This window comes from Triticum urartu, chromosome 5A (genome assembly GCF_056163025.1).
Source record: "Triticum urartu cultivar PI428250 chromosome 5A, HENAU_Tu73, whole genome shotgun sequence".
NCBI lineage: Eukaryota > Viridiplantae > Streptophyta > Magnoliopsida > Poales > Poaceae > Triticum > Triticum urartu.
The window spans coordinates 277,390,284-277,462,372 of NC_141877.1; the positions used below are offsets into that span (position 1 = coordinate 277,390,284).

At 47.0% G+C, this 72,089-nt stretch overlaps 1 protein-coding gene across 1 annotated transcript; it reads left to right on the forward strand.

Moving 5' to 3' along the window:
* Positions 1-41,406: 41,406 nt before the first annotated feature.
* Positions 41,407-45,631, forward strand: LOC125508305 (TLD-domain containing nucleolar protein). The gene is made up of 8 exons (XM_048672963.2): positions 41,407-41,620; positions 41,731-41,833; positions 41,926-42,033; positions 42,554-42,639; positions 42,957-43,195; positions 44,489-44,678; positions 44,944-45,127; positions 45,233-45,631. The coding sequence occupies exons 1-8, from the start codon at positions 41,559-41,561 to the stop codon at positions 45,536-45,538; spliced, it is 1,278 nt and encodes a 425-aa protein (XP_048528920.1). The 5' UTR covers positions 41,407-41,558; the 3' UTR covers positions 45,539-45,631.
* The last annotated feature ends 26,458 nt before the right edge of the window (positions 45,632-72,089 follow it).

The following is a 72,089-nucleotide window of genomic DNA, read 5'->3' on the forward strand; positions in this document are numbered from 1 at the left end:
TATGCATCCCTGCCATGTATTTTGTTGTCATGTTTGGGTGCTGTAGCATGTTCATCTCATTGCATTTAGATGCCTACTTGCTGTAAATCGCAGACCGGTGTCATTTTTGGATCGCTTGCCATTTCCAAACCGTAACTCCGATTCCGGCGTTCTTTATATCGTTTTCAAGCGATTTCGTCTCATCTTTCCAGTGGAACACTTGGATTTCCAAGTTGAGGCCAGGTTCATGCATTTCCTGTCATATCTTGCATTTTGCATCCCGCATCGCATCCCGCATAGCATCTCATCTTTGCATTGCGTTGTTTGAGTTTTGCACGTGGTTGACTGTATCCTTGTTGCTTGTTTGTCTTGTTTGGGTAGAGCCAGGAGACGAGTTCGCTAACGAGGAGCCCGTTGAGTTTGCTTTCGAGGATCCAGTCAACTCTGACAACTGTGCAGGCAAGATGATCATACCCTCGAAATCACTACTATCTTTGCTATGCTAGTTTGCTCGCTCTTTTGCTATGCCAATGCTATGATGCCTACACTTGCTTGCAAGCCTCCCAAATTGCCTTGTCAAACCTCTAACCCACCATTGTCCTAGCAAACCGTTGATTGGCTATGTTACCGCTTTGCTCAGCCCCTCTTATAGCGTTGCTAGTTGCAGGTGAAGATTGGAGGCCGTTCCTTGTTGGAACATTTATTTACTTGTTGGGATATCATTATATTATCTTGTTATCTTAATGCATCTATATACTTGGTAAAGGGTGGAAGGTTCGGCCTCTCGCCTAGTGTTTTGTTCCACTCTTGCCGCCCTAGTTTCCGTCATATCGGTGTTATGTTCCCGGATTTTGCGTTCCTTACGCGGTTGGGTTATAATGGGAACCCCTTGATATTTTGCCTTGATTAAAGCTTTTCCAGCAATGCCCAACCTTGGTCTTACCATTTGCCACCTAGCCTCTTTTTCCCTCGGGTTTCCGGAGCCCGCGGGTCATCGTATTTAACCCCCCCCCCCCCCGGGCCAGTGCTCCTCTAAGTGTTGGTCCAAACTAGAGTCCTGTGCAGCGCCCCCTCTGGGAAACTCGAGGTTTGGTTTTAGTTGTATGGAGAGCTCATATGAGTGTGCCCTGAGAACGAGATATGTGCAGCTCCTATCGGGATTTGTCGGCACATTCGGGCGGTGTTGCTGGTCTTGTTTTAACCTGTCGAAGTGTCTTGAGTTACCGAGATACCGAGTCTGATCGGAACGTCTTGGGAGGAGTTATATTCCTTCGTTGACCGTGAGAGCTTGTCATGGGCTAAGTTGGGACTCCCCTGCAGGGATTTGAACTTTCGAAAGTCATGCCTGCGGTTATGGGCAGATGGGAATTTGTTAATGTCCGGTTGTAGATAACTTGAACCTTAATTTAATTAAAATGAATCAACTGAGTGTGTTACCATGATGGCCTCTTCTCAGCGGAGTCCGGGAAGTGGACACGGTGTTGGAGTAATGTTTGCGCAGGTTGTTCTCTAGTTTCTCGCTCGTGCTTTGCCTTCTCTTCTCGCTCTCTTTTGCGAATAAGTTAGCCACCATACTTTCTAGTCGCTTGCTGCAGCTCCACATATAATTACCTTGCCTTACCTATAAGCTTAAATAGTCTTGATCGCGAGGGTGCGAGATTGTTGAGTCCCTGTGGCTCACAGATTGCTATTACACCAGATGCAGGGCCTGATGATTCCGCTCCAGGAGACGCGTATGAGCTCAAGTGGGAGTTCGACGAGGACTCTCAACGTTACTATGTTTCCTTCCTCGATGATCAGTAGTGGTGCCCAGTTGGGGGTGATTGGGACCGTGTCGCATGTTGGGTTATCTTTTATTTTGGCGCCGTAGTCGGGCCATGAGTGTTTGGATGATGTAATGTTATTTATGTACTTGATTGACGTGGCGAGTGTAAGCCAACTATTGTTATCTCCCCTTTATTATTTATATTACATGGGATGTTGTGAAGATTGCTTAACTTGCGACATATGCCTTCAATGCGATTATGTCTCTAAGTCGTGCCTCGACACGTGGGAGCTATAGTCGCATCGAGGGTGTTTCAGAAGACCACGACGAAAATGTTGAGTGGCTCTCATATGAATAATTGTTGAACTAATAAAGAGAACATTTTACCTTGTCTTCTCCTATTGAATAAAATGTTTGCAGATTTCAGCTTAGTCCATGGCACTCTTGCACTATTATTATTTTCATAGCATTTGGTCATGCAAGTGAAAGGCAATAATGACGACATTCGATGAACTGGCCATGGCAGAGAGAAACTGGTATGAACTCGACTTGTTCTGTGTGTGTAAATATGTTTGTCGTAGTATCCATGCTTCAGCCCATTATGATTAAACATGTTTGCAATGACAATTATATATTATAGTTTCTTATGCCATGCATAAGTAGCTGGGAGTTGATAATGATTTATCTTGGATATCAACATAGCGTTAAAATGATTGTGATGTAGTATGATGATATGGTATCCTCCTCTGAATGTTCGAGTGGCTTGACTTGTCACATGTTCATGCATGTAGTTGAATCAAAACCAACATAGCCTCTATGATATTTATGTTCATGGTGTTCATATCCTACTCATGCTAGTGTCCAATGTTACTTATGCATAATGCATGGTTATAATCGTTTTTGCTCTCTAGCTGGCCGCTTCTCAATCTAATTGCTAACCTTCTCTTGTACTAAGTGGGAATTATGCTTGTACATCAAAAACCTTGAACCCAAAGTTATTCCAGATGAGTCCACCATACCTACCTATATACGGTATTACCCTGCTGTCCTAAGTAAATTTGCATGTGCCACCTCTAAAAACTTCTAAAAAAATATATGTTTTGTGTGCTTGGATCGTTCATGGAACGACAGGAGGTGGTCGGTATCTTCCATGCTAAGCGGGTTATTCTCAGGTCGAGTGTTTATTCACTCGCCATCGTACGAGAAAAGGGTGTAACAGGGATGCCCAGTCCCAAACTGCAAACATGAAAAAGAGTTCATCTCTGAAATAATCAAACAAAAACTCACAATGGAGTCAAAACCTTTACTTTTATCGCTTGGGAGCCGCCACTAGCGTGTTTAGCATGGAAGATGTTGATAACTGATGGTCGTGGAGTAAATGAGAAGGGTGCATGTCTCAAAATTTCGTTTAACTCTGTTTTTAAAAATTGAGCTCTGGCACCTCTGCAAATCACTGCTTCCCTCTGCGAAGGGACTATCTATTTACTTTTATGTTGTGTAATCACCTTCTAAAACAAGTGCTAGAAACTGAGAAGAGCACAGTTGTGATGATTTATGCATTGTGTGTAGCTAATGCTGGGTGCATCATGACTGGATCTTTTCTACCATGAATTACAATGTTTAGTCGCTGCTTGAACTTTGGAGGTGCTCTGCATTTATGTTTTGCGGTCTCAGAAAGGGCTAGCGAGATACCACTATTGTCATATTATATCATGGTTGTTTTGACAATGTGTTGCCGTTCGAGATACCTTATTATTGCTCGCTAGCTGATTATGTCATTGATATGAGTCATTATAATCTTTAAGAGTTATTGTCAGCATGATTAGTTATAATGTTGGCTGAAAACCTGGGTGCTGTTTAAGCTTATTTATGCAAACAAGAGCAAAGAGTTCGTAAAAGTTTTCTTTTCACTTTCAGTTTATCAACTGAATTTCTTGAGGACAAGCAAAGGTTTAAGCTTGGGGGAGTTGATACGTCTCCAACGTATCTACTTTTCCTAACGCTTTTCCTCTTGTTTTGGACTCTAATTTGCATGATTTGAATGAAACTAACCCCGGACTGATGTTGTTTTCAGCAGAACTACCATGGTGTTGTTTTTGTGCAGAAATAAAAGTTCTCGGAATGGAACGAAACTTTGCGAGGATTTTTTATATCAATAATAATAATTTCTGGAGCCAAGACCTGCCGGAGAGGGGCACCTGGGTGGGCACAACCCACCAGGGTGCGCCCCCCTCTCCTGGCGCGCCCAAGTGGGTTGTCCCCACCTGGTGGCCCCGCAGACCCTGAACCGACGCTATAAAATCCTATTTTTCCAGAAAAATTAGGGAGAAAGAATTATCGCGATCCACAAGACGGAGCCGCCGCCAAGCCCTGTTCTTCCTCGGGAGGGCAGATCTGGAGTCCGTTTGGGGCTCTAGAGAGGGGGATCTTCGTTCTTCGTCATCACCAACCCTTCTCCATCGCCAATTCCATGATGCTCCCCATCAGGAGTGAGTAATTCCTTTGTAGGCTCGCTGGTCGATGAGGACTTGGATGAGATTCATCATGTGATCGAGTTAGTTTTGTTAGGGCTTGATCCCTAGTATCCACTATGTTCGTAGATTGATGTTGCTATGACTTTGCCATGCTTAATGCTTGTCACTTTGGGCCCAGGTGCCATGATTTCAGATCTGAACCGTTTATGTTATCATCATCATATCCATGTTTTAGATCCAATCTTGCAAGTTATAGTCACCTACTACGTGTTACGATCTGGCAACCCCGAAGTGACAACAACTGGGCCCACTCCCGGTGATGACCGTAGTTTGAGGAGTTCATGTATTCACTATGTGTTAATGCTTTGTTCCAGTTCTCTATTAAAAGGAGGCCTTAATATTCCTTAGTTTCCAATATGGACCCCGCTGCCACAGGAGGGTAGGACAAAAGATGGCATGCAAGTTCTTTTAATAAAGCACGTATGACTTTTTACGGAATACATGCCTACATTATATCGATGAACTGGAGCTAATGTCGTATCGCCTTAGGTTATAACTGTCACATGATGATATCATCCAACAAGTCACCGATCCAATGCCTACAAATTTATCTTATATTGTTTCTGCTAAGTTACTACTGCTATCATCACTATTACACTTGCTACAAAATTACTGCTATCACTGTTACTATTACTATTGTTGTTGTCACTACTATCAAAACTATCAAACTACTTTGCTACTGATCACTTTGCTGCAGATAATTAATCTCCATGTGTGGTTGAATTGACAACTCCGCTGCTAATACCTTCAAATATTCTTTGGCTCCCCTTGTGTCGAATCTATAAAATTGGGTTGAATACTCTACCCTCGAAAACTGTTGCGATCCCCTATACTTGTGGGTTATCAGCATTGAGCCAATCCGGATCCTCGAGCGCCTCATAGACCTTTTGGGGTTCAACACAAGAGACAAACGCGTGATGTTCACAATAGTTTTCTAATTGTCTATGAGTGCTTACCCCCTTTCTTAAGCTTCCAAGCACATTCTTCATGAGATGATCTTTGGTAGTGAGCTTGGAGGCAATCTTGGTGGCACGACGCTCCAATTCCTCCTCAAGAGAGATTTGAGGAGCGGTAACTTGATCATCTTGAGCGTTGTCTTGAGCTTGTTCTTGATCTTGAGCTTGCTCTTGATCTTGAACTTGCTCGGTGGTGAGAACTTGACCTTGGGCATCACTTGGTGGTTCACCACCATCTTGAAGTTGATCTTGCCCTTGATCTTGTTCATTTGGCTGAGGGCCTTCACTTTGTTCTTCGAAAGCGTGTGGGTATTGGGTTGGTGATGGTTCCACATGAGTGGAACATTGTCCTTCTTCTTCTACCACAAGGGGTTCCTCAATGAGTAGGATATGACCAACACCCATTCTTCTTATGGCTTGGGGACGAATTTCATCACCTACATCACAACTACCACTTTGCTCCACTGGGGAGCCATTATTCTCATCAAACTCCACGTTACACGTCTCCTCAATGAGTCTGGTGGACTTGTTGAGGACACGGTAAGCATGAGAGTTTGTAGCATAACCAACAAATATGCCCTCATGAGCTCTAGCCTCAAATTTAGACAAACGAACACCTTTCTTGAGAATGAAACACTTACACCCGAACGCTCGGAAGTACTTGAGGTTGGGCTTGTTGCCGGTGAGTATCTCATATGGAGTCTTGTTCAAGCCTTTGCGGAGATAGAGCCGATTGGATGCATGAAAAGCGGTGTTGATGGCTTCAGCCCAAAAGTTGTATGGAGACTTGAACTCCGCCATCATGGTCCTTGTCGCATCCATCAACGTCCGGTTCTTCCTCTCTGCTACACCATTTTGTTGAGGGGTGTATGGTGCGGAATATTGATGCTTGATCCCCTCATCACTAAGAAACTCATCCAAGGTGTAGTTCTTGAACTCGGTGTCGTTGTCACTTCTTATCGTCAAGATCTTTGCATTGTGTTGGCGTTGAGCTTCATTTGCAAAGTCAATGGCGGTTTGTTGGGTCTCACTCTTCCTCTTGAAGAAATATACCCAAGTGTATCTGAATAATCATCCACAATCATCAAGCAATACTTTCTACCCCCAAGACTATCAAAGGATGGAGGTCCAAAGAGATCCAAGTGAAGGAGCTCCAAGGGCCTCTTCGAGTAGATGATAGTCGTGGGAGGGTGAGCCTTCTCATGTAGCTTTCCTTCTATACAAGCACCGCAAGCACGATCTTTGGCAAAGCTAACATTTGTTAGTCCACGGACATGGTCCCCCTTGAGAAGACTTTGCAAAGATCTCATATTGACATGGGATAAACGGAGATGCCAAAGCCATCCCATGTCAACTTTAGCCATTAGGCATGTCGCGGTCTTAGTGGGTTGCTCCGAAAAGTTAATCACATAAAGACCGTTCTCGACATGCCCAACAAAGGCTACTTTAAGAGTCTTGCTCCACAAGAGGGCCACAGTATCAATATCAAAGGAAGTGGCAAAGCCCATGAGTGTAAGTTGACGAACAAAAAGTAAATTGTATGCAAGGGACTCAACACGCATGACTTTCTCGATCGTGATATCATGAGAAATGACAACCTTGCCAAGACCCAATACCTTAGAAGACGAGTCATCACCCCACTCGACATTGGTGGGCATAGATGAAATCTTGTGCACGTACACCACCAATTCCTTGCTTCCAATCATATGATTTGTGGCTCCACTATCGAGCAACCATGATCACCCACCGGAAGCAAACACCTACAAGAGATCAACGATTGGTTTTAGGTACCCATTTTGTAATGGGTCCTTTGATGTTAGTAACAAGGGTCTTAGGAACCCAAATAGACCATTCAATGTGCTCATTAAGAGAACCAACAAATTTAGCATAAACATGCCCATCACTAGCACGGCATAACACATAAGAAGGGTTAAAGTCACCAGCTTTATTGGGAGGGGTGGCATTGCCCTTCTTGACACCACCACCCTTCTCATTGTTCTTCTTCTCCTTATAAGCACCCTCTCCCTCCTTAAAAAAAGTTTGCTTGAGAAGACGAGGTCATTTGGCCTTGTCATTCTTCTTCTTGTTCTTAGGTTTGGGTGCAAACCCAATTCCCTCCTTGCCCACAACTTCCTTTTGATTGCTCAAAAGGTCATTGAGGTTCTTCTCACCTTGTATGCAAGACACAAGGCCTTTCTCAATTTTCTCCTTCAACTTTGCATTCTCCTCCACAAGATGCACATGCTCACAACACGGGTTAGTAGCATTTGCATTATCAATTAAAACCATATGAGGAAAAGTGGCTTTTTCCTTGGTTAGTTTCACTTGGAGTTGATCATGAGACTTCTTGAGGCTAGCATGAGCACCCTTCAAGGCCTTGTGAGCCTTGTAAAGTATATCAAACTCCTCCTTGAGTCTAGCAAGATCAACTCCTAGTTTGGCCTTCTCGGAATTGAGTACACGAGATACAACAAGAGCACGATCAAGATCTTTCTTTAATTTAGCATGATCATCGTTGTGTGACTCCTCAAGAGCCAAACGATGACCACGCTCTTCCTCAAGCTCACTAGAGAGATCCGATATCTCATCGGCATAGTCACGGCTATGCCCCTCCATCTTAGAGATGGTGTCCTCGTGAGCCTCGAGCATGTCATTGGATTCACCAAGTTGTTCCAAGAGAGCAACAAAGTGCTTCTTGGATTTACCCTTGAGCTTACTCATAAAAGACTCAAATTCATTTTCTTCCTCATTAGACACCTCACTTTCATCAATGCAATCCATCAAAGAGTGATTAGTAGTGATGGTGGTTTTAATGTTGGGGGTTACCTTGTTGGTGGCTTTTGCCATGAGGCACTTGGCCGTGATGTTCTCGTTGGGTGAGTCAAAGAGGGACACTCGTGGAGTTGTTGCAATGGCAACGGAGGCCATGGCAACCGTCTCACCATCTTCATCATCATCATCATCATCCTCATTGTACTCTTCTTGTGCCACCAACCCCTTGGGAGGAGTCTTCTTGGTGAAGTTGTTATTGTTGGGGAAGGACTTGGCCTTGTCTTTTCAAATAAGCTTGCCACCATTGTCCTCCCTCTTCTCGTATTGGCAATCCACAACAAAGTGACTCACATTGCCACAATTATGGCATGTCCTCACACATTGCTTGCCCTTGGCGCCACTTGAGTTGTTCTTGCTAAAGTTGGGCCTTGAGTTCTTCTTACTCCAAAATTGCCTTGAAGCAAGAGCCATGTGCTCATGATAAGCATATTTGTATCTTCGGGGTTACTCTCCTCTTCTTCCTCTTCATCCTCTTCTTCCACACTAGCCTTGGCCTTCAAGGCAATGTTGGGCTTCTTTGCGCGTTGAGAACGCAACACCGCATTGTCAGCAGTCTTGTCCAAGATCCTCATTGCCACAAACTCATCCAACACTTCACTTGAGGACAAGGTGTGGAAGTCCAGCCTTTGACGGATGACGGAGTACATGGCCTTATGGTAAGGCATCATGGCCTTGAGAAACTTGTGCTTGATCTAATTGTCATCTGTATCCTTGCTCCCATGATCTCAGAGTGAGACCGCGAGAGTGGTTAATCTCCGGTAAAGCTCATGAGGTTCTTCATCTTCATTCATTGCAAACTCATCGGCTTCATCTTGCACCACTTCATAGTTGGAGCATTGAATGCTTGCGCTTCCCTTGTAAATGGAAACAACATGTTGCCATGCTTCCTTGTCCACGGTGAAAGGTCGGAGATGCGCAATACCTTCGGATGGAATTGCATCTTGGATGATGAAGAGAGCGGACTCGTTGAATTGATTATCCGCGGCTTCTCTAGGGGTGAAGTTGCTTGGGTCATGCATGTAGAAACCTTGCTCAATAATTCTCCAAAGATTAGTATTACTATGATTTAAATGACGTTTAAACCGATAGACCCAAGAGGCAAAATCCTCATTTTTCACAAACTTAGGAGGAGGACCAACATGATTCAAATGAGTGGAGGGAACCGGTCCTCCATAAGTAAGGGGTGGTTCAACATGGGCAAAGATGTCGTTTCCACTTCTACCACTAGACAAATGAACTTTATCACTAGTAGCTTCCCCCTTGTCGGAGTTAGCATCCGTCACCTTGTTAGTGGGATCGACCACTTCCAACGGTGCAGTGGATAATTTAAGACCATCAAGAAAGTTCTTAAGCATTCCTTTGACCTCGGCCGTCATGGATGTTTTCAATGTGTCCAACGCCACATTAAACTCCTCATGGGAGACCGAGGTTCCCCATTGGCCGTAGACAAGGACAGAATCACACCGGGGTGCTCCTCACCATCTTCTATGGTGTCAACCATACTCTTTGGACGGCAAAGTCCTTAATAAAGAGACAAGGCTCTAATACCAATTGAAAGGATCAATATAGTTGACTAGAGGGGTATGAATAGGCAACTAACAATTTTTAGCTTTTCTTTACCAATTTAAACTTTGCATCAAAGTAGGTTGTCTAGATATGCAACTAGGTGAGCAACCTATATGATGCAACAACAACAATAAGCACACAAGCAAGCAAGGGATACAACACAATATAAGCTTGCACAAGTGAAGGTAAGAGATAACCAAGAGTGGAGCCGGTGGAGACGAGGATGTGTTCCCAAAGTTCCTTCCCTTTGAGAGGAAGTACGTCTCTGTTGGAGCGATGTGGAGGCACAATGCTCCCAAGAAGCCACTAGGGCCACCATATTCTCCTCACACCCTCACACAAGGTGAGATGATGTGATTCCACTATTGGTGCCCTTGGAGGCGGCGACCGAACCTTTACAAACAAGGTTGGGGAAATCTCCACAACTTAATTGGCGGCTCCCAACGAGACCATGAAGCTTCACCACAATGGAATATGGCTCCACGGTGACCTCAACCGTCTAGGGTGCTCAAACACCCAAGAGTAACAAGATCCGCAAGGGATTAGTGGGGGGAATCAAATTTCTCTTGGTGGAAGTGTAGATCGGGGCATGTCATGGATCTAAGACTGACAGTAGAATGGGGGGTAGGTATGAGGAGGCAAGATCCTAGCTATGGAGTAGTTGTACACACAAGTTTTACGAGTTCAGGCCCTTCTCGGAGGAAGTAACAGCCCTACGTCTCGGTGCCCTGAGGCGGTTGACTAAATTATATGTGTGTGTGTTTACAAAAGTGCGAACCCTTGTCCCAGAGGAGGGGGTGGCTTATATAGAGTGCGCCAGGACCCTAGCTCCCCTTCGTTACACAGGGTTCAATGTTCATAAAGGTGGGGCATTACTGGTAACGTCTACAATAAAGTGTTATAAATGCCCGTAATGCTATGGTTTAAGTCACGACCGTTGCAGAGTGGAGGGCTTCTAGTCTTCTGGTGGTCGAGTGTCTTCAAGGTGGTCGAGTGTCTTCAAGGAAGTCAAGTGAGCACATCTTCATGGTCGAGTGGATGATGTTTTATCTTCGACTGCTTCTGATTCTTTGTAAAGATGTCCTCGGGGAGGGTATGCTGGACAGGTCCATGACCCTACCCTAGGTACATAGCTTCATCATTAGCCCCCGAATGGATCAGGGTTCGAGTGAGGAAGGGGTTGAGAACACTTCCGACCCACTCTTTGTGCTATGAATATGCCTTGTCCTGAAACAATGAGTTGAGGAGACGACGTCGACTCCTTTCTCAGTCGCCTTGGTCCATTCTTGGTTGTTGTCGAGTGAACTTTCATGGTTGAATTCCGAATGATGATGTAGAGGGTGTTTGTCTTCAGTCTGACAGGTTGTTCCGCTCTCCGCGGATCTCGCGGGATTTGAATTTTGGGAAGCGCGCCAGACGGGAGGAAACGAGGTTATCGGGACGGATTAGGTAAGTCTCCTCGATCCCTGCGCCACCTTTTTCGCCACGTACTGCGCGCGCGACTATTGCGGGATTTGTTTAGATCGCTTGGTCCACTAGTCAGCCACTCGGCGGAAGGTCTTATAAAAGGTCTCGGGCCAGGCCTCTGCTCTGCACGCCTCTATTCTCTCTTCTCTTTCTCCCGATCTCTCCGCCACTCTCGCTTCCGCCTCATCGCCGGACCTCCGCTCGAGCTCGATCTGCCACCATGGGGAAGGATAAGACGGCGGCGATAGAACGCGCGAAGAAGGCGAAGGGCAAGCGGACCAGCCGGGGCGGATCCTCGTCGAGGTCCGGCCTGCCGGCGGGCTGGATCCAGGGCGACTGGATCCGCTCGGCAATCACGCAGGACGACCTCGACGACCTGGTGGAGGGGGGATTGATCCCCCACAAGTCGGCTCGGCTCCCGGGGGACGAAACCGAGCCGTAGCCTAGAGAGGGTGAGTGTGTCCTCCTAGCGACCCACGTAGATCGCGGATTCTCACTGCCTCCCCACCCTTTCTTCCGGGTTTTTTTGAACTTCTTTGGGGCTCAGCTCCACCATTTCACTCCGAACACCATAGTCTATCTGGCCACTTTCGTGTCCATGTGCGAAAACTTCTTGGGCTGTCGACCGCACTGGGGGCTTTTCAAACACATCTTCACTTGCCGTTCCCAGTCGGTCAAAAAGGCCAAGTCGAGTGACAAGAGGACGCGGGTGATCCAGATGTGCGGTCGTCTGGGGATCCAGATGAGGAGCAAGAGTACTTTCCCAGTGATGGTCCTTCCTGACTTGGTCCGGGGCTGGCAGTCGACTTGGTTTTACTGCAAGGATCAGCCAACCCCTGGCCAGTCGACTGGACTTCCTCCTTTCTCCTTGGCTCGAGTGGAGAAGCCTGCTCCCCTGAAGGTAGTTCCAGAAGAGAAGGCGCAGGTCAAGGAGCTGGTTGAATGGGTCGTCCAGCTTGTTCGCGGTGGAGTGACTGGGATGGATCTACTGGAGGCCTTTCTCGGTCGACGCATCCAACCTCTTCAGGCGCGCGATCATCCGATGTGGATGTACTCTGGGCTCGAAGATACCACTCGGATCCACCCGGAGGAGGTCAGCGAGGATATCTTGGAGAACTGGTTGAGGGGAATCACTGGCAACAAAGACAACCCTCGGGGATCCAGGAGGGTGATTCCATTCGACAACTCGCGCCAGCCGGAGCAGGTATATTTCTATTTTATCAAGTATCTTTCCGATTCACCACATGATGTCCCGTTTGTGGTCGACTGAATGTCTTTTGATTGTTATCCTTTCAGGCCCTCATTGAAATGTACTCGATGCCCAATGGAGTGCAGGACCCCGGCGCTGAAGAAGAAGGGAGCGGGGGCGAGAGCGGCGAGGAGTATTCGGAAGCAGAGGAGGACGAGGAGAGCGATGAATCGACCGATGAGGAAGAAGTCGACTCACCTCCTCGCAGGGAGAGGAGGTCCAAGCACACTCATGACCCGGCACGTGCTCCGGACTTGATGGCTGCGCCGATCGGGCAAACCTCGAAGCGCCCCAGGACGTCTTCCCCGATGTCGACTGAGAAGCCTCCAAAGCAATCCAAGGTCGCACTGCTTCCAGCTCCGAAAGTGCCGAAAGCCATCTCTTCCAAACCGCCCAAAGCTTTGCCTCGGATCAAAGTGACCGTTCCTACTATCTCCGGGTAACCATCTGACTTTTCCTTTATGTGGATTCAATTAACTGGGTGTAACCGATTGAATGCGGGCCTTTGCAGTGCTGCTACGTCAGGGACCTCTTCATACCAGTACCGGGACGAGGAAATGGAGGATGCGGTAACCTCTAACCCAGGTATGAACTCTTGCGATTTCGATTCTTGATCCTTTTAGGGTCGAGTGGTTCACTTGGGGTCGAATGTTCTATCTTGAAGCTCCACCCAACATCATTGACCTTCCGGACAACGACGAAGATGTGGCTCCTAAGCCTAGGAAGAGCAAGAAGGTAACAGTTGGCAGGGTGGCTCGGCAGGAACCAACTGCAACGCCTCCCGTCTGTGAAGCTGGAGATGCGGGCAGGGCCGCTGTGATGTTCGCTGCACCCTTACCGAGTGGGCATCCCACGCGGTCGACCGCGCCTGTGGTTCCTTCAACTATCCAACTCCACACCACGGAGCCTCAAGCAGCTGCACCTGGGTCGTCTGCACATTTTTTCACCAGCTACCCCGTCCCAGACAACCAGTCGGAAGCGGCTACAGAAGCCATCCAACAGGCTGATATGATGATGGAGCGGGTGAAGATAGTGCACGAGAGCAGTCAGGCTGCCTACGACGCTAGTGCCGCTCTTCGGGCCAACATCCAGGTGAGTAGACTTTCCGACTGTTTTTGTTCTCGAAAAATCTTCTTCTGCACAATCTCCTGTTGTTCGCGTTTAATTAGAGCACCCACTGGGTGTTGCTGTCGTTTTTGGTAGTTTCGCTCTTCCACTCAGTCTGGGCGAGTGGGATCAGAACCGGTGGGGGCACGCCAAGTGCACCCACTCGGTGTAGTCCCCGAGACTGCGGTCGACTGCTGGCAGTCGACTGTGGTCTGAGTTCTTCTTTTCTTGACGGCACAATTGTTCTTTCTCTCTCTTTTTTTACTCCTTGCACTCGACTCCGGCGAGCCGGGCGAGTGGGATCAGAACCGGTGGGGGCACGCCAAGTGCACCCACTGGCTGTAGTCCCCGAGACCGCGGTCGACTGCTGGCAGTCGACTGGGGTCTAAACAGCTTGTTGTCCACTTCTTTAAGTTTTATTCACTCGAAAATGAACTGCTTTCGAACCTATCAATTGACCTGTCTCTTGCCTCCTGCAGAAGTCTTGTACTCTTATCTCCAAGTTTGCCGAACTTGAAGAGAAGCAGAGGCAACTCAACTTAGACTTGGAATTGGCTCAGCAAAATCTGAAAAAAGCTCACGAGGCCGCTGGTATGGAAGGTAACTGATTGCCAACTGAATTTCAATATATCTCTTTGATCTCTTTTTTGATTCGATTATTTCTTTTGCAGAGAAAATGAACTTGGCTCTGGACAAGAAGGACTCGGACCTCACCGCCGTGCAATAAGCAGCCCAAGAGAAAACCGCTCTCGCAGACAAGAAGCTTGCTTCAGTCGGAACGCTTGAAGGAGAGGTGACTAGAATGACATCTTGTCTTAATGAAGCTAACCGCGAAGTGACCAGCCTGAAGAAGTATAAGGTCGCCCTGAATGAAAAGTTGGAGTCTTTGATCCGCAAGAGGAACGACACAGAAGCTTATCTGAGGACCCTCGCCAAGAATCTTTATCTCGTGCTGGGAGGTATTTCTTTTAATCCGACTGTGTTGATGCTTGCCATCGGATTTTGCTCGATTGATTGAACTGACTTTTGGCTGCAGAACTTTGTCAAGACTTTAACGAAGAAACTGGAAGGGTCGAGACGGGTCTAGACCCTATCGCTTCCCCGGTCTGCGACGAAACTGCGATGAACGTGCTCCGACTGGAGTCCCGTATCGCCAGTGCCACAAGCTACCTCGCACGCCTGAAGGAGGTTGTCTCTCGAATCGATTCGACGCTTTTGCCGGAGGCGACGCTTCAGAATGATCTAGAATCTCTGATGACTCGACTGAACGAGATCCCTGACCGAGTGCAAGAATGGAAGAAATCCTCCGCCCGGTGTGGTGCTGACGTGGTGTTGTCCCTGGTGCGAGTCCATTGCAAGGAGGTTCGTGAAGACAAGCTGGCTGCGATCAAAGTCGCTAACACCAAAAAGCATGACTTCCAGTCCTTCATGGAGACTTTCATTGCTGCCGCCACTCGGATCGCTGATGGGATCGATCTGGACTCATTCGTGGAGCCTGCCAGTCCTCCTCCGGCTGAGTGAACAATCTTATGAAACTTGGATACGCTTTAAATTTGCCTCGGAATGCCGAGTGGTTTCTGTAACCGTTAAACTCCTTCAGGCTTGGTGCCTGAGTACTTTTGATTCGCTGCTTGGAACCTTTTAGTATTTATCTGAATTTGGTTTATCTCCGAATGTGCTTGTGTTTGCCTTCGGATGGACTTTGCTTGCTGCACCTCTTCGTCCTTGCGGATAGGGATGGAGCGGACGTTGTATTTGTGTCGCGGCTCCGAAGGAGAAGGTGGCAGTCGACCTGCACCTCGTCGTCCTTGCAGATAAGGATGGAGCGGACGTTGTCTTTGTGGCGCAGCTCCGAAGGATGGCGCAGCTCCGAAGGAGAAGGTTGCAGCCGACCTGCACCTCGTCGTCCTTGCGGATAGGGATGGAGCGGACATTGTATTCGTGCCGCAGCTCCGAAGGAGAAGGTTGCAGTTGACCTGCACCTCGTCGTCCTTGCGGATAGGGATGGAGCGGATGTTGTATTCGTGCCGCAGCTCCGAAGAAGAAGGTTGCAGCCGACCTGCACCTCGTCTTCCTTGCGGATAGGGATGGAGCGGATGTTGTATTTGTGCCGCAGCTCCGAAGAAGAAGGTTGCAGCCGACCTGCACCTCGTCTTCCTTGCGGATAGGGATGGAGCGGACGTTGTATTTGTGTCGCAGCTCCGAAGAAGAAGGTTGCAGTCGACCTGCACCTCATCGTCCTTGCGGATAGGGATGAGTCTCAAACTTAGGCGAGTACTGGACTGCAGCTAAGCCACCGAGTGGGAGGATTGCTCTCCACTCGGTAGGATTTTTCCAAACTTAGGTGAGTGCTGGATTGCCGTTAAGCCTCTTAGTGAGAGAACTTAGGCGAGTGCTCGACTGCAGCTAAGCCTCCGAGTGGGAGGGTTGCTCTCCACTTGGTAGGATTTTTTCAAACTTAGGCGAGTGCTGGATTGCCGTTAAGCCTCTTAGTGAGAGAACTTAGGCGAGTGCTCGACTGCAGCTAAGCCCCCGAGTGGGAGGACTGCTCTCCACTCGGTAGGATTTTTTCAAACTTAGGCGAGTGCTGGACTGCCGTTAAGTCTCTTAGCGAGAGAACTTAGGCAAGTGCTCGACTGCAGCTAAGCCCCCGAGTGGGAGGACTGCTCTCCGCTCGGTAGGATTTTTTCAAACTTAGGCGAGTGCTGGACTGCCGCTAAGCCTCTTAGTGAGAGAACTTAGGCGAGTGCTCGACTGTAGCTAAGCCCCCGAGTGGGAGGACTGCTCTCCACTCTATAGGATTTTTTCAAACTTAGGCGAGTGTTGGACTACCGTTAAGCCTCTTAGTGAGAGAACTTAGGCGAGTGCTCGACTGCAGCTAAGCCCCCCCCCCCCCCCGAGTGGGAGGACTGCTCTCCACTCGGTAGGATTTTTTCAAACTTAGGCGAGTGTTGGACTGCCGTTAAGCCTCTTAGTGAGAGAACTTAGGCAAGTGCTCGACTGCAGCTAAGCCCCCGAGTGGGGGGACTGCTCTCCACTCGGTAGGATTTTTTCAAACTTAGGCGAGTGTTGGACTGCCGTTAAGCCTCTTAGTGAGAGACCTTAGGCGAGTGCCCGACTGCAGCTAAGCCCCCGAGTGGGAGGACTGCTATCCACTCGGTAGGATTTTTTCAAACTTAGGCGAGTGCTGGACTGCCGTTAAGCCTCTTAGTGAGAGACCTTAGGCGAGTGCTCGACTGCAGCTAAGCCCCCGAGTGGGAGGACTGCTCTCCACTCGGTAGGATTTTTTCAAACTTAGGAGAGTGCTGGGCTGCCGTTAAGCCTCTTAGTGAGAGACCTTAGGCGAGTGCCCGACTGCAGCTAAGCCCCCGAGTGGAAGGATTGCTCTTCACTCGGTAGGATTTTTTCGAACTTAGGCAGAACGTATTGGCGACTAAGCCCACCCACTGGGGGATTTCAGGAGTAAATAAGAACAACACAATCGAATGAGAGAACCGTAAGCTCTTGTCTTTGATAAACGAATTACAAAAGGTGTTGCTTATTACATTTTATTCGAAGGAGTGTTTAAGTATAAAAGGGGCGGAGCAGCTCCGCGTTCCAAGCCCGTGGCTCGTCTTTCTGATGCTCGATACTGCAAAGATGGTATGCTCCATTGTGGAGAACTTTGGTGACGATGAAGGGGCCTTCCCAAGTTGGAGCGAGCTTGTGTGGTTTCTGGTGATCCACTCGAAGAACCAAGTCTCCTTCTTGAAAGGCCCGACCCCTCACATTCATGGCGTGGAATCGACGCAAATCTTGCTGATAAATGGTCGAGCAGATCAAGGCCATCTCTATTTCCTCCTCTAAGAGATCGACTGAATCTTGCCGAGCCTGCTCTACTTCTGCTTCGGAGAAGAGTTCAACTCGGGGTGCGTTGTGGAGCAAGTCACTTGGCAGAACAGCTTCAGCTCCATAGACTAAGAAGAAAGGAGTTCTTCCAGTCGACCGATTAGGAGTTGTCCTTAAACCCCACAGAACTGACAGAAGTTCATCAACCCAATCACCTTCTGTGTGTTTGAGATCACGCATCAGTCGGGGCTTCAGTCCTTTGAGAATTCGGCCATTGGCTCTTTCTGCTTGTCCGTTCGACTGCGGGTGAGCAACAGAAGCATAGTCGACTCGAGTGCCCTGAGAGTCGCAAAAAATTCTGAACTCATCGGAATCGAAGTTCGATCCGTTGTCCGTGATGATGCTGTGTGGGACTCCATATCTGAACGTCAATTCTCTGATAAAACTAACAGTGGTGCTAGCGTCAAGGTTCTTGATGGGTTTGGCTTCGATCCATTTGGTAAACTTGTCGACTGCAACGAGCACGTGAGTGAAGCCACTTATGCCGGTCCTCAGCGGTCCAACCATATCCAGTCCCCAAACAGCGAAGGGCCAGGCGAGGGGAATGGTCTTCAGGGCTGACGCTGGCTTGTGAGACATATCGGAGTAAAATTGACAGCCTTCACATCTGTCGACTATATCTTTTGCCATCTCATTTGCTCGTGGCCAATAGAATCCAGCTCGGTATGCTTTAGCCACGATGGACCGAGAGGACGCATGGTGGCCACAGGTCCCCGAGTGGATGTCATTGAGGATCACTCAACCTTCTTCTGGTGTTATGCACTTCTGACCGACTCCAGTCACACTTTCTCTGAACAGCTGCCCTCTTATCACAGTAAAAGCTTTAGATCGGCGGATGATCTGTCGAGCTTCTTCTTCATCCTCTGGGAGCTCTTTCATGAGGATGTACGCAATGTAGGGCACCGTCCAATCGGGAGTAATGGCCAGAACCTCCATGATTAGGTTGACCACAGCTGGGACCTCGACTTCAGTCAGATCCGTGGCGCTCTTGGGTTGTGGGGGCTCTTCAGTGAAAGGGTCTTCCTGAACTGTCGGTGTGTGAATATGCTCCAAGAACACATTGCTGGGAATGGCTTCTCTCTTGGAACCTATCTTTGCCAATTCATCGGCTGCTTGATTTTTCAATCGGGGGATGTGGTGGAGTTCTAACCCCTCGAACTTCTTCTTAAGCTTTCTCACCGCATTGCAGTAACCAGTCATGGCTGGGCTTCTGACGTCCCACTCCTTCATCACTTGATTAACTACCAAATCTGAGTCGCGTAGACCATGAGGCGACGGACGCCGAGTGAGATGGCCATGCGCAACCCATATAGGAGTGCTTCGTATTCTGCTTCATTGTTGGAGGAATCAAAGTGAATCTGGAGGACATATCTAAGCTTGTCTCCTCGGGGGGATACCAGAACTACACTAGCACCAGAACCATTCAACATCTTGGATCCGTCAAAGAACATGGTCCAGTGCTCAGAGTGAACTTGAGTCGGCAGTTGCTGTTCGATCCACTCGGCAAGGAAATCTGCTATTGCTTGGGACTTGATAGCTTTATTTGCCTCAAACTTGATATCCAAGGGAAGGAGTTTAATCGCCCATTTTGCCACTCGGCCATTTGCATCCCTGTTGTGCAGAATCTCTGACAGTGGAGCGTCGCTGACGACTGTAACAGAGTGATCTGAGAAGTAGTGTGCAACCTTCTTCGTGGTCATGTAAATTCCATAGACAAGCTTCTGATAGTGAGGATATCTCTGCTTTGACGGGGTCAGGACTTCAGAAATAATAAACTGGGCGTTGAACCTTGTACGCTTTTCCTTCTTCTTCCCGCTCGACCGTAAGTACTGTACTGACGACTTGTCCAGTGGCTTCTATATAAAGAAAAGGAGGCACTTTGCTGATTGGAGCAGCAAGCACCGGCTGGGTGGAAAGCAGGGCTTTTAGCTCTGCAAATGCTGTATCAGCTTCTGGAGTCCACTCGAACATATCTGATTTCTTCATCAGTCGGTAAAGGGGCAGTGCCTTTTCACCGAGGCGAGAAATGAATCGACTTAGGGCAGCCAAGCAACCAGTAAGCTTCTGGACATCATGCACACGCATAGGGCGTTTCATTCGGAGTATAGCGCCTACTTTCTCTGGGTTAGCATCGATTCCTCGTTCGAAAACAAGAAAACCGAGTAACTTTCCGCCTGGAACTCCAAACGTACACTTTGCTGGATTGAGCTTGATATCATACCTTCTGAGGTTGGCAAAGCTTTCAGCAAGGTCAGTCAGCAGGTCGGAACCTTTACGTGACTTGACCACAATGTCATCCATGTATGCTTCCACATTCCGACTGATCTGAGTGAGCAGGCACTTCTAAATCATTCGCATAAATGTGGCTCCGGTGTTCTTCAAGCCGAATGGCATTGTGACATAACAGAAGCACCCGAACAGGGTGATAAAAGCTGTCTTTATTTCGTCAGGTCCGTACAGACGGATCTGGTGGTACCCGGAGTAGCCATCCAAAAAGGACAAACGCTCGCACCCAGCAGTCGAGTCGACTATCTAATCGATGCAAGGGAGAGGGAACTAATCTTTTGGGCAGGCCCGATTGATATGCTTGAAATCGATGCACATGCGGAGTGAGTCATCTTTCTTTGGGACCATGACAACATTGGCTAACCACTCGGAGTGGTAAATCTCTCGGATAAACTCAGCTGCCAAAAGCCGAGCCACCTCTTTGCCGATTGCTTTTCTTTTCTGGACGGCGGACCGTCGAAGATGCTCTTTGACTGGTTTCACTTTCGGGTCGACTCACAAACGATGCTCAGCCAGTCCCCTGGGAACACCTGGCATGTTAGAAGGCTTCCATGCAAAGATGTCCCAGTTCTCACGGAGGAACTGGATGAGCGCTTCTTCCTATTTGGAGTCGAGTGTGGTTGAAATGTGGGTCGGAGCTGCATTGGGGTCCATCGGGTGAATGTGAACAGACTTCGTCTCACCAGACGACTGGAATGCTGAATCCGTGGCTGGCTTCTTGGCTCGCAACAAGTCACTTGGGTCTGCATTTTTCTGGTATTCTTGCAATTCTGCCACGGCCATCTGGGCATCGGCGATCTTTGAGCCCTTCTGGAAACACTCTTCCGCCTTTTTCCGATTACCAGAGATAGTGATCACTCCTCTGGGACCAGGCATCTTCAGTTTGAGGTACACATAACAAGGTCGAGCCATGAATCGTGCATAAGCTGGCCTGCCCAGAATTGCATGTACGCACTCTGAAAATCCACGACTTCAAACGTCAGCTTTTCTTTGCGGTAATTTTTGGCATCACCGAAAACCACGTCGAGTGCAATCTGACCGAGGGACGCAGCCTTCTTGCCTGGGATGACCCCATGGAAACTCATATGGCTTTCACTGAGTCTGGACATTGGAATGCCCATTCCTTTCAACGTTTCTACGTACAGAATGTTCAGGCCACTGCCACCGTCCATCAGGACCTTTGTCAGTCGAGTGCCTTTGACCACCAGGTCGACCACCAGCGCTTGCCTCCCAGGGGTGGTGATGTGCGCTGGGTGATCAGACTGGTCGAACGTAATGGCAGTCTGCGACCATTTCAAGTAATTGGGTGTCGCCGGAGCGACCATGTTGATGACTTTCAATCGACTCTTGTTTTCAACATCAGCAAAAATCATCAGAGTGGAATTCACGTGAGGATAACCATCATCATCTTCCCCTTCACTCTCAGCCTTGTCTGCCTCCTTCTCATTTCCTTGGGCTGTTTCTCTCGGAACTGCTGGATCAGGAGCCGACACTGTCGAGTGGTATGTTTCGGGTAAATGAAATTACCTTCTTCGTCTTTTTTGGTGTGGATATGGCACGGCAGATCCAACACGTCATTTCCATCTTGATCTTTTACTTTCTTGGGGTTCCCCTTGGGCTTCCCCTTGAACTTTCCTTGAACCACATCCAAGGCCTCACCCGGAGCAGCTGGTTCGGCCTTGCGTTTTTGTTTCCGACTGGAGTTTCCTCCTCCGGCTTCGTGGGTGACTGCTTTGTGCTTGCCGCTCCGCGGTCGCTCCTCCTCTTCACCATTGGCATACTTGGTGGCGATTTCCATCATCCGAGTCAAAGTCATGTTGCCTGTCCGACCGAATTTCAGATTCAACTCCCGGTACCTGACGCCTTCCTTGAAAGCACAAATTGCCTGATGATCAGATACATCTTCCACCGTGTGGTGCAGGGTGATCCACCTATGGATATAATCTCTCAAAGCTTCATTTGGTTTCTGGATGCAACACTGTAATTCTATCAAACCTGCTGGCCGCTTGCAAGTACCCTCAAACGTTCTGACAAACACTCGGGCGAGATCTTCCCAAGTATAGATGCTGCCCGGCGCCAACTGATTCAGCCACGCCCTAGCCGAGCCCTCCAACATCAGAGGAAGGTGTTTCATGGCCACCTCATCATTGCCGCCACTAATCTAGACAGCCACTCGGTAGTCTTCGAGCCAGGTGTCAGGCTTGGACTCTCTGGTGAACTTACTGACTCCAGTCGCCAACCTGAAGTTGGGGGGAATCACTGCAGCTCTGATAGCTCTGCTGAAGCACTCTGGGCCAGAGACATGCACCCTGTTGCTGGTTTGCGGGCCTCTGTCATGGCCATGTTGGTGAGGTCTGTTTCTGTCGACCAAGCCTTGTACGAGAATAGATCTCACATCAAAGCCTGGCTCCCTGGGGTCGACTGGAATACCTCTTCCGACGCTGTTAGGGCGCCTGTCCTCATGTGGCTGCGGCACGTACGACCCACTCCTTGGAGGAGGTGTGGGCACTCGACGGCGACCATCGCGATCGGCTCGATGATCATACTGCTCCTGGTTTCTGTACTGATCACGCCGCTCTCCACGTCCCTCACACCTCGGGGGCGATCTCGGGCTATGGGCCGACTGGACCGTATCTGCGACCACAGATCTACTATGGATCCTATCCCGCGACTGAGACATGGTCGTATTCTGCTCTCCTGCCGCCCGGAGCAGGGACCTGATCTGCGCCAGACCTTGGCCGGCTTCTGACTGGGAAGGTTGAATCGACTCTGCTATCCGGGCAGCAGCTGCTAGGTTTTGGATCGGTGTCCAGTATACCTGAGCCGGAGGTGGAAAAAGTTGGCGTCGGCTGGACTCAGGAGCACGTTGACGAGCGTGATCGTCGAGTGCGCGCTGTAGGTTCTCCAGCCGAGTGCGCTCAGCCAGATTGGCCAAGCGAGCCTGTTCCAAGGCCTGGGCCTCGAGCGTTTCTCCAACTATAGGAGTATGCAGGGCATCCATGTTTTGGCGACGAAGTTCTTCTCTCTGCTACGAGGAGAGAGGCTCGGGGTGGTACTCCTCGTGAATGCGTGACGGATCGTTGTTCCCGTCACCTCCGTCTTCACGATCGAAGCCAGGAGGACCGCGTGGTCCATTGACCATCACGACTTCCGCTGCCGAGTCATTGCTGCCGCACTCGGATGCAGTCTCTACGGAGCCAGTCGACAGATCGAACAGGCCGTAGAGAGACTCGTCGGGCTCGAGCGCCGTGACTTGAGGGGTGGCCGACTGGCGGGCCACCGCATGCTTCACCCACCGTTGAACCCTCGACCAGCCGGTGCGCTTGTTCCGGCAGGTCACAGTGAGGGGGAAATCCGTAGGAGTCGACTGGTACTGGGTCGACGGTTGCCGCAGGAGGACGCCGCGGACGCACGCGTGAAAGTGCGTCGCCCCACGGGCGGGGAGCGCATCGATGTCGAGTGGTGCCTCCTGAAGCCAAGCGGAGTCGTCGGCGACAAACACGAGCGCGCTAAGACAGATCTCGCGGCCCTCAGCCAAACCTCCGCTTGGAACCGTGATGATGTGGATTGGAAAAATTGCAACTTCTCCAATAAGTCGCTAAGACACCTGCCCCACGGTGGGCGCCAACTGTCGTGGATCTAAGACTGACAGTAGAATGGGGGTAGGTATGAGGAGGCAAGATCCTGGCTATGGAGTAGTTGTACACACGAGTTTTACGAGTTCAGGCCCTTCTCAGAGGAAGTAACAGCCCTACGTCTCAGTGCCCTAAGGCGGTCGACTGAATTATATGTGTGTGTGTTTACAAAAGTGCGTACCCTTGTCCCAGAGGAGGGGGTGGCTTATATAGAGTGCACCAGGACCCCAGCTCCCCTCCGTTACACAGGGTTCAATGTTCACAAAGGTGGGGCATTACTGGTAACGTCTACAATAAAGTGTTATAAATGCCCATAATGCTATGGTTTAAATCACGACCGTTGCAGAGTGGAGGGCTTCTCGTCTTCTGGTGGTCGAGTGTCTTCAAGGTGGTCGAGTGTCTTCAAGGAAGTCAAGTGAGCACATCTTCATGGTCGAGTGGATGATGTTTTCTCTTCGACTGCTTCTGATTCTTTGTAAATATGTCCTCGGGGAGGGTATGCTGGACAGGTCCATGACCCTACCCTAGGTACATAGCTTCATCAGGGCCTTCTCAACCAATCCCTAGAAAATCAAGAAGTTTGATTGTCTAGGGAGAGAGATCGGGCGAAAATGGAGCTTTGAGCAACAATGGAGCTTAGGGAGGAAAGAGGTGGTCAACTTGGGGAAGAAGACCCCTCTTTTATAGTGGGGGGAAGGATCCAACCGTTACCCACTTGTTCAGCCCGCGACATGTGGTACTACCGCACATACCCACGATACTACCGCAATGACATGCGGTACTACCGTTGGGCGGTGCGGTACTACCGCTTGTGCGGTAGGGGCCAGACGATGCCCTGTTGCGTTAAGCAACGAGCGGTAGAACCGCCGGAGTGGTACTACCGCGCGCCCTTGCGGTACTACCGCAAGGCAGGGTTCCATCTGGGCTGGGAAGGCACGGACTAATAAAATTACATCCGTGGCTACTTCCGTTGAGTTTCGGTCTGTGCAAAAATCCAGCACGGTACTACAGGTCACAGGGAGCGGTACTACCGTGTAGGGTGCGGAAGTAAAAAATTAGTTCCGCCTCTACTTCCGCGCATATCACCGTTCTGGGCTAGAGGCCACGGTACTACCGCGTGCTAGGAGCGGTACTACCGCACCGCGCGGTACTACCGCTGCAGCAGGCGGTACTACCGTGGGCCACTGCGGTACTACTGCTCCCTTGAGTAGTACTACCGCATGCCATAGAACAGTAGCACTTGGAAGCCTTCATCTTTGCAACGACAAGGTAAACGACTGGTGCTCCCAAGAAGCAAAGGAAAGGTGGTGCAAAGGAACAGATGTGTACTTGTTGATTCCACCCTAACCTTTTTGAAGCATACCCCCTCTTAATAGTACGGCTTTCCTACGACTCAAATCCACCAAAAAGAAACATAGAGAAACACCGTCTTCGATAGGCTCCGAGGGGCACCGAATCGTCTTGTGCCTAGACATGAGATCTCTGAAATGCTCAATGCAAACGATTAGTCCGCAAATGCATTGTCATCAATCACCAAAACCACTTAGGGAGAAATATGCCCTTACAATAGGACTTACCCATTTACTATCAGCTATAGGATAGATTATAACTACTTCCAAAAGTTTTAATATTTCCATTCTTACCACTTCTTTCATCTTCTGATTTAACTGACATTGGTGATCAACAACGGGTTTAGCATCAGGTTCCATATTAATCTTGTGCTGATATAGAGTGGGACCGATGCCCTTAAGATCATCAAGAGTATATCCAATAGCAGCTCGGTGCTTCCTTAGAACTTTCAATAATCTTTCTTCTTCATGTTCTGAAAGGTTAGCACTAATAATAACAGGATAAATCTTTTTCTCATCTAGATAAGCATATTTCAAAGTATCAGGTAACTGTTTTAATTCAAACATAGGATCACCTTTAGGTGGAGGAGGACCTCCTAGAGTTTCAATAGGCAAATTGTGCTTAAGCGGAGGTTATTGTTCAAACAAGATTATATCTATTCATTTCTTTCGTGCGTATGCAAATCATTTTCATGGTCTAGCAGATATTGTTCTAAAGGATCAGTAGGCGGTACAACAATGGAAGCAAGACCAATTAATTCATACTTACTAGGCAATCCTTTTTATGAGGTTTTCTACTAAACTTGGAAAAATTGAACTCATGAGACTCATCACCAAAGCTAACACCCACAATTTATTTCTCACAATCTATTTTAGCATTAACGGTGTTCAAGAAAGGTCTACCAAAGATAATGGGACAAAAGTCATCCTGTGGGGAACCAAGAACAAGAAAATCAGTAGGGTATTTTATTTTCCCACACAAGACTTCAACATCTCTAATAATCCCAAGTGGTGTGATGGTGTCTCTGTTAGCAGGTTTAATAGTAACACCAATGTCTTCTATTTCAGCGGGTGCTATGTCATTCATAATTTCTTGATATAAGATAAAAGGAATAGCACTCACGCTAGCACCTATGTCGCATAAACCATGATAACAGTGATCTCCTATTTTAACTAAGACAACGGGCATGCCAACAACAGGTCAATATTTATCTTTCCCATCAAGTTTGGCAATTCTAGCAGCTTCACCAATGAAGTAAATAATATGCCCATCAATATTATCGACCAAGAAATCCTTAAGCATAGCAACACTAGGTTCTACTTTGATTTGCTCAGGGGGTTTAGGTACTTTGATATTACTTCTACGGACCACAGTTGCAACCTTAGCATGTTCTTTTATCTTAACAGGAAAAGGTGGTTTCTTGATGTAAGCAGTAGGAACAACTGGATCAACATTGTAGATGATAGTTTCTTCTTTAGCAACTACCAGTTCTTTAATTTCTTCTTTAATAGGGGAATGATATTTAAAACACTTCTCTTTAGGGAGATCAACATGAGTAGCAAAAGATACAAAAAAAGAGGCTACTATCTCAGAATCAAGTCCATATTTAGTGCTAAACTTTTGAAAAGCATCGGTATTCATAAAAGATTTAACACAGTCAAACTTAAGCTTAATACCTGCCTCTTTACCTTCGTCAAGTTCCCAATATTTAGAGTTGCATTTAATTCTTTCTAAAAGATCCCACCAGAAATCAATAGTCTTCTTCATAAAGGAACCAGTACAAGAAGTATCAAGCATGGATCGATAATCATGAGAAACTCGAGCATAAAAATTATGAATGATAATTTGTCTTGAGAGCTCATGATTGGGGCATGAATATAACATTGACTTAAGCCTCTCACAATCTAGAGCGATACTTTCTCCTTCACGGGGCCAAAAATTATATATGTAATTCCGACCATGATGAACTAGATGCATAGGATATTTTTTTTGGTGAAACTCCTATTTCAATCGATTCCAATTCCAAGATCCAATATCATGCCATACCATGCCATGCCAATGCTTTTCCCTTGAAAGATAAAGGGAAAACCTTCTTCTTAGCTTAATCTCAGGGTAAACCTGCAAGCTTAAATAATCCACAAATTTGTTCCATATATATCAAGTGCATATCAGGATGTTTGGTTCCATCTCCTGCATAAGGATTAGCTAGTAGTTGTTCTATCATACCCGAAGGAATTTCATAACCAACATTTTCAGTAGGTGCAGTAGGTTGAGGGGTGAGTAATTGTGGTTCCGGTCGAGGTGAAGATACCCCGAACAAACCCCTCAAAGGATTGTTTTCCATAGTAACAAGTGACAGTAAATTTCAGCATGTAGTAATAATTTTCCTTACCAATTTTCACTTACCAAGAGCGCTTCACACCCCGGCAACGGTGCCAGAAAAGATCCTTGATGACCCACAAGTACTGGGGATCAATCGTAGTCCTTTAGATAAGTAAGAGTGTCGAACCCGACGAGGAGCAGAAGGAAATGACAAGTGGTTTTCGGCAAGGTAATGTCTGCAAGAGCTGAAATTGTAAGTAACCGATAATTTGGTAGCAGGATAATTTGTAACGAGCACGTAATGGTAACGGAAAATAATATGCAGCAAGATATCCCAATCCTTTTGTGGCAAGGACATGCTAAACGGTTTCTTATAATAAGCAAAGTGTTCTTGAGGGCACACGGGAATTTCATCTAGTCACTTTCACCATGTTGGCTTGATTTGTGTTCACTACTTTGAAATTTTGATATGTGGGTGGATCGGTGCTTAGGTGATGTTCTTACTTGAACAAACCTCCTACTTATGATTAACCCCCTCGCAAGCATCGTCAACTACGAGAAAAGTATTAAGATATAATCTAACCATGGCATTAAACTTTTGGATCCAAACCGGTCCCTTACAAAGTAGCGCATAAACTAGTGTTTAAGCTTCTGTCACTCTAGCAACCCATCATCTAATAATGACTCCACAATGCATTCCTTTAGGCCCAAATATGGTGAAGTGTCATGTAGTCGACATTCACATGACACCAACTAAGGGAATCACAACATGCATATTATCAAAATATCTAACACATATCAAGTTCACATGATTACTTGCAACATGACTTCTCCCGTGACCTCAAGATAAAAATTAACTACTCACAAGTGATAAACATGTTCATGATCAGAGGGGTATTAAATAGCATAATGGATCTGAACATATAATATTCCACCAAGTAAACCATATAGTGATCAACTACAAGATGTAATCAACACTACTAGTCACCCAGAGGTACCAATCTGAGGTTCTGGTACAAAGATTGAACACAAGAGATGAACTAGGGTTTGATAGGAGATGGTGCTGGTCAAGATGTTGATGAAGATTGGCCTCCCCAAGATGAGAGGGTTGTTGGTGATGATGATTACGATGATTTTCCCCTCCGGGAGGGAAGTTCCCCCGGCGGAATCGCTCAGCCGGAGGGCAAAAGTGCTCCTGCCCAAGTTTCGCCTCGAGATGGCGGCGCTCCGTCCTGAAAGTCCTCTCCTTATTTTTTTTCTAGGTCAAAATGACTTGCATACCAGAAGATGGGCACCGGAGGTGGGCCGAGGAGGGCACAACCCACCAGGGCACGCCTGGGCTCCCTGGCGCGCCCAGGTGGGTTGTGCCCTCCTCGGCCCACCTTCGGTAGTTATTCGCTCCAATAATTCTTATTTATTTCATAAAAAATCCTCGTGAAGTAATCAACCTACTTGGCCAAATAAAAATCTAGCCTTTTCCCAATTTTAAGTCTTGGTAGATTTTAGCAACTTAGCACAAGTCAAGCAATCAACCTACACATGCAAGTCTAAGAGTATAGCAGCGGAATGTCAAACATTTGCATATGAAGGTAAAGGGAGGAGTTTGGAGGGAGCAAACGCAATGTAGACACGGAGATTTTTGGCGTGGTTCCAATAGGTGGTGCTATTGTACATCCACGTTGATGGAGACTTCAACCCACAAAGGGTAACGGTTGTGCGAGTCCACGGAGGGCTCCACCCATGAAGGGTCCACGAAGAAGCAACCTTGTCTATCCCACCATGTCCATCGCCCACGAAGGACTTTCCTCACTAGGGTAGATCTTCACGAAGTAGGCGATCTCCTTGCCCGTACAAACTCCTTGGTTCAACTCCACAATCTTGTCGGAGCCTCCCAAGTGACACCTAACCAATCTAGGAGACACCACTCTCCAAAAGGTAATAGATGGTGTGTTGATGATGAACTCCTTGCTCTTGTGCTTCAAATGATAGTATCCCCAACACTCAACTCTCTCTCACTGATTTGGATTTGGTGAAAAGATGATTTGAGTGGAAAACAACTTGGGGAAGGCTAGAGATCAAGATTCATGTGGTTGGAATGGAATATCTTGGTCTCAACACATGAGTAGGTGGTTCTCTCTCAGAAAATGAATGCTGAAGTGTAGGCACCTTCCGATGGCTTTCCTTACTAATGAAGGAGGGGTGGAGGGGTATATATAGCCTCCACACAAAATCTAAACGTTATACACAATTTACCAAACTCGGTGGGACCGAATCAGAAAACTCGGTCAGACCGATTCAGTTCATAATGTGACCGTTAGGCATTTCGGTGGGACCGACATGTCAACTCGGTGGAATCGATTCTATTAGGGTTAGGGCATAACGTAATCTCGGTGATACCGATTACACAAACTCAGTGGAACCGATTTTGGTAATAGGCTAACTAGAGAGTTGGTCAGGCAAACTCGGTGGGACCGAATCGCTCATTTCGGTGAGACCAAAATGTTACGAAAGGGAAACAGACAGTTTGCATTACGAACTCGGTGGGACCGATAGCTCATCTCGGTTGAACCGAAACGTTACAAAGGGAAATAGAGAGTTTGCAATCCCATCTCGATGACACCAAGATCCCTATCGATGAGACCGAATTGATTAGGGTTTCTGGCAGTGGCTATGTCAAGTAAACTCGATGGCGCCGGATAGAACATTTTGGTGGGGCCAAGTTTGACTTTTGGTTTGGGACATATGTGGATATGATAAAGTGGTTGAGCGTTTTTGAAGCATATCACTAAGCATTTTGAGCAAGCAAGCCATTAAGCAACACCTCATCCCCTTTTAATAGTATTGGCTTTTCCTATGGACTCAATGTGATCTTGGATCACTAAAATGAAAAAGTAGAGTCTTGAGCTTGAGCCAATGTGTGTCCTTAGCATTTTGAGGGTTCCACATTCCTAATCCATGCCATGCCAATCATTGAACTTTCTGAAATGATCATCTTTAAATAGTATTAGTTCAATGAGCTATATGTTGTTAATAATTACCAAAACCACCTAGGGATAGTTTCACTTTCGACCCCCCCCTTTTGGTAATTGACAACATATAGATCAAAGCTTTGACAAATGATAATAAGATTTAAATACATCGTCGCTTTGAGAAGTATGTGATAAGCAGGAGGTCCCCCTAAATTTGTGCACTATTTAAGATTTTTTTTTGAATGCAAATGCACAATCAATTAGGATCATGGGTCACTCTTCCATGTCACATACATCTTGGTGGAGCGCTCAAAATGATATGAATTACATCATGCACTCATCACCAAGCAAAGTGAATGACCATATAAGGATATAAAAGATAATGTCATCCAAGCAAACGTTAAAGTATGGTATGATCAAACACATGATCATACAAGTATCTCACACAGACATAAAGTATCAAACGAGCACACACACAAGTTCAACTAGAAGGCAAGAAAGCAAGAGAGACAAAGCAGCAAAGCAACTCTCTCTCTCTCTCTCGAAGCCTATGATCTGTACATTTCTTCCCCTTTGGCAACAAGTTACCAAAAAGTTCGAAAATGCATAGTGCTATGCGTCTCTCGGGCTTGGTCTTCGGGAGGTGGTGTAGATAGAACTCCAAGGACGAAGGCATCAGTGGATGATGTTGGAGCTGGTGGAGCAGGTGCTGGAGGTGGTACTGAAGCCGTTGCTGGTGCAGATGAAGTAGTAGCTCTTGTATCTGATACTGGCACTGCAGCTGACCTCTGACTCCTTGGCACTCGCTGAAAAGCATCCGTAGTTGCCTTCCCTCTCTTCTCCTCAGCTTCCTCCTGGAGCTGCTCGACTGCAGTCTGTATCTCAGTCACCTTGAGGTCAAGATCATAGAATTTTGTCTCAACAATCCTTTCCAAGCTCTCTTGATTCTGAGTCAGGGTGTCCAAGCCCTTCTCAATCCTCAATGTTGCTTGTATAAGATAACCCAATTGATCTTGTTTGCTCTTTAAGAACACATGAGATGCTTCCTTGGCACTTGGCATCCTTGCAGCCTTTTCTGCCTTTGTCTTAGCTCTCTTCTCTTATGCTTGTGCTGATGAAGGTTCATTCTCATTCATCACAACTACGTTATCCTCAAATTCTAGGTGCAAAAGTAAGTGCTCCTTGTCCAATAGGTAAGTGCTTATGCCCATCTTGGAGTTGATGGGCACCTGAATGGGTGGAGCATACCAGCAAGATCTTTTCTGATCTGCTGCACTCCTCTTAATTGTCTCAACAATCAGACTCATGACCTTGAATTTTTGAGGAACATCAAATATTTGCAGCAGGTTAATTGAATGTCCTCTTATAATTTTGTGATCTCCAGATTTGGGTAACAGAGTATGCCCCGGGATAGTGTTGATTGTAGGCAGACCAGACAGTAGATAATGCACAGATCCAAGCTTGTGTGTCTCCAAAGCTTTATCAGGGATCTCCTTATACATATTTGCCATTGAGTTGTGGTGCTTCTTCTTCTTGGCATACACATCCAAATCATCCTCATGTTCCTATGGGGCATTGATCACCTTCGCCCACTCATCAACAGTTGATTGGTACCTCGTACCTTTAGACATCCACACTATTCTGCCATCTGAGTAGAAATGAGCAGTGGAGTAGAACTTCATAACGAGTTCATCATTCCATTTGGTCAACTTTTAACCCACAAACTCATCAACTCCACAAGCTTTGAAGCTTTCATGTACACCTGAGAAAAAGTCTTCATTCTCATCAATGAATTCCCAATCAACCCAATTCATATCACATACAATTAGCTTCTTGTCAAGCAGAATGGTCTCATAGAAATCCTCTGTTCCTTGGCGTGCAACCTATAGTCCACTGCAGTCCTCCTCCTCACAGCATAGGGGTCAGACTGTCTCCAAAGTCTCAATCATGCATCCTTCCTGATGTTCATGTTCCCAGCAACTGGATGAGTGTCATTGTGTTCTAGAATCTTTAGTTTTAGTTTTCTCAGCACTTGGGCTTCTGCATCTTCTTCAACTTCAGGCATTGGGGCCTTGTTCTTTTCTTCAGCAGGGATATTCCTGGTGCTTCTCTTGGGCTTAGAGGGCTTTTGAGCTTGAGCAACAGCCTTGGGAGCAGTTTTGGGCTTTGATGGAGCAGCCCCTGACCTGATTGCATCTCCCATGAGCTTCTGGGACTTGGGTGCTGGTGCAGCATCCTCTTCCTCTTCTTCTGGCTCTCTCATTATGGAGGATCTACCAAGGACTTTGGCAGTGGTCTTCTTGACCCTCTCCTTCCTCTTTAGGGGTGGAATTCGAGCCGAGTCGAGCCAGCTCGACTCGACTCGCTAAAGCTCATTTCATTAACGAGCTAGCTCGACTCGACTCGTTACTATAACGAGCTCAAATCCAAGATTGGCTCGACTCGTATAACTCGTGAGTTGGCTCGTTTAGCTTGTTAAGCTCGTTAAAGATATGAACATTAGACCATACAAATACGATAAAAATATTAACTAAGAATTTAGCATGTGCATATGTGGTATTGTACGTGTGAGTCTCCTAGGTGGCTCGACCTTGAGCGGCTGGGCCTTGTGCTGGGACACAAGGTGTTTAGTGGTTGTATATAGGGGTGGAATTCGAGCCGAGTTGAGCCAGCTCGACTCGACTCGCTAAAGCTCGTTCCATTAACGAGGTAGCTCGACTCGACTCGTTACTATAACAAGCTCAAATCCAAGATTGGCTCGACTCGTATAACTCGCGAGCTGGCTCGTTTAGCTTGTTAAGATCATTAAAGATATGAACATTAGACCTTAGAAATACGATAAAAAGATTAACCGAGAATTTAGCATGTGCATATGTGGTCTTGTACGTGTGAGTATCCTGGGTGGCTCGGCCTTGAGCGGCTAGGCCTTGTGCTGGGATGCAAGGTGTTTAGTGGTTGTATTTTACTACCCCTAAAAACATTTTTTTACCGAGCTTAACAAGTTACCCGAGTACTCGTGAGATCGGCTCGTTTAACTTGGTATGTAAACGATCTTAAACTAAAGCTCGGCTCGTTATTCTTCGAGTTCGAGTCAATTCGAGCCGAGTCACGAGCTACTCGTTTAGCTCACGAGCTTCGAGCTTTTTTCCAGCCATATTCCTCGTCTTTCCCTCTCCAGCAGCCTCTCTAGTTGGCTTAGAGGTTTCGGCAGTTGAGGCCCTGGCCTTAGACATTGGCATCCTTTTTGCAGGTGCCTTCTTATTCAACCTTGGCTTAGTTGTTGCAGCAGTTCCATACTCTTTCTTCAGCACCTTCTTTTTGGAGCTAACTTCCTCCTCAACAGCCACATAGTCCTCATCTTCAGAGTCTGAGGTTTTCTTTTTCCTTGTTCTGGTGGCTGCCTTAGGCAAGTTACTAGGAGTGTTCCTGCTGCCATCATCTGAGGTGCTTGAGGGACTAGTGCCCTCACTCAATTGCATTTGCTCTTTAGATCTGTTCTGAAAGAAGTCCACATCACCCCCTAGACTTTCAGAAACCGGCTAATCCACCCCCTCAGCTCTAAAACCAGTTAATTAACCCCCTGAAGTCTCTAATAACAGCCAAAGCACCCCCTAATCACAATTGAAGTGGTTTCTCCCGATGGTTTTGCTTGTGTGGCTCTCCGCGATTGCCAGCTCGGCTTGGTGGTGTGGGTCTCGGACTTAACTGCTCCTCCTATTGTTTAGGCCTCATCCCGCTTCTTTCCTTTTGACAACGTGGCGACAAGACGCTATGATCGGCGTTTGACGGGAGGCGGTGCCACAACGAGCAGGTCAGTCCCAAGCTTCCGATGACTCCAGTGCTTGTGTGTTAAAGTCATTTTTTTGAAAGATCAGAGAGGGGTTTGGAGCTGGGTTTGAGGTGCTCTGTTTCTGTGTAATAAAAGATTGCATTCCGATTACATATATGTGTCCATATGCAACACATTGCAGACTCAAAAGTACATTTAGTAAAAAAGTTGTTTTCTCTGAATTCTCTCTGCTCATCTAAACTGAGACAACCGTAGAAGCAACAAAAGCTGACTTTTTACGCATACTAATTCTCAACTAAACCGAATTTTGTCTTCTTAGAGCATCAGTACATGCTTACAAAAAGTATAATGTACACCATTTGGGCCCTGTGTTGTTTTCCTGCAAGTACTAATGCTCCGAGCATGCTTCAGTTTGGGGCGGTGCCAAATCTTGGTCTATTAGGATGAGGAACAATTTGATGAAACTGTTTAACACCTTGCCAATGTTGTCAGTATCATACATAATTCATGCAAGTTAAAGCACTTCTCGCCTTTTATCTTTGCAGATTGTAGCCAAGATCGATTGATGGGGAACACCTGACCTTGTCTCTGAGACAACTAATGTTTTCTACAGAGCACAAACTGAACCTACGACGCATCATACTCATAAAAAAATTCCAAAAGAAAGTGAAAGTGGATATATGTTGTTTCAAAATTGCAGCTAGTTGACTTGATTGAAAGCCGGGAGAGGGTCGATGCCAGCTCCGCTCATGAGTAGTTCTCGCAGAAGCTCTGCCCTCTCCATCCTCTGTGAACAGTTGTTGCAGCAAAACATTGCATGGAATTCAGAAATGGCATAAAGTTCAGTACATATGAATCTGGTCCTTGTCTAGGGCGTTTTCAGGTCCCGGGAGAATGGGGGATCGGGGGAAGAGAGGAACTAGGGAGGTGGGGCGGCCATGGCGACTAGCAGGGAAGGAGAGGAACATAGAACAAGGAAGGGCAAGCTTCAGCTGGCGTCCATGGCGACGAACAGGGGAGGAGGAATATAGGAACTAGGAATTTGGATTGGGGATTGGGTGAAACTTCACGCCCCTCCTCCAAGCCGAGTTGGCAACCATGGAGAGCCACGCAAGCAAAACCATCAGCAGAAACCACTTTCATTGGAATTAGGGGGTGCTTTGGCTGGTATTAGAGAATTCAGGGGGTTAATTAACTGGTTTTAGAGTTGAGGGGTGGATTAGCCGGTTTCTGAAAGTCCAGGGGGTGATGTGGACTTCTTTCGATCTGTTTTGGCTATCACTCTGGTCAGACATCTTGGCATGAAAACTGATAGCAAACCCTGTGAATAGATGTAGATGAGGTAGAATGGATGGGCATCACAAAGTGCATAGTTTTTGCACAACAAATGAGTCAAAAACTTAGTTTTAGTTCTCCATGGAAAGCATTTCGGAGCTACCGATTTGTTAAACTCGATGATACTGAAGCAACTGTTGGAGTCTAAACTAGAGAACTCGGTCAGACCGAGTCACAATTCGATGGCTCCGAGATTGCTAGGGTTTCACAAAGAATCGAACTCGGTCGCACCGATTTGCGATTTTCGGTCAGACCGAAAAGCGCATGTGCAATGGCCTAAGCCAAATCGGTGAGACCGATTTCTACAACTCGGTCGGTCCGAGATGAGTTCGACGGAGACCTAACCCTAAATTTTTGAATCAAACCAAACCTAAAGGGAGTTTTCTCTGGATAGATTGATTTCATACTTGGTGCGAATCATGGCAAAGCAATGTGCTAAGAATCAGAATGAGGAATTAGCACATAAAGTCAAACTCATGCCCTATTTCGGCGGGAGTTCTCTATGGTGACAACGGCGGGGCAGAATCCCGTTGACGGCGATGGAGATCAGCGGCAGGAGGTCGCTGGCGACAAGGAGACGATCTAGAGACCCGAGACGGCAGAGCAGGACACGCGCGGGATGAAGAGTTTTGGAGAAGTTTCCTAAATCCAACCCATCGGTATATATATCCCGACCCTGTCGGTGTGACCGAGTGGAACAACTCGGTGGCACCGAGATGCGGAATCGCAAGCGGTTACTGCAACTCGGTGTGACCGAAAATTTCAAATCGGTTGCACCGAGATTGAAAACCTAGATCAACTCAGTGAACTCGGTGTGACCGAAAAGGATGGATCGGTTAGACCGAAATGCACAGAGAGGTTTTGGAATTTTAAGTCTATGATGAATCGGGGACTGCGAGTGCTCCTCACACAGAGTGGTTCGAATCTGACTTGGTCAAAATTTGTGATGTAGCATGAATAGAGTTTGAGACGAGAAAAGTATAGATAGCTAGAGGAGGTTCTTAGGCATTCTTGTCCATCCACTTGGCAAAAGAGAAAACGCCAAACAATCAAAACAACAAGTGGATGTCCTCAAATGAATAAAATATGCATCAATATTCTCACACAATAAAATGGCAAATGAAATATGTGGCAAAGCATACACAAACACTCTAGCATCTATCAAGCAATTGGCGATGACTAGGTCATCTATATACGAGTATATTGACTTAGGAGTCAAATGAGAACATTTGGTCGTAGGTCATACTCATCGTTTAAGCACAAGTGGGGTTACCACTTTTACATAAAGCATTTTTGTGCTCACACCTTTAGAGTTGCTTTAGCTCAATTGTTAGAGTAAAGCTCCCCCTAGATGTGATATCCCCCTAAAGGGATGAACTAACCTTGGGTTTTGTTGATGATGACTTCATGTAGGTGTTGAAGATGTGGATGCGCAATGTTGATGTAGATCATTTGGAGCAATCCATTGGAGTGAGTTGCACTTTCAATACCTACATGGGTTAGTCCCACAAGGAACAAACAAAAATATCCATAGACATAGAGTGATGTACACACAAGATGATGTCCATGAAAGCATTAGGTTACCTTGTCCCTTGTCTTACCAACAAGAGGGTTTGTGACTCCTTGAACTAGTGCAAGATGTGGAAGTTGTTTACACTCGTTCTCGCCAAAGTGATATGAGTGAAGTATGTTGGCGGAGTCACCCTCAAGAAATCTCTAGTTCTTCTTCTTTGGGATCCACATCATCTTGATGGGAATCCTTGGAGTTGTAGTCGCACTTGATGAAGTAGAACTTGATGTAGTCTTGGGAACCCACTTGACCAAGGTCTTGGGAGCTTCTTCAAATGCATCAATCTCCTCTTGAAGCTTGTCCTTGCCTTTTTGCTTGTGGTCTTGTGGTGGAAGATAATTTTGAGTTTGTGTGCCTTGGAAGGAAGTAGGATCATACTTCTCTTATTGAGGAACAAACTTCGTCTTGGGGTATTGATCTTCTTCCCACTAAACTCCGTTGACATTGAACTTCCGTTCAAAACCAATACCTTGATTCTTCCGGTGCCTTCCTTGCTTGCGTACAATTTCCTCAAATTGCTTACTTCCGGCAAGACTCTTGTAGACACCTTTCTCTATAATTCCCTTCAATAAGCTATTTTCTTGCTCAAGTGTAACTTGGCTAAGAGAATCATTAGTGGAATCAAGAGAACTACTAGAAGCAACAATATTGGATTTAACATGATTGTTGTTACTACTAGAAGAAGAATATTTCTTACTCTTGCTGCTAGATTTAACTTGTGGCATGTAAGTAGACAAGAGTAAACACTTGGCAATGTAAGAAAAAAAAATTCTTGCGAAGATCATCATTGCTGGCCTTTAAGAACCCATGCTCTTGCTCAAGGTTGAGCTTTTCAAAGCGTAACTTCTCATGAGTCTTTAAAATCTCTCGATGACTTTCCAAGGTAGTTTCATGAGCTAACTTAAGAGTGTTTAGTTCTTTAGTTAGACGCTCAATCTCCTTCTTATCATCATCATTCGTTTTATCTTGATTAGCATGATTAATAGCAAGTTCATCATAGTTTTCATCACTAGAGTTGTCAACAAGTAGATCATCATCACCTAACAAATCATCTTCATCACTATTGAAATCAACATACTCGGGGTGTGATACCTTTGGACCTTTAGCCATGAAGCATCTTCCAATTCCTTCATTTGGTGAGTCAAATATGTCGTAGGAGTTGGTTAACACAAGTGTTAGACCGGCAACACCTTCATCTTGAGTATATTCGGAGTCGGAGTGATAACTTCTCTCAGAGTGATTGTCGGAGTCGGAGTCGGATACCCATTCACCAACATGAGCTTGATGTCTTCGTTTTGTGTTGCTCCTTGATGATTTGTCCTTCCTTTCTGAATCCTTGCTTCTCCATGATGTTCTTCGTTCATAACGGTCATCTCTACTCCTTCTCTCTCTTGGTGGTGATTCTTTTCTTCTACTTCTCCTTTCGGGTGAATCTTCTCTTCTTTTGTATGGAGCCGTACACTCATTGGAGTAGTGTCCGGGTCTTCCACAATTGTAGCAATTACGTTCACGACTCGAAGATCTTTTGTCATTGTAGGACCTTGACTAGGAACTTCTTTCCTTACTTCTACTCTTGTAGAACTTGTTGAAGTTCTTCACCATTAGGCTCAATTCTTCATTGAAGGCTTGTTTCTCACTTGATGATGTAGGAGCATCACATGAGGCTTTGTGAGCACCACTTGACTTGTTGTGAAGCTCTTCCTTATCCTTGAGTGACATCTCATAAGCAACAATTCTTCCAATGACTTCCGTTGGTTTCAGATCTTTGTAGTTGGGCATCATTTGGATCAATGTGCACACGGTATCATATTTTCCATCCAAGGCTCTTAGGATCTTCTTGCTGATGAATCTATCGGTCATCTCTTCACTTCCTAAGCCGGAAATCTCATTTGTGATGAGAGCAAGCCTAAAGTATATTTCAGCGACACCTTCACCATCCTTCATTTTGAACTTGTCAAGTTAACTTTGAAGCACATCCAATTTGGATTCCTTGACGGAGTCGGTACCTTCGTGCATATCAATCAAAGTATCCCAAATTTCCTTTGCATTCTCAAGACGGCTGATTTTATTGAATTCTTCAGGGCACAATACGTTGAAGTGGATATCGCAAGCTTGAGCATTGTATTGCAGCATCTTCAACTCTTCCGCGGTGGCTTCACAGTTTGGTTCTCTCCCATCAAAGAATTCACCTTGCAAGCCAATATACACAATAGCCCAAACGGCGGGGTTATGTCCAAGAATATGTATTTTTCATCTTATGCTTCCAACTAGCAAAATTAGTACCATCAAAGTAAGGACCTCTACGGTGGTAATTTCCCTCGCTAGACGCCATACTCACCTAGGTTGTGAAACCAAGGCTATGATCACCAAAAGCTATGGAAATAAAGGAAAATGGAGACCAAAGCTCTGATACCACTTGTAGGGTCGAAAGTATGTCTAGAGGGGGGTGATTACACTACTTGACCAAAAAAATCTAGCCTTTTCTCAATTTTAAGTCTTGGCAGATTTTAGCAACTTAGCACAAGTCAAGCAATCAACCTACACGTGCAAGTCTAAGAGTATAACAGCGTAATGTAAAACATTTGCATATGAAGGTAAAGGGAGGAGTTTGGAGGGAGCAAACGCAATGTAGACACAGAGATTTTTGGCGTGGTTCCGATAGGTGGTGCTATCGTACATCCACGTTGATGGAGACTTCAACCCACGAAGGGTAACGCTTGCGCAAGTCCACGGAGGGCTCCACTCACGAAGGGTCCACGAAGAAGCAACCTTGTCTATCCCATCATGGCCATCACCCACGAAGGACTTGCCTCGCTAGGGTAGATCTTCATGAAGTAGGCAATCTCCTTGCTCGTACAAACTCCTTGGTTCAACTCCACAATCTTGTCAGAGGCTCCCAAGTGACACCTAACCAATCTAGGAGACACCACTCTCCAAAAGGTAATAGATGGTGTGTTGATGATGAACTCCTTGCTCTTGTGCTTCAAATGATAGTCTCCCCAACACTCAACTCCCTCTCACTGATTTAGATTTGGTGAAAAGATGATTTGAGTGGAAAGCAACTTGAGTAAGGCTAGAGATCAAGATTCATGTGGTTGGAATGGAATATCTTGGTCTCAACACATGAGTATGTGGTTCTCTCCCAAAAAATGAATGCTGAAGTGTAGGATCGTCCTGATGGCTCTCCTTACTAATGAAGAAAGGGTGGAGGGGTATATATAGCTTCCCCACAAATCTAACCGTTACACACAATTTACCAAACTCGGTGGGACCGAATCAGAAAACTCGGTCAGACCGATTCAGTTCATAATGTGACCGTTAGGCATTTCGGTGGGACCGACATGTCAACTCGGTGGAACCGATTCTATTAGGGTTAGGGCATAACGTAATCTCGGTGAGACCGATTACACAAACTCGATGGGACTGAATTTGGTAATAGGCTAACCAAAGAGTTGGTCAGGCAAACTCGGTGGGACCGAATCGCTCATTTCGGTGAGACCAAAACGTTACGAAAGGAAAACAGAGAGTTTGCATTGCGAACTCGGTGGGACCGATCGCTCATCTCGGTTGAACCGAAACGTTACGAAGGGAAACAGAGAGTTTGCAATCCCATCTCGGTGACACCGAGATCCCTATCGGTGGGACCGAATTAATTAGAGTTTCTGGCAGTGGCTATGTCAAGTAAACTCAGTGGCGCCGGATAGAACATTTCGATGGGGCTGAGTTTGACTTTTGGTTTGGGACATATGTGGATATGATAAAATGGTTGAGCGTTTTTGAAGCATATCACTAAGCATTTGAGCAAGCAAGTCATTAAGCAACACCTCGTCCCCTTTTAATAGTATTGGCTTTTCCTATGGATTCAATGCGATCTTGGATCACTAAAATAAAAAGGTAGTCTTGAACTTGAGCCAATGTGTGTCCTTAGCATTTTGAGGGGTCCACATTGCTAATCCATGCCATGCCAATCATTGAACTTTCTGAAATAATCATCTTGAAATAGTATTAGTTCAATGAGCTATATGTTATTAATAATTACTAAAACCATCCAGGGATAGTTGCACTTTCATATGTTCACCTCGTGCTAGTGAAATTTGTACCCCGTATATGTGAAAACCATCGAATCCCTTATCGGAATCGATTCAATAGATCCCAAAGTCTAAGTCTAACCTTGAATCGAATGTGTGCAACGTACAATCGATGATAAAATAGAATGTGATCGCAGGAAAATTGATGCTTCAGAGAGGACAAAGGGCATTACCGTCATTGACGCAGATGGGGGGGTGAAGTTGGTGCTCACCACCGGTGATCACCGTCCAGAGCTTTCCTCCGATGTATGGCCAGCGGTGCTCGCCGTGCAGATCTTGTGGCCGCCGCAGATGTGTGTGTGAGAGAGAGGGGGCGGGGGGGGGGGGGAGGGGAGGGGGGGCGGTGAGAAAATGGTGTTAAGGCGCCACTTCGCGAACCAACACGGAGTCTCCCTGCACGTGCAAACTCCTTCACCCATGATTTTTAGAAAATACCGCCACCACCCATGTGTGACCTATCGCATCGCATGGGTCTGATTATGAAAAACGACCGATTCAAGTGTGCCTTCAAAATGAAACCCAGAGATACTTTAAAAAATGTGTCATGCAGACCTAAAAATATTTACACACGATCAAACGTGCCTCCAAAGCCAAACCTCTGAAAATCGCATCCAACGAGACTGATTGAAATCGTTGCAAGTAACCAAACAGGCCATCGAGGAATTACTACTAGGTATTAACCTTTCAAGTTTATACTATTTAGGAAGAAAAAGAAATGCCGCTACACAAAGCGTCCCTTGGTGGCGCGATGGGCCGTGCAGTTGTCGTTCCAAAGGAAAAGGAAAATTGGCAGCTGGTTGTGGTGTTCGCCGCTCGCCACCGACTTTCCCGGCGCCACCGCACCGTGCGCCGGCCCCACCGGCGGCGGCGATGGGTAACTCACAGGCGTCTCCCTCGTCCGCCTCCTCTGCCAGCTTCGTCATGGCCTCCAGGTACCACAGCTTCGAAGCGCTGGGACCGCCACGGCAGCTGCTGCTTCACCCCAGCAGCAATTCGCGAGGATCATGCGGTGATCTCATCGCTCCGTCTCCACTTTCTGTAGGGCCTTCTCGAAGCAGGCGCTGGACGACCTGCGCGCGCACTTCTCCTCGCTCGCCGCGCAGTCGGGGACCCAGGGGCGCGCCATATCCCGCCCCGTTTTCCTTGTGAGCTCGCAGCCGCAAAAGTTTGCAACTGGGATTGGATTCGGGTGGATCCGGAATCCGTTTTCTGATGGGAAGTGATCCATCTTACGCAGGATTATTTCGGGGTACGTGGGGCGCTCGGCGATAGGCTATTCCAGTTGGTGGCGAAGGAGAGCAGCGTGGAAGATGGAGTCACCTTTGAGGGTTTGATCGTCTCCAAAGTTGGTACCCTTGTCCTACCGCTTGCTTCAGTTCGTTAGTTCCCTTTTGGAAGTCGTGGTGGATTGGACAAATTTGTTGGTATAGGCTGCATTTGTACTGCAAAATAAGTACGAGTTAAAAGAAAAGGGAGAAACGCGTTTCTACTTTCTATGTCATAGTATGATACTGGATGCTCTGCTTGATTTTAGACTGATTTTAAGTTGCTATCTTGTCGTTGTTCGTGGTGTTTTATTGAAACTGATTGCTATTGGTACTTCTTATGCACGATTAGCTTGGTTGGATACATATGCACACTACTTCAATCACATAAACCTTAAGTCTTCAGAAAGAAAAAACTTCCGATAACAGTTTTATTGTTCTTCAGTTGCTATGCTAATTCATCCTTTAGTAATGAACTTCATATATTTTATTTGTATTCAACACAAAGTTTTCCTTCCAATGCTAGGGAATGCCATAAGTCTTGCTAGGTCTTTTCCTTCATGCTCTGTTGTTTGATATCCATCTCTTTGTAACATGTAGGCAACATATGAAAGGGGAACTAAAGATGAAGCCGATGAGTTCATTTTTCAACTGTGCGATGTGATGGGAGATAGTATCTTAACAAGGTATTTCTTGAATGTGCTGGTAGAATTGAGTCTTCTTCTGATATGTTGGTATGTCAGTTGCCAATATTTTACCCCTTAGATGATGATTTTGTTTATGTTTGTAACGAAAGCTGCCACTTCCAAATATTTTTTCAGCGTATCTGTCCTTAGATATTTCTATTCAGGACTCTAGGTTTTTCAGAGTATCTGTCCTTAGATATTTGTATTCAGGACTCTAGGTTTTTCAGAGTATCTGTCCTTAAATATTTGTATTCAGGACTGAAGGTTTCACTTGACGAACCACTTACTCCTACGCTTTCTCTTTCATGCATTGTCAGGTCTGATCTGGCAGCTGTATTGGCGTCCATTCATGAAACCATATTTGCAGATAATAAGGAAGCCAGGGAAGGTTCAAACAAGAGTACATTTGAAGCATTTCTCAACTCTGCGGTATTTTCGAAAGATGCTGGAGGGGTCTCTGAGAAATCTATGTCATTATCAGACTTTAGAAACTGGTGTATTGTCATGCCATCACTGAGGAAATTCCTTGGAAGTTTGTTGATGCCCCCTGACTCAGGTATGTGTTGCCATTCTGCAGATTTTCCAAAAAAAGATGTGTATTCTTTGTAGCTGCATCATGACAGAAGTGTGCTCCTATTTATCGCACTAGAATAATTAATTAATTATGCTTTTAATAGTCAAATATGATCTTGCTTGAGTTCATATACATATGAACAGTACAACTGGCGTTTCCTTCAAACTGTTCCTCCTGGCTCTCTAATTCGCCTTTTACTGACCCACTCAACAGGCAAGTGCAGTTTGTGCTGTTTTGCAGTCGCACTGCTCTGGAGCACCAAAGTATCTGTTATGTATGTGAAAAAAGCAAGACACGTAGTTGATAAATATTTACTGCTGTTGAGGTACTACTAGTCTGAAATAGTGAAATCACCATTCACCAGAGTTTTAAGACCATAAAAAGTAAATAATCTTGAGATACTACTGTTGTCAGTTCTAGACCTCTAGCAACAAATCTCAGCTCTCTATCTTTCTCAAATACACTATTTGGTGCTGATCATACTTGAGCGGACGTAAACTAGGCTTATATTGCCACTGTTTCCTGTTTTAGGGTAAGTCTGAATCTGAAACTTCTATTGGTGAAGATTGAAGACATGATGCTGTTGCCAAGAGGCAAAGTATGTCAATATGTCTTTACTAACACAATTTAAAGAAATCACTTCAACAATCTATGATCCAATTAAGTAAACGTGCTATACATAGGTGATTCCACATGTCCGTTTGAATGGGATAGCAAAAGCGTGCAACTGAGTGAACCTGAAAGCAGACTGCAACACATTGTTAACATGGGAACGAGCATATCAGACAGAGCCCTTGTACTAGGCAGTTGCTAACTTTTTCTTGCTCGGGTCTGTGAGTGTTGCCAACAAGGCACATGGTGTTGGCTACTCTGCCGGAATAAGGTGGTCAATGGCTGCAGATGACCTTGTTATAGGAAGCGTCTATGGCTTTACTTAAAGATTGACCTGTCAGCCTGTATAAGAGAGCCTCTCTCTTTTTGAAATTTATGAGACCATATCTCTGTGTATTCGTGTTCATTCATTCCAAGCGAGCCTAGAAACATCATTCTTATCCCACCCCATTAGTTTTCACCACACGTCCACACTCTTGTGTGTCATTTTCTTACCTACATGTTTGTTACTCTAGCATGTTTTTAGTATTAAATTTGTTTAAACTGAATAAAAACATGTATTCTCTGTTCCCAAATCTGATTGTAGAAATATGAAAGCCAATCCTAACCTGGATGTTTATGTTATATTTTTTTATGCTTCTGTTGAGTTGTTCTATTTTGTAGGCAGAGCCGGCTTCCAGGTACCTCTACTTCATTATCCAGAAAACATGTCCTCCGAGTTGCTACTCTTAAATAAAGAGTATGCTTGGCATATAGGAGGTGGCTTCTCTCAACATGATGTGCAAGAGTGGAAGCTTCTATACCACAGTTCTCTTCATGGACAAAGCTTCAACACTTTCTTAGGCAATGTAACGTGAGTACTGTTGATGTTCTGGTCATTTTCAAGGCTCGATTCTTAGGCTAGAAGGGCAAAAGAGCATTTTTCAACTTAGGGGCAGAAATGAGCAGTGTGTTACAACTAAAGGGCAGAAAATAAATAAAAACCTAAAATATATCTTGCACTGATGTTCTCTATATAGATTCTGTGAACAAGCTTGACGGCTTATTCCATGATGGCGACTTTTATGTGTAGATTTTTCACTATGTACATAATTTTTGGCATGTTCCTTATTTTATAGGAATGGAGATGCACAGACTGTTTTGGTTATTAAAGATACAGAAGGTTCCATTTATGGTGCATATGCATCACAACCATGGGAAAGGCACAGTGATTTTTATGGTGACATGAAGACATTCCTTTTCAAGTTATATCCCGAAGCGTCCATATTTCGCCCTACAGGAGCAAACAAAAGTTTGCAATGGGTAGGCCTATCTTGTCTTTCTTTATTTACTGAATGTATTGTCATTCATCGTCCCAAGTTTGAAGTGGTGCAGGAGCGATTTTTCACAATTAGCTTATTTTGACAGTGTGCTGTGAACTTCACCTCTGAGAACATTCCAAATGGTATCGGCTTTGGAGGGAAGCCACATCACTTTGGCCTTTTCCTCTCTGCGGGCTTCGATCAAGGGCACTCATTTACCTCCAGCACATTCACCAATCCTCCCCTTTCCAACACGAGCAGGTTCAGACCAGAAGTTATTGAATGTTGGGGGATACAAGTGAAGGGATCGAATGACGAAAAGCCGGAGCTTGTAAAGGGGACGGTCCTTGAGAGATTCAAGGAGGATCGGAACATGCTGAAGCTGATTGGTATGGCGAGTGCGAGTGACTGAGCACTGAAAAAAAATCACAATAGCAGATATTTGGAGGTTGTGTACAGCACTCTTTTTATGGGAAATAATAACCTTATTTATATCTGGTCGCTACTCTTGAGTTTTAGCTCTTTGAGCTTTTCTGTTTCACATCCAGAGTGATACAAGGTTAGCTGCATGGAGTTGTGGTTTATACTGTATGGATCCAGGGCGTACTTTTCTTCCAAGTTCGAGAGCAGGGAGTAAGGAGCTGTTCGGGAAACCACCAGCTCCGCCAAATCCAAGGATCCGCGGAGTACCTGTTTATACCGAAAAAGGGTTTTCCCCGTTTTGTATTCCAAAGCAACCAACACCGAGTATAGATAACGCTGTGGCGAGCAGCAGAACACACCAAGAGAAAAAAAAAGAAGAAACAAATGCCAACGACGGCAGCTTGGCAAAGCGTGGATGATCCGCCACCGCGGCGTCCACCGGAAACAAAACACCACAGACCGAGGCTTCGATCCGCCGCGTATCAAGCAACACCTCCAAGAAGGGATGCGACGCCCACGACGCTGCTGGCCGGACGAGTCTTCAGGTTTCCCCGGGCACGAGGAGGGAGGTGGGGGTGGATACCACCGACACCCTCCAGGGAGGAATGGTGGCACCTGCAGGTGTCACCGCGTTGGGGCCGAAGCCGGCAGAGATTTCTCCCGCATTCCAACCCCAACCGCCCAACCGAACGGAACTGACCGCCCAACCGTCGCCCATCACCATGCGCCAACGCAGTAGCGCCGCCACCCACGCCGCCTCACTACGAACACCGCCACGAGGCCAAGAGGACCGGAGAGAAGCTCACCACGACAGGAGCAGCAACATCGACGCCGAGCGGGAGGGAACCACCTCCACCGCCGTTGTGCGGGAGGCCCGTGCCTCCGGCACCGTCGCGGTAGCCGTCCGGACGCGGCAGCGTGGCATGCCGGGCCACCCCTGGCCCAGCCAGGCCCGAAGAGGGCCTGTTAAGCCCCGCCGACCGCGATGCAGCAGGCCGGCGTTGTAAGTGCATCTAGTGCCACCCCTAGTTGGTTTTGGAGTATTGACGACAAACCTAGTTGAGGGACTAATGTGTTTGTGAGAATTGCAGGATAACACAGGTAGAAGTCCCTCATTGATTCGGTTTTCCTACTAGAGATGACCCCTAAAAATATATGAAGACATTAAAGTCAAAGGTGGTATATGAAGATATTCACATTGAAGACTATGACAAGAGAAGACACCACATGAAGCCTATGGAGCTCGAAGACTTAGATCTTTCGTAGTTCTCTTTCTTCTGTGTTGAGTCATAGGAACCACCGTACTGTTAAGTGGGGTCCAAGAGAACCAGTCAGAATGACTGAAGTGATGCTTAAACAAAACCTATGTCTTCGAGTGAAGACTTTGAGAGCGAATCTTGTCCAGAGTCGGGCAAGTCAGCTTTGCTTGAAGCCCAAGTAAAGTTGCCGTGTGAGTTTGAAATCTGACCGTTGGAACACGTGTCAGTTCCTTAGTGATCCAGGGTCATTTCGGACAAATCAGGTCGGGTTGCCAAGTGGCTATAAATAGCCCACCCCCTACAACCATAAACGGTTGGCTGCTCAGATTCAGAGTACGGCTTTTGTCGTTTGAGAGCAACCCACCTTGAAGCCTTTGAGAGAGAATTCCTTGCGAGGATAAAGCCCTAACCACCCAGAGCCAAAGAGAATTAGGCATCACTTAAGTCTTCTTGTCTGTGTGATCTGAAGACTTATTACACTTGAGGAATATGCATCCTCCAGCCGGTTAGGCGTCGCGTTCTGAGCATCCAAGAGACATTGTGGATTGCCGGTGAACGGTGTCTGTGAAGGTTTGGGAGTCTACCTTGAAGACTTACCAGAGTGATTGGGCGAGGTCTGTGTGACCTTAGCTCAAGGGGAATACGGTGAGGACTGGGTGTCCTGAGCTGCGTGTTCAGGACTGGGTGTCCGGGACTGAGTGTCCTAAGATTTAAATGCCTAGCCGCCCTAACCAGACGTACAGTTGTCACAGCAACTGGAACTGGTCCAACAAATCATTGTCTTCAGCGAGTCACTGGTTTCATCTTCCCTTCCCTTTACTTACTGTTACTCCTTGTGAAGTCATTGTATGTTCGCACTATCTTTTGTCTTCACTGAGTGACTGCGTGTTCTGTGTGGCTTCACAATATCTTCCTACCTGATCCTTACTACATTGCTGCTATTAGTCATTGTGCTTTCACTCTATTGAATACTTGACTATGGCTTGCCTAGTGTAGTCTACCCTGCAGGGTAATAGGTTTATTTCTATCGTTTGTCTTCATAACTTCCACGTTTTGAAAACTTTCATAAAAATCGCCTATTCACCCCCCCTCTAGTCGATATAACGCACTTTCAGGCTTCGTCGCCGCCGGCACCCGGCCACGCGCCGCATCTCCCCCGCCTCCCAGAAGCCACACCGCAACCATCCCTGCCGCCAGCCCGCCCAGGCCCAGATGAGGCCCGCAGGGCCCAAATCTGGGCCAAGCGGACGATGCAAGATCCCGTCGCCGCATCGCCCCGCCGCCAACTGCGGCGCCGCCGCCCAGTAGCTCGCCTGCATGCGCCACGGAGCCCCGCCGCCACGCCAGACCGCCGCCGCCTAGATGCACCCCATGGAGCCGCTCCGCCCGCGTCGGAGAGCGACCGGAAGGGAAAGGGCCAGGAGGCCGCCGCCACCAGCAGCCCCAGGGCCAAGCCGGCCGCGGGCGCCGGCGACGGCGGCGAGAAGGAAGAAGGAAGCGGGAGCCTGGAGGGAGGAGGCCCGATGCGCGGCCGGTCGCCCGCGGGGGGGGGGGGGGGGGAGGACACGGGCGCACGAGAGAAGGGGGTTTTCTGGTGAGGATGAAGTTTGCACCCCACCACTCGCGGAGTACCTGTTTCCCGGCTCCATAAATTTGAATTGCTGCTTCGGGAGCGGAGGGACTCCGAACAACGCTATGTTACAGTAACATATTATGTTACTCCAAACACCTCTTTCCTCATTAAATACTTGCCACATAAGCAAAATTGCCTTGGAATGTGTTAAGTTACTAGCTAAGTTACTCCCACTATGACCAGCCTAAAACTACTAAAACTAAATCAGTGTAGCATTGATTGGGGTGGACAAAGTAATGAGTGGATACAGTTCAGTTCTCTTGAACTTTGCAGTGACACTTGTCCGTTGCTTGATGCGGGTTCATTTTTGTACTACTAATCTCTCCAGTGGCGGCACGTGGCACACAATGTCGTCTTGGACACAGCCCTTGCTTTGGCAATTTTCAGAAAACCCCCTGAGTTGTAACAGATTTACATCAAAATGTCCCCTGTCTTTGTAAATCCTAAGACATTAACCCGCACCATCATATTCTCCAGTTCCCAAACCCTAGCCAAATCTCTAACTGCCATCGACGGTTTTGATGCGGCCAATTCCTCTGCCCTGCTAGCCTTAGTTAGCCTACTCATTTCCCTGTATAGCTTTTTCCTTAGTTCTTCTTTTATGCTTTTTGTATAGAAACTTCTGTACATATTTTTGGAAAATCAATAAAAATACAGAACCGAGTCCTACTGCTTTCCTCATCAAAAGGAAAAATTCCCTCTGCCCTCACCGCTCCCGTTTTTTTTTGAGAAACTCACCGCTCCCATTGTAGTCCCACCGCGTAGACATGAAGGGGCCCATAGCGGGAGGCGGGAAGCAGCCCAGGACGCCTGCAGTGGCGGAGCTACGTGCATGGCTGCAGGGGCCGTGCCCCCCCCCCCCCCCAGCTTGGACAACTTTAGTGAAGGAAATTCATATAGTGAGTTTTATATTAGAAAAAATAGAGCTTTTGCCCTCATTAGAAATTGTATTTTCTCATTGGCCCTCCCAATCAATCTTGTCTAACTCCGCCACCGTAGGGATGGCGTCAGCTTCAAGCAAGCTTCACCCGCTCATTGCCTGCAACGTGGCCAATGCCAACACGATGAAAGTCGGGAGCCGTGACCCGTGAGAGAAGATGACTGTTGAGGTGCATTTGGCCAAAAGATGATCATGGACTAAAAAAGGTGTTCATGCGTTTGGCAAAAATGTTCATTCATTGAAAAATATGTTCATGCATTTGAGAAATTGATCATAAATTTAAAAAATATTCAGGTGTTTAAAAATCTTCATAAATTCATAAAAATATACATGCGTTTCTAATAATATCTGTTTCAGAAATACAGTTTAAAAGAAATTATGTGGCATAAGACTAGCACATGTTTTTTCTTGGGAATAGATCTTGCATAATTTACAGGAGTTGTTACTGAAAATAGACCGTAGTTAGTGCAAATCTCATTTTTAATGGGCAGATGCATGTAATCTGATGGTAAGCTAAGGGCATCTCCATCGGCTGTCTTTAAAATTCCTAAAAATGTTGTAAAGAAATCATTGACGCAATATCGCAATTTTGGTGGGGAGACGAGGACAATTAGAAGAGAATGCATTGAATGGGGTGATGGAAGATCCGTGTCCCAAAAGACCAAGGAGGTATGGGTCGAGATATACACTGTTCAATCTGGCTTTATTAGCCAAACAAGCGTGACGTCTGCTTGATAATCCCGAGTCTTTATGTGCTACTATCTTCACAGCTAAATATTTTTTCGGAGGGAGGGTGATTTAATGAGTGCAAGCCTAAAATAGGGTTCCTCTTTTACTTGGCAAAGTATTATGGCGGGAGTGAATTGTCTATAAAATGGTTATATCTGGCGAGTTGGAAATGGACAGAATATTGATATTTGGAGAGATGCTGGGATCCCAAACTGTGCGAATAGGAAAATTATTACTCCTAGAAGGGGTCAAAGGTTTGTGATCTTATAGACCTAGTCACGAATTTTTGGGATGAAGATTTGGTGAGACAAACGTTGTGGCTAATTGATGCTCAAAGGGTGCTAGTGATTCCCCTCCCCATGCATATATATGTCGGACTTCATTGCTTGGAGCTATACAAAAAATGATTTCTTCACCGTTCGATCGGCTTATTTGAAGGAATAGAAAAAATTGCAACATGCACATGGTATAGATAGAACCAATGTGAATCCTATTTGGGGTAAGATTTGAAATTATTTTGTTTGGCAAAGGTAATTTTTCTTATTTGGCGCACATTGCATGGAACCCTCCTGTGCTGAGTTGCGCTTGCTAATAGACACATGGAAGTTACGCCCATCTACCCATCATGCTCGAATGGATCAGAAGATACAAAACACGTTTTGTTTCTGTGTTAGAAGGCGAAAGAGGTTTGGGGCAAGTTTGGATTGTAGGAGGTGATCAATAAAGATTGTGTTGTTGATTGTGCAGGAGATGCGGTACTAGAATTCTTACTGCTTATGCAAGATCAAGATTTATCTATAGTGGGCCTCCAGAACGCACGTGAGTTGATCGCTATAACAACTTGGTATTTATGATGGGATAGATGTAAAATGTTTCATGAAGGAAAGTTTTAAGATGCAAACCAAACTTCAATGGGGGCTCGTGCCATAACGACAAACTATGTTAATGCATATTCCCCGAATGCAACTAGTAAAGCAGGGGGATGGAGCATACCTCCTATGGGTTTTGTTAAGCTGAATGTTGATGTCTCTTTTGATCATGATCTGCTTAGGGATAAAGCTGGGGTGGTCCTGAGAGATGACAAAGGAAGGTTCATCGTTGGTGAAAATTGGAGGATTGATGTGTTGATGTATTAGCAGCAAAAATTTTGGCTCTAATTTTTGGCTTATTCCTTGCACAGAAGGCGGGTTGCAGTCATCTTGTCATTAATTCTGAAAATATGGAAGTGATTGATATAATGAAGAATGAAGGACAATCGATGCGCGCGGTGTTTGATGATTGCTATTTTATGGCTTGTAATTATTCTCTTATTAGATTCGAACATTGTAATATGGAAGCAAATAAGGTGGCTCATGAGTTTGCCAGGCTAGCAAAAAAATTTGTCACAAGGGATTGATTTGAGAAGCTTATAAATATTTTGTATCTTTAATGATTCTATATCTTTTTTTATTGACGACGTAACAGTTATTTCTAATTAATAAAGTTGATGTTTATTTCAAAGAAAAAAGGGCATCACCAGCGCCGGACTCCAAAAACGAATAGTACTTGTCCGCGGGTATTGATAGAGGAGTCAGACATCCAACGCTCGTTGTAAATGTCTATATACAATACAAATAAATTCAGACATAGACGAAATTCGTGCAAGCGGACATAAGTTAGATATATTTTATTTAAACTAGACGATATTTTGTCAGTTCAACAAAAATCTAGAAAAACTAAACTAGCTTGTAGCGGACGATAACCTCATACATGGCAGCCACCGCCATTCATCGACCTCACCGAGGATGAAGAAGAAGACTAGGATGACGGCGACGACATGAAGATGGCGGCGGCGGCTACAGCCGATCTAGGGTTTCCTCACTAGTTTCTTTTTTATTTTCTGTAGTTTTAGTTCAAGTTTAATGGACAACCGGAGTACTTTTGAACTTAATTTGGACTCAATGTAACCCTATATAAGTTAAATTTTAATTATTTTTATCTATTTCATATTTAAATTTAAGTTCAAAAGACGAACGTAATTTCAAATGCGTTGGCCGGGACGCGCACACATCCCGGATCAAAACCGAAAAAGATCAGTGTTTGGCCGACTCAAACAGATAAAATCAAGATAAAACGGGCGTCTAATGTTGGAGTTGGCCTAAAAATCAATACCCATTTTCTTAGCTATTCCCACGAAAGTATTCCAGCACTAGTGCAGCCAAACTTCGCTAGTTGGCATGCACCGATGCACGGTTGACGTCAAGCGGCCACACAACAACTTTGAGCCCGTACGAGCTATGGATAGGCACATGATATGGGCCGCATCTGCGTTGACTGAGATGTTAACGTTGCGGCACGTCGCGTGTGCCATGCCAAGTCATATGCACGTCGCCTGAGAGGATGACTACAAACCAGGCGGGCGCCCTAGCCTCTAAGCGGCTATCACGCGCGATCTACAGGTTTCAGACACGTCACTCGCCACGAGTATTTTCCGCAATCTAAACATCTCCTTTTTTGCAGCTCAACTTTGTGCAAAGAAAGCACTCAAAATGGAGTCCTTTTTTGAAAAACTTTCAACCTATTCATATTTAATCAGGACGGTACAACGAACGCAAAAAATAATAAAAATTACATTTATATTTGTAGATCATTTAGCAATGACTACAAGCACTAAAGCCAGTTAAAGGTGCACCATCGTCATCGTCCCTTCCTTGCTGGAGCTGGACAAAATTTATTGTAGTAGACAATTGGAAAGTCATTTTGTTAAGGCCCCATAGAAGCAACGCACCAGAGTAGCAACTACCAGCGTAGAAGAATAGCGTAGATCGGAATGATTCAAACTGACGACACACGAACACAGACGACTATGAGATTCAAGCAAATCCATCAAGGACAGATCCGCCGAAGGCACACCCCCACACACCCACCGACGATGCTGGAAACACCACCGAGACAGAGACTAGGCAGGGAGAACTTTATTCCATCTTTAGGGAGCCGCCGCCGTCTCATTTTTCTGAGTAGGACACAACTCGAAGAAACATCTAAAAGCGGAGCCCTCCTGTTGGCAAGGAACCGCGCCGCCATGACCCTAAGGCCACCAAAAACGAGGAGAACCGAAGACCACTGGCAGGAGGCAAAGAACCCTAGGCTTTTTTGGAAAGGTGGTAGCTACATGAGGCTTCCGTGGAGAGTAATCCACGAAAATTGGAGTCTAATAGCTCCTTTGAGTATAATTGCTGCCTTCTTAATTTCCAAGCGAACTGAGTTTAAGTCAGATGATTAGGTTCTTTATAATAAAATCAATCTACCGGGGTTCAAGTCCAAGACTTCACATTGTACTCATATTTTTGTGGATTTATTTCAGACTTTCGGCGATGTTCGTAAGGTGGGAGGAGACGTTACAGAGGATGTGCCGGCTCAGTCTCTTGGAGGTGCTCATAGCGAGAGAGTGTATGTGCGTGCATTCATAAGGATGAGTGTATGCGCGTCTCAAGCATTTTTTATGGCAAGTCTAATAACGTGAGGATGGCAAGTTTAGCTGTCAAGCATGGCAACTTCTTTTTGGATGACAAGTTTTAATTATTTTTTTGTTTTCCCTTTTTAGATGGCAACTTTAGGTAAAAAAAAACGTTAGAACCGAAGTGCTCCATGCCATACGTGTTATACTTATCATTTGGGTAATAAAATGCCTTGATGTTGGATTCAAAAACAATATTTACTACTCTTTTCGTTTCCAAATATTTAAAGTTCTAATTTTGTTTAAAAAATTAAGTTTGTAAAAAACATACCAACATTTACAACATTAAATTAATTTTGTTAGTTTTTTATAACATGTATTTTCATAGTACTATATATATATTTAATGTGGCTGCTATTGGCAAAAAAATTGTAAAGTTGGTCAATTTTTTTTTGAATTGAAACAAACCTAAAGCTTTGAATATTTTGGGACGGAGTGAGTACTGGATGTAGACAAGTGCGCGTATCTCTTAATCACTTGATACACATTTTACTTAGGCGATGATGAGATTTATATTGTGCGCATGCGCATATAATCCTTCATAAATAGCAATAGTACTAGAAAAGATGAAAATATCTGATAGACACCAATCATGTACGTCGAAAATTCATATCAGGTTGCTTGCATGTGCAAATTGCATGCCCTCTCAATCTCTCTTTCAACTCGAGGATCCAGAGAGGTATTTAAATAGTCATCTCCAAATATTTGCCATCTCAAAATATTTTTTATTTCATTTTTCTATGATATGTCTTTCTATATGAAAACTAGTTATTTATGATATACGATGATCCCTGTTAAATATCCACGGCTGAATGGTTAAAGCGCCCAACTCATAAAAGTGCCCAAGCCGAGTCTCGCCAAAATCACTATTTTGATTCTTAATGGAAAGATGGGCACATATTGACCCTTTCAGAAACTTTACCATGATCTAATCTTTTTGGTAAACGCCCAACCACATGGCGTTTCTGCTCCACATAGATACGTTGAAGTTCCGGCGTTTCTAGCCTGGCCCACGACCTGGCGTAGTCATTGTTGACTGCTTATGTGGCAAGGGAGAAACGCCAAATTTGCCAGCTTTTTTGAAAACGCCAGAGTCCCCGACGTTACTGCCCCGAATAGGAATTGGTCGCGGGTCGGCGGATGGGCTTCTACCCATAACTCACCCCACTCTCTGCCTCCTCGTTCCCCACCTGAGCTACAACCCTCTTCCCTTATCTCTCCTCCACTCATTCCTCTTTCAAATCCTTTCAAATATATGGCCTATAGGAACCCGAGCATGTATCATACGGTCGAGGATGTTGATGGAGTGTTCCGCCTTGCCTTCTGGATGTTCGGCCCATGCATCACGACTTTTCAGCACTATCTGCTGGTTTTGTTTATAGATGGAACATTCTTGACAGGAAAATACAAGGGCACACTCATGATACCAATGGCACATGAAGCTAATGATCAAGTGTTGCCCGTGGCATTTGATTTGGTGTCATATGAGAACCAAGTCAACTAGGAATGGTTCATGAGACTTGTGAGGAGCTCGGTCATTGCTCCGGATAGGGAGGTATGCATCATATCGGATCAACACCAAGGCATGCGAGAGCTAGTTCACCCTCATTAACACATCTGTATAGCTCTGCACCCTTCAATGAATGTGTGTTGCATACTTATTATTGTTATACACATGAGGAATGACACTAAATTAGGTTTGGATAGATAAACATACCGCTTATTCATGAATAGGGGCATAATAAAGGTGCCTTCCAATGGTCTCCTTGATAGCATTGTTGAATGAAACATCAACAGCCTCATCGGGCATTAAGTCCAAGCAATCAGCCCAAGTCCAAGCATCCTTGTTCCCAAGCCGGAGCTCTCCACGAAGCTACTCCAGGTGCCTCAAATACGGCTACTCGTCGTTGTCGGGTGTATTGTTCGTTTCAACTTAACAATTTCTCTACCCATTCCACATGGTCACCTGCTTGCTCTCTCGTAAGAGTGGTTGGGTAACCCCCATGTGTAAGGGCGATGTAACCTAGCAATTAGTATTTTCCTCGATTGAGAACCAAATCAAACCTGTAGGAATTTCTTCTACAGTAACTAATCCTGGGTACATGCACACCAAACACAAAACAGACTTGCCCCAACACTTCAAGAAGATTGTCCAGCTTCTTGTTGTGCTAGTTACAAGGATAAATTGTATTGTATGGTAAGAACTGATAAATAGATAAACTAATAAATACAGAACAATGAATAATTAAATTGTAATGGTGTATGTGATTAAATGAAGATGGACCAGGGGCCATAGCATCACCGGAGGCATCTCTCCAAGCAAGATAAATGTGTTGTGATGAACAAATTGCAGTTGGGCAGTAATTAAATCAAAATATTCATATTTATTAGTATGATCAATTATGGCATAATATTGCATAGACATTATGTTTGTGATATGTAGACGGTCCAACTGCATCTACAACTAATACTCCAACTAAGAGCATCTCCAGCCGCGCCCCCAACAGGCCCCCAGGCCACTTTTTCGGCGCCGGCGCCGAAAAAACGCCCCAGTCACGCCCCCAGGATGCCGAAATCTGCCGGTTCGGCCCGTTTTTGGGCCCGGCGATCGCAGGCCGAACCCGACGCACTAGGGGCGCTCGGGGGCTCCGATGCAAGGGAAAAACACGGCTGGCCCACACCGTTAGGCGAAAAGTCAAGTTTTTCTTCCCCGACTCGCCTCCCAGCCCCCGCGCGCTCGGCCGCCATCAGTTGTATCCCGGCGCCGCCCACCGCTCTTCACCTCTAGATAGCCAATCCCCGTCGGGAAAAGAGCAGAGGTTCGTGGAGGCAGCCCCTCCGCCAGCAGCTGAGCGTTTTTCACACCGTTTCTGGCCGCGAAGGGGCAGTTTAGCAGCAGGTACGCGCCCGCCGGGCGCAAGGTGTTTGGCGATTTGCCTGCCTCGGCGATGGACTCGGACGACGAGGAAGTGCTCGTCGCGCTGCTCGAGGAGGAAGCCAAGGATGATGTCCAGGAAGAGGAACATCTCATGGTCCTCGCCGCCCTGCTGGCGAGCAATGAAAAGCCGCGGCAAGGTGGCTCGGCGCTGGGGCGGATGAAAGCAAAGAACCGACATCGTCTCGAAGGCTACTGCATGCTCTATGCTACCTCTTGAGCACTGCGTTGGTTTTCCCTTGAAGAGGAAAGGGTGATGCAGCAAAGTAGCGTAAGTATTTCCCTCAGTTTTTGAAAACCAAGGTATCAATCCAGTAGGAGGCTACGCACGAGTCCCTCACACCTACACAAAACAAATAAATCCTCGCAACCAACGCGATAAGGGGTTGTCAATCCCTACACAGCCACTTATGAGAGTGAGATCTGATAGATATGATAAGATAATATTTTTGGTATTTTTATGATAAAGATGCAAAGTAAAATAAAAGGCAATGAAAATAACTAAGTGTTGGAAGATTAATATGATGGAAGATAGACCCGGGGGCCATAGGTTTCACTAGTGGCTTCTCTTAAGAGTATAAGTATTTTACGGTGGGTGAACAAATTACTGTTGAGCAATTGATAGAATTGAGCATAGTTATGAGAATATCTAGGTATGATCATGTATATAGGCATCACGTCCGAGACAAGTAGACCGACTCCTGCCTGCATCTACTACTATTACTCCACACATCGACCGCTATCCAGCATGCATCTAGAGTATTAAGTTCATAAGAACAGAGTAACGCTTTAAGCAAGATGACATGATGTAGAGGGATAAATTCATGCAATATGATAAAAAAACCATCTTGTTATCCTCGATGGCAACAATACAATACATGCCTTGCTGCCCCTACTGTCACTGGGAAAGGACACCGCAAGATTGAACCCAAAGCTAAGCACTTCTCCCATTGCAAGAAAGATCAATCTAGTAGGCCAAACCAAACTGATAATTTGAAGAGACTTGCAAAGATAACCAATCATACATAAAAGAATTCAGAAGATCCAAATATTGTTCATAGATAAACTTGACCATAAACCCACAATTCATCGGTCTCAACAAACACACCGCAAAAGAAGATTACATCGAATAGATCTCCACGAGAGAGGGGGGGGACATTGTATTGAGATCCAAAAAGAGAGAAGAAGCCATCTAGCTAATAACTATGGACCCGAAGGTCTGAGGTAAACTACTCACACATCATCAGAGAGGCTATGGTGTTGATGTAGAAGCCCTCCGTGATCGATGCCCCCTCCGGTGGAGCTCCGGAACAGGCCCCAAGATGGGATCTCGTGGATACAGAAAGTTACAGCGGTGGAATTAGGGTTTTGGCTCCGTCTCTGATCATTTGGGGGTACGTAGGTAGATATAGGAGGAAGGAGTACGTCGGTGGAGCAACAGGGGGCCCACGAGGGTGGAGGGCGCGCCTGGGGGGGGGGGGGTAGGCGCGCCCCCTACCTCGTGGCTTCCCTGTTGGTTGCTTGACGTAGGGTCCATGGTAGGACTAGGGTTCCTACCAGGCCTCCGGCACAGATTGTATGGGCAAGGAGGAGGGGGACGAGGGCTTGAGCGGGCGCGCTGGCGGACAGGCGCCGTCGCGGCTAGGGTTTAGAGGCAGCGGCGGCTAGGGTTCCGGCTCCTCAGGGAGCCGGGCAACAGAAGATGATAATATCTTTATTGCTTGATTTCAATGGTGTCTTACAACTAGTTTTTGTAACTTTAGCCTAAGATAACTTGCCTAAGATAACTTGTGGGCCAAGCCCCTAATACTAATGTCCGGTGGTCCTCTTCCTAGTATAGACCAAACCGGTCATAACATCTCTCCCCGCCTGCGCAAACAGCTCGTCCTTGAGCTGAAAGTCTGGATAGTGTTGGCGAAAATCCTCACGCTGCCCCAAGTAGCCTCCTCCTCCGGAAGGCCCGCTCACTGAACAATGACGAACCAGACGCCACGACGGAGCTGTGCCTGCAACACCTTTGCCGGCTCTGGAAGAATGCGACCATCGGCGGTTGGCGGAAGCGCTGGAGGAGCCGCCGGTGGCTCGCCACGAAAAGGCTTGAGCAGCCCCACATGGAAGACATCGTGGATGCGAGCGTGGGCTGGAAGCTGAAGACGATAGGCCACCTTCCCAATGCGCTCCAAGATAGGGAAGGGCCCGGCGTAGCGAGGCCTGAGCTTGCGCTTGGCGCGCGGGTCAAGCGACTGCGTAGAGCGGTGGAGAAGACGCAGCCACACCCAGTCACCCACCGCGAACTCCGCCTCACGATGATGATCGTCGTAGTAATGCTTGGCCAGCTGCTGGGCCTGAAGGAGACGCTGACGGACCTCAGCAAGCATCTCGTCACGGGTGCGGATAAGGTCACCCGCAACCGCTGTCCGAGCCGTCTTTGGGTCCACCTGTAGTATAGGCGGGGGTGGTCGACCATAGACCACCTCAAACGGCGTAGCGCGCAGGGCGGAGTGATAGGAGGTGTTGTAGCAGTACTCCGCCCAAGAAAGCCAGTCCACCCAAGCGCGAGGCCGATCACCTGTCACACAACGCAAATACATGGCAATGACCTTGTTAACCACCTCGGACTGACTGTCTGTCTGAGGATGGAACGCCGTACTCAGGCGGAGCTGGACACCCGCCATCCTGAAGAGGTCGCGCCAGACATGGCCCATGAATACAGGGTCCCGATCACTGACGATCGAAGTAGGGAACCCGTGTAGACGGACAATGCCATCGAAGAAAGCCCGGGCCACGGACGCCGCCGTGTACGGATGGCCGAGTGCGATGAAATGGGCATACTTGGAGAAGCGGTCGACCACCGTGAGGATGGCTGACTTGCCGCCCACCTTGGTAAGGCCCTCGATGAAGTCCATGGAGATATCCGCCCAGACCTGAGACGGCACCTCCAAGGGCTGAAGTAACCCAGCCGGCCGCAGGGTCTTCATCTTGTTGCGCTGGCATGTCTGACAAGACCGAACCCAGTCGCGGACCAGGGCGCGATCGCCAGGGATGTAGAAATCGGCGCGAAGACGATGGAGGGTTTTCTGCACACCCTCATGACCTGCCGAGTGGGCGAGCTGTAACACCTGGTGACGGAGATCATCATGCGCCAGAACAAAGATCTGGCGCCCATGGAGAAGCAGGCCGTCAGAGAAGCGCCACGGCTCCTCCAGGTCGCCGGCCGTGAGCTGCTACCGAAGAAGGACGGCATCGTCGGCCGTCGCAGTTGCGCGGCGGATGTCGGCGAAGAGACCGAACGTCGGCCCGGAGCGAATGCACAGGACCGCCCCGGCGGACTCGTCGACGGAGGGAGCGATGTCGGAGTCGCGACGGGACAGCGCGTCGGCCACGGTGTTAAGGCGGCCCGGCCGATACTCGATGGATAAGTCGAAGCTGAAGAGCTTGCTGATCCACTGGTGCTGTGGCACGGTCGACAACCGTTGGTCAAGCAAGAACTTTAGGCTGTAGTGGTTCGTGCGAATGTGGAAGGACCGTCCCCACAAGTACGGCCGCCAATGACGAACGACCAGCACAAGGCCAATGAGCTCCCGCTCGTATGCCGCCAGCTTGAGATGGCGAGGAGCGAAAGGCCGGTTGAAGAAGGCGAGGGGTCCATCGCCCCGATGAAGCACGGCGCCGAAACCAGTGCCCGAGGCGTCACAGTCCACCACGAACGGGCGGTCGAAGTCGGGCATCTGAAGGACGGGTCCCGTCGTGAGGGCCCCCTTGAGGGCCTCGAACGCCGTCGTCACCTCGTCGTCCCAAGCGAAAGCGTCGCGGCGAAGCAACCGCGTGAGGGGCGTCGCGATGAGCCCGAACTCTCAGATAAATTTCTGGTAGTAGCCGGCGAGGCCGAGGAACCCGCGGAGAGCCCGCGGCGAGCGAGGTGTCGGCCATGCGGAGACGGCCGCCACCTTGTCGGCATCCATAGCCACCCCGTCGGCAGAGATGACATGGCCGAGGTAGGCGACGGTAGGTGTCCCGAACGAGCACTTCGAGCGCTTAAGGTGGAGGTGGTGCGCCCGAAGCTCATTGAAGACGATGGCGACGTGCTGGAGGTGCTCGGCCCAGGTGGCGCTATAGATAAGAATGTCATCAAAGAAAACAAGCACAAACCGCCGTAAGTAGGGCCGGAGGACGTCGTTCATCAGGGCCTAGAAAGTCGCTGGGGCGTTGGCGAGGCCGAAGGGCATCACCAAGAACTTGAAGTGGCCATGGTGGGTGCGAAACGCCGTCTTGGCGATGTCATCGGGATGCATACGCACCTGATGATAGCCCGACCGGAGATCGAGCTTGGTGAAGAAGCACACCCCATGGAGCTCATCCAAGAGCTCATCGACCACCGGTATAGGGAACTTGTCCTTGAGCATGAGCGCATTCAGGGCGCAGTAGTCGATGCAGAAACGCCAAGTGTCGTCCGACTTGCGGACGAGCAGCACCGGGGCGGTGAAGGGTGACATGGAGATCCGGATGATGCCCGCGGCGAGCATCAGGGCACACTGGCGCTCCAACTCATCCTTCTGCAGCTGAGGGTAGCGGTAGGGCCGAACCGCCACGGGAGGGGTACCCGGCATGAGGTGGATGGTCGTACACCCGGGCGGGCGGAAGACCCCGTGGCTCGTCGAAGAGGCCGCTGTGCTGCTGCAGAAGGGAATCCAGCAGGGGTTGCTTGGCCTCCGAGGACGCGGCGACCAGCTGGAGATGTGGCACAGCCGGCGCAGCGCCCCCAATGCCGTCCCACCGGATGCGGCGGCCCAGCCTCCAGAACGTCATTGTGAGCGCGTCGAAGTCCCATAGGATGGGACCGAGGGTCCGTAGAAAATCCACCCCGAGGATGAAGTCGAAGCAGCCGAGGTCGAACCCTGCGTAGGTAATGGAGAAGTGTTCGCCACCAATGGAGATGGGAACGTCACGGGCGAGCCCATGACACCGGAGGCGATCGCCGTTCTCCACCGTGATCCGCAAGCGCTCCCCGCCCGTCGTCGGAAGGGCTAGCGGACGCATGGTCGCCTCGGGTAAGAAGTTATGGGTGGAGCCAGTATCCAGCAGTGCCACCAGCCACTCGCCATGGATCGTCACCGGCAGCAGCATGGTCCGCTCGCCACGGATGCCGGCGAGGGCGTGGAGGGAGACGACGCACGCCGTCGCCGTGGGATCCACGGGCGTGTCCGCGGCCGCCTCGGGTGGTGGTGTTGCATCAGTCGAGTCGTCCGCCTCGGTGTAGTCGACCGTCTCCAAGTAAAAGAGGCAGGGGCAGACATGGGTCGGTGTGTAGGGCTCATCGCAGTTGAAGCAGAGTCCCTAACGGCGACGCTCCTGCTGCTTGGCCGGTGACAATCGGCGGAATGTCCGCGTGGTGGCCGGGGGCGTGGTCGTCGCGGCTGGAGGAGGCCAGCCCGGTGCTGGGGAAGTCGGCGCTGGTTGACTGGGCTGGCGGCCGCCCCGTCTGGGTTGTTGCTGCAGTGCCTGGGCCCGCTGCTCGAAAGCTCGAGCGTAGTACATGGCCGTCTGGAGATCGGGGGGATCCCGGAGCTCGACGTCCACGCGAATATGGTCCGGCAGACCGCCCACAAATAACTCGGTGCACTGAATCCCGGAGACGCTCGACGCGTGGCACGCCAGGGCCTGGAAGCGGTTGGTGTAGTCCTGAACCGTGGAGGTGAACTGTAAACGGCCGAGGGCCGCCAGGCGGCTCCCACAGATAGGAGGCCTGAACCGGAGAAGACAGAGCTCCCGGAAGCGCTCCCATGGTGGCATGCCGCCCTCGTCCTGCTCGAGGGCGTAGTACCAGGTCTGCGCCGCGCCGCGAAGATGATAGGACGCGAGCCAGGTACGATCCGAAGCGAGCGTCCGCTGCCCGCGAAAGAACTGCTCGCACTGGTTGAGCCAGTTGAGCGGGTCCTCCGTGCCCTCGTAGGTGGCGAAGTCCAGTTTGGCGAAGCGAGGGGGTGTCGGACCGCCGTGCCCGGGGGTTGCTGCAGTCGGCGGCAGCGAGTGTGCTGGGTCAGGGATCTCCGGGGCGTAGGTCGCCGAGCCGGAGGGACGGTCAAACCGGAGGGAGGGCGTCGGGTGCTCCGGCGCCATGGTATACACCGGGCCCGGAGACGAGCCGGCCACCCACGCGGGAATTGGCGATGGTCATGGCGGAAACTGCACCTGGTGCAGGGGCCGACCCGTGGGCCTGGGCGCGGGTGGTGATGTAGTTGACGGTGGCGGCGCCTGGAGGAGCTGCGGCGTCGCAGCCAGCGTCGAAGTAGCCGGCGGAGGCGCCTGGAGAAGCTGCTGGGAGGGGTCCCCCAGCGGTACGGTGGCAGCCGGCCATGCGGGCCAAGGGTGCCCCGCGGTCGGGTAATGCTGCGGCAGCAACGGCGGCGGAGGCGGCCCTCCGTAGGGCGACTGGAAGGCCGAGGCGGCCCACGGGAGCGGCGGCGGCCCGTAGGCGGTGGTGGCGGCGCTCGGCGGCGGGGGCTGGTTCCCGGCGAGGTAGAGGCTGATGCCCTTGACCTCCTGGACGAGGTCCCGAAGGGTGCCCGAGACCTCCTCGGGGGAGAGGATGGGGGGCGGCTCTGCCGCGGTGGTGGTCGGCGCTGTCGGGGTGGTCGTCCCGGATGTGAGCGCCGGCATGGACACGGACGGGGCTGGCGGCAGCGTAGGCGAGGCGGTGGTGTTTGGCAGCGGCGGCGGTGATGGAGGAAGCGACATGATCGAGCTGGTGTCTCTGAATACCAAATTGGTAGGACTAGGGTTCCTACCAGGCCTTCGGCGCAGATTGTATGGGCAAGGAGGAGGGGGACGAGGGCTTGAGTGGGCGCGCCGGCAGACAGGCACCGTCGCGGCTAGGGTTCCGGCTCCTCAGGGAGCCGGGCAATAGAAGATGATAATATCTTTATTGCTTGATTTCAACGGTGTCTTACAACTAGTATTTATAACTTTAGCCTAAGATAACTTGCCTAAAATAACTTGCCTAAGATAACTTGTGGGCCAAGCCCCTAATACTAATGCCCGGTGGGCCTCTTCCTAGTATAGACCAAACCGGTCATAACAGTCCAAGTCTCCTGGATCATGTTTGTTCCGAAAATCACATTCCTGAAGGTTTCATTCCATTTGGACTCCGTTTGATATTCTTTTTCTGCGAAACTCTGAAATAGGCAAAAAAAGACAGCAATTCTGGGTTGGGCCTCCGGTTAATAGGTTAGTCCCAAAAATAATATAAAAGTGAATAATAAAGCCCAATAATGTCCAAAACATAAGATAAATAGCATGGAACAATCAAAAATTATAGATACGTTGGAGACGTATCAAGCATCCCCAAGCTTAATTCCTACTCGTCCTCGAGTAGGTAAATGATAAAAATAGAATTTTTGATGTGGAATGCTACTAGGCATAATTTCAATGTAATTCTTCTTAATTGTGGCATGAATATTCAGATCCGAAAGATTCAAGATAAAAGTTTAATATTAACATAGAAATAATAATACTTCAAGCATACTGACTAAGCAATTATGTCTTCTCAAAATAACATGGCCAAAGAAAGTTCATCCCTACAAAATCATATAGTTTAGTCATGCTCCATTTTCATCACACAAGAATGCTCTCATCATGCACAACCCCGATGACAAGCCAAGCAATTGTTTCATACTTTAGTAATCTCAAACTTTATAAACCTTTACGCAATACATGAGCGTGAGCCATGGATATAGCACTATGGGTGGAATAGAGTATAATGATGGGGGTTATGTGGAGGAGACAAAAAAGGAGAAAGTCTCACATCAACGAGGCTAATCAATGAGCTATGGAGATGCCCATCGATTGATGTTAATGCAAGGAGTAGGGATTGCCATGCAACGGATGCACTAGAGCTATAAATGTATGAAAGCTCAACAAAAGAAACTAGTGGGTGTGCATCCAACTTGCTTGCTCACGAAGACCTAGGGCACTTGAGGAGGCCCATTGTTGGAATATACAAGCCAAGTTCTCTATTGAAAAAATCCCACTAGTATATGAAAGTGACAAAACAAGAGACTCTCTATCATGAAGATCATGGTGCCACTTTGAAGCACAAGTGTGGAAAAAAAGGATAGTAGCATTGTCCCTTTCCATTTCTCTTTTTTTGGGCCTTCTTTTTTTGGCCTTTCTCTTTTTTTATTGGGACAATGCTCTATTAAATGATCATCACACTTCTATTTATTTACAACTCAATGATTACAACTCGATACTAGAACAAGGTATGACTCTATATGAATGCCTCCGGCGGTGTACCGGGATATGCAATGAACCAAGAGTGACATGTATGAAAGGATTATGAACGGTGGCTTTGCCACAAATACTGTGTCAACTACATGATCATGCTAAACAATATGACAATGATGAACGTGTCATGATAAACGGGATGGTGGAAAGTTACATGGCAATATATCTCGGAATGGCTATGGAAATGCCATAATAGGTAGGTATGGTGGCTGTTTTGAGGAAGATATAAGGAGGTTTATGTGTGAAAGAGCGTATCATATCACGGGGTTTGGATGCACCGGCGAAGTTTGCATCAACTCTCAATGTGAGAAAGGGCAATGCACGGTACCGAAGAGGTTAGCAATGATGGAAAGGTGAGAGTGCGTATAATCCACTGACTCAACATTGGTCATAAAGAACTCACCTACTTATTGCAAAAATCTACAAGTCATCAAAAACCAAGCACTACGCGCATGCTCCTAGGGGGATAGATTGGTAGGAAAAGACCATTGCTCGTCCCTGACCGCCACTCATAAGGAGGACAATCAAAGAACACCTCATGTTTCAAATTTGTTACATAACGTTTACCATACGTGCATGCTACGGGACTTGCAACCTTCAACACAAGTATTTCTCAAATTCACAACTACTCAACTAGCACAACTTTAATATCACTACCTCCATATCTCAAAACAATCATCAAGCATCAAACTTCTCTTAGTATTCAAAACACTCATAAAAAAGTTTTTACTAATCTTGAATACCTAGCATATTAGGATTATTTAAGAAAATTACCATGCTATTTAAGAATCTCAAAATAATCTAAGTGAAGCATGAGAGATCAATAGTTTCTATAAAACAAATCCACCACCGTGCTCTAAAAGATATAAGTGAAGTACTAGAGCAAAACTATATAACTCAAAAGATATAAGTGAAGCACATAGAGTATTCTAATAATTTCCGAATCATGTGTGTCTCTCTCAAAAGGTGTGTACAGAAAATATTATTGTGGTAAACTAAAAAGCAAAGACTCAAATCATACAAGACGCTCCAAGCAAAAACATATCATGTGGTGAATAAAAATATAGCTCCAAGTAAAGTTACCGATGGAAGTAGACGAAAGAGGGGATGCCTTCCGGGGAACCCCCAAGCTTTGGCTTTTTGGTGTCCTTAGATTATCTTGGGGGTGCCATGGGCATCCCCAAGCTTAGGCTGTTGCCACTCCTTGTTCCATAATCCATCAAATCCTTACCCAAAACTTGAAAACTTCACAACACAAAACTTAAAGTAGAAAATCTCGTGAGCTCCGTTAGCGAAAGAAAACAAAAGACCACTTCAAGGTACTGTAATGAACTCATTTTATATTTATATTGGTGTTAAACCTACTTTATTCTAACTTCTCTATGGTTTATAAACTATTTTACTAGCCATAGATTCATCAAAATAAGCAAACAACACACGAAAAATAGAATCTGTCAAAAATAGAACAGTCTGTAGTAATATGTAGCTAGCGCAAGATCTGGAACCCCAAAAATTCTAAAATAAATTGCTGGACGTGAGGAATTTATCTATTAATCATCTGAAAAAATAATTAAATAAATATCACTTTCCAAATAAAAATGGCAGCAGTTCTCGTGAGCGCTAAAGTTTCTGTTTTTTACAGCAAGATTAACAAGACTTTCCCCAAGTCTTCCCAACGGTTCTACTTGGCACAAACACTAATTAAACACAAAAAACACAACCAAAACAGAGGCTAGATGAATTATTTATTACTAAACAGGAGCAAAAAGGAAGGAATAAAAATAAAATTGGGTTGCCTCCCAACAAGCGCTATCGTTTAATGCCCCTAGCTAGGCATAAAAAGCAAGGACAGATCTAGGTATTGCCATCTTTGGTAGGCAATCCATAAGTAGCTCTCATAATAGATTCATAAGGTAATTTAGTTTTTTTCTAGGAAGGTGTTCCATGCCTTTCCTTAACGGAAATTGGAATCTAATATTTCCTTCCTTCATATCAATAATTGCACCAATCGTTCTAAGGAAAGGTCTACCAAGAATAATAGGACATGAAGGATTGCAATCTATGTCAAGAACAATAAAATCTACGGGCACATAGTTCCTATTTGAAACAATAAGAACATCATTAATTCTTCCCATAGGTTTCTTAATAGTGGAATCCGCAAGGGGCAAGTTTAAAGAGCAATCATCAAAATCACGGAAACCTAACAAATCACAGAAAGTCTTTGGAATCGTGGAAACACTAGCACCAAAATCACACAAAGCATAGCATTCATGATCTTTAATTTTAATTTTAATAGTTGGTTCCCACTCATCATAAAGTTTTCTAGGGATAGAAACTTCCAACTCAAGTTTTTCTTCATAAGATTGCATCAAAGCATCAACGATATGTTTGGTAAAAGCTTTATTTTGACTATAAGCATGGGGAGAATTTAGCACGGATTGCAACAAGGAAATACAATCTATCAAAGAGCAGATATCATAATTAAATTCCTTGAAATCCAAAATAGTAGGTTCATTAACATCTAGAGTTTTGATCTCTTCAATCCCACTTTTATCAAATTTAGCATCAAGATCTAAAAACTCCGAATTTTTGGAACGCCTTATAGGTAAAGGTGGATCATATTCAGTCCCATCATTATCAAGATTCATATTGCAAAACAAAGATTTAATAGGGGACACATCAATAACTTTTAGATCTTCATCTTTATTATCATGGAAACTAGAAGAACACGCTCTTATAAAGGAATCTTTCTTAGCACGCATCCTAGCGGTTCTTTCTTTGCACTCATCAATGGAAATTCTCATGGCTTTGAGAGAATCATTGATATCATGCTTATGAGGAATAGATCTAAGTTTTAAAGAATCAACATCAAGAGAAATTCTATCAACATTCCTAGCCAAATCATCAACTTTAAGCAATTTCTCTTCAAGCAAAGCATTGAAATTCTTTTGTGAATTCATAAATTCCTTAACACTAGTCTCAAATTCAGAGGGCATCTTATTAAAATTTCCATAAGAATTGTTGTAGGAATTACCATAATTATTAGAGGAATTACTAGGATAAGGCCTAGGATTAAAGTTTCCTCTATACACGTTGTTACCAAGATTATTCCTACCAACAAAATTCACATCCATAGATTCATTGTTATTCTCAATCAAAGTAGACAAAGTGATGCTTAGCATCCTATGGACATCACCATGTTCACCTTCATTGCATCTCAAGCCCCAAGTGGACCTACCAGACTTAAGGTGAACTCGCTCCTCTTCAAGATTTACATGAATATCCATAGGACTTGGTTGCTACCTCACCATGGATCATTGTGCATCACTAGGTAGGAGGACGACCACCACCAAGCAGTTGGGGAGCATCCCGGAGGCCAAGGAGAAGGACCCCAAGGCCACAAGGAGGAAGAAGGAGTGCAACAAGATCAACTCTGCACCTCCCAGGCGACCCCGTGTGCACGGACTACACAGGAAGCTGGCGCTGGAGCACCCCGCGTGCACGGGCTTGTACCGTGCCCACGGGACCCCGTGCGCACGGGCCCAACTTACCCCGTGCGCACGGGCCCTACATGATGGACAGCTGTGACTGCTGTTTGGGCCTCCTCTTCATCCACCTCGTCCCTCACCTCCAGCCACCTATATGTTCCGTACCTAGACCATTTGTTAGGGATAGCAAAGTATATGAGATGATTATGTGAGCTTTGTTCCTTGTACCCACTCCTCTAGGAGATCATGTCCTCCTAAGGGAGAAGATCCACTTGTGGATATCAAGACCCCCACATGTGGGAAGGATCCCCATCATAGGATCATCAAGACCTCTCTCCTCATAGGATTGGGATGAACTAGTATCTTGTATCTTTCCTTTGTTGTTCTTGAATCACTATGACCTCTTGTATGTCCTCGGATCTAGCATATGTGTGATTGGATCTAGTCAATTGAGTGTTTCCTCTTGTTTCCTCTTGTTTTGTCTCTTGTGTTCTTCTTGTTCTTGGGGATTCCCCCTCCAATTCGTGAAAGATCCCCACTTAGGGTTCCACCCTACAAAATCTTGGTATCATGAGCAAGGTTGATCATGAAATTGGAGCCCCCCTCTTTGTTTTCTAGCCTAGTTTTGTTGATTTTGTCCCAATTTCAAAAATTCCCCACCAAAAATAGCCCCAATTTTTTTTTTGTGATTTGTTGGTTTGATGAGGTTTGATTGGATTTGATCCATGGATCTGCTTGGTTTCAAGTGGATCTAGCTTTCCTCCACCTTCCCCTACCTTCCATCCTTCGATTTTGACCTCGGATTCGAGATCACCCACGGATCCGGAGCAGTTCGTCCGCTCGCAGAGCACCCCGTGCACACGGGCCATCGGCACCCCGTGCACACGGCCCCCCTGTGCACACGGGCTTCGCAGACCCCGTGCGCACGACCCCTCCAGTGCGCTTCCGCCGCTGCCCCTTCGTCCCCCAACCCTCCCATACCACCCCATACCCCCAGCTAAACCCCAGCAACGAAATCCATCCATTTGGAGCCCAGATCGAGAAGAAATCTGCCAAACCCGCATGACCCAGGTGACCCCGTGCCCTCGGTGTGTGTACCATGCGCACGGGACCCCGTGCCCACGGGCCCTAGACCCCGTGCACACGACCCCCCTACAGCAGCCGCGTGCACTTCACCATTTCGGCCATAACTTCCACATCCGGAGTCCGATTTTCGCATTCTTTAGCTCGTTGAGTAGCTATTGACATCCCCCATCCACCTAGATAGGTTCCATCACCATTTGACTCCATAAATTTTTTGACATTTTGGCATCTTTGCCTAGGCCCTCCACCATATCATCCGCAAAACCACCATAGCCTTCCGCAACCTAGCCCTTTTTGCTCCATATAGCTTTTGTGGTTGTTTGAGTGGTGACTTGAGTCTCCTAAGGTGTTTTGGCTACTTAGGGACGGTTGCTTCTTCATCAACCACCACCACCACTTCCGCATTGCCATCTCCGCTTCCACCATTTGACATTTTCTGTATGAGATTTTGAGTTTGCGGTTTTTACCGTTTCCTAAGGTGTTTCGGCTACTTAGGGACGGGTCTACATCATCTTGGTATCTATGTCAAGACCACCGCCACTCATCATCGCCACGAGGTCGTCATCGACATCGACCACTTCACCATTTTGACAACCTAACCGTAAGCAAGAACGGTAACCTCTATATCATCTTGGTATCGTGGTATCCCATCATTGTACATTCTTGCCATTACATTGTTAACCCCTTAGCCCATTTTGCGTCACTTGCCTATCGAGACTAGCCATTTGAGTATTGCCGGCAACGTTACTTGTGCACATTAGTGATCCATACCTTCCATTGCATACATACCATATCATATTGGTATCATCTTGGCATCATATCATCTCTTGTGTCACAAGATTGTTCTCGCATATACAAAATCGCTATCTTGGTTTGTGCATTTCGCATAGTGGCCTTATCAAGAAAAAAAAGAGAATAAGATTTTAAGAAAAAAGAGACCAAAGAAGCTTGTAAGCAAGATCCATAGCATCGCCACATTGCATACCATACTGCCATATTGATCATCTTGGATCATCGTATGTGAAACACCGGAACATCGTACACATAGCATACTTGGGATAGAAAGCTCATACATTTTGCTTCTTATAGGTTGTGCACAAGTGTCGTATCCGCCTATTGAGCAATCGTGCTAGCGTCTCTCTTGAGTTGTGCAACATGAGCGTTTTCCGTGGATTCCACATTTTGTGCTCATTCCTTGGTTGCACGACCCCATTTATCTATTCGTGTGTGTGTTTCCGTGTGCCACATATTGCTATTGGTTTACTTGTTTCACTTGCAAATTTGTGAATCTTTTCCAACATTATTGACTCCTGCTAACATTTTTGCATCAAATTTTTGTGCCACTATCCTCACCGAGCTCCACCATAAGCCTTACTTGTGTAGGTGTGAGAATTGACAAGACCCGGTACCAATTGTGCTATTTCCTTGTTACATTATTGAGTGATCATTAACCCATCTTCAACATTGGATAAGGTACATTGGTCTAGTTCTTTCCTTTCTTCCACTCACATTTTCTCGAGTCTTGTGATGGATAGGCAAGGCATTTCATCTCTGGTCTTCCACGACAACGAAGGCGCGAACAACTACATCACCAAAACACCCATCTTCAGACTACAACGAGCAATGCGAAGCATTGAGCGACTCACCGTCGACATTCACCAACGCGGAGCATGGACAAGGGACTACATCGACACCAAGTTGAACACACAATTGGATGACATCCGACACGTGTGGGCCAACTACAAGTCTTCTTCTTCCTCTTCTTCATCTTCACGGCGGAGACGCTCAAGTCGCAAGTCTTCGCTACGGCCACGCGATGCAAGTACCACGCGGCACCATCATCATCTTCGAGGCGACCGCCAAGACCATGAAGAGTGACCTTCGGGACGAGAGTTGGCTTCTCTGCCACCCCCGTGCACACGGGCCTTGGACCCCCGTGCACACAGGACCCCATGCCCACAGCCTCCTGCACCCCTGTGCGCATGGGCTCTACAGAACAGCACCATCGACCCCAAGGCTGCGGCTTCGACAACAACTTTGGCATCTTCGCCAAGTGATATCAAGGCATCTTCGCCTTTGTACGTACGACATCTTCGCCTACTTCCCACGAGTACGCCTACTTCGACATCATCAAGTCCAAGGCGATCACCTACGAGCGAGGGCGACACTTTCTTCTTTGGAAGCCCCTCAAGGGAGATTGTTGAGCATGGGATTTTCCCTTCGACCACGGTGACACATGATGACTTGAGTGACTTGTGCCACCATATTGAGAGCGAGAGTGACTTCACCACTAGCTCCATATATGACGAGTTGCCACAACTCCCATGTGAGGAGAGCCACAACCCCCACCACTTGAGTGAGATGAGTGACTCCACCATATGTGAGTTTGAGTGCACCTACCTTGAGGGAGTGAGTGAACCACCACATAGAGAGAGTGAGATAGTTGATAGGTCATGTGAGGCCACTTTCAACTCTAACGACTTGACCTCTACCTCTATTGTGTCTTCTCATTTGGTGCTAGGTCCCATTTATGATGATGCGCCGATCCTCGACGACTTCGTCCTTCCTATGGACAAGATGATGGCCATGGTGGAATACGATGCACCCCCACATGGTTCCATCATGATGAAGATGACCACGACTCGGTCTTCGACACCTCACCTGCACCACATGAGCGGAGCTCCAAAGGTAACA

What these genes read in the sequence shown, in the direction of transcription:
- LOC125508305 (XM_048672963.2), top strand. Translation starts at nt 41,559, where the DNA reads ATGGGTAACTCACAGGCGTCTCCCTCGTCCGCCTCCTCTGCCAGCTTC. An exon ending in AGCTTCGTCATGGCCTCCAG is followed by an intron (nt 41,621 to 41,730) that starts GTACCACAGCTT and finishes CACTTTCTGTAG; the next exon opens with GGCCTTCTCGAAGCAGGCGC. An exon ending in AGGGTTTGATCGTCTCCAAA is followed by an intron (nt 42,034 to 42,553) that starts GTTGGTACCCTT and finishes TGTAACATGTAG; the next exon opens with GCAACATATGAAAGGGGAAC.